We start from the raw sequence: 72,089 nt of genomic DNA on the forward strand, positions 1-72,089 counted from the left end.
ATAATCGCACGGGCTGAGGTCTGGGGACCTGGGAGGCCAAGCATGACGAAAGTGGCGGCTGAGCACACGATCATCACTAAACGACGTGCGCAAGAGATCTTTCACGCGTGTAGCAATATGGGGTGGAGCGCCATCCTGCATAAACATTGTACGTTCCAGCAGGTGTTTATCAGCCAGGCTGGGGACGATGCGATTCTGTAACATATCGGCGTACCTCTCACGCGTCACGGTAGCAGTTACAAAACGAGAATGACGCATTTCTTCGAAGAAAACAGGCCCGATAACGGTAGTTGTGGTAAATCCAACCCATACCGTGACTTTCTCGTCGTGCAATGGAGTTTCCACGACAGTCCTAGGATTTTCGGTAGCCCAAATTCTGCAGTTGTGGGCGTTGACAGACCCTCGGAGCGTGAAATGAGCTTCGTCGGTCCACAACACGTTACTCAACCAATCGTCATCTTCCTCCATCTTTTGAAAGCCCCACACCGCAAATGCTCTCCGCTTCACTAAATCGCCAGGTAACTGTTCATGATGCCGATGGATTTTGTACGGATAGCATCGGCGGGTACGACTAAGTGTCAACCAAACAGTAGTGTATGGAATGCCGGTGCGACGTGCGACTGCACGAGCGGTGACTTCCCCGAGCATAGACGAACCCTCTACAGTCTCCATTTCTTCCTTAACTGTCTCAGCAGCATTACGCCTTGTGCTCGGTCGGCCACTACGGTGTCTATCGTCTAAACAACACGTGGCTTCGAACTTCGAAATCATTCTCGCCACAGCTGCATTTGTCAACGAACCTTTACCCGTTCGAATCCCCTTCCTATGGCTATAGGATCGTAACGCTGAACCAGCACATTCCCCATTCTGATAATACAGCTTCACTAAAAGCGCCTTTTCAGGTAACGTCAACATGCTGCGACTGCTGGCGCATCTGATTCTCTCTCTCATTACAGCTCCTTTTATACACGATTGTCATGCGCAGTCACTGACGTTTTGCTGTCCAGCGCAATCTGTCAGACATTTTGTGAACTTCGTGTTTCTTTGGTTCTAGTAAAACCCCATGTCATTCCAAGCATGTGTGTCAATTTTTACCTCTCTATCTACATTATTCCGTGGTTTATTAAGTTTTCAAAGTTATGCTAACTTTTTGATCATCCGGTATTGCAATCAGTAAGACGCATAATCCAGATAGAACATAAATGACCGAAGTTTAAAATCTTTTGTGAAAAATAAAATCTGAGATCTCAGAACTTGAACGCACTCGATTCTTACTCGGCCTTGTAATATTTCTGGCTTTGCAGCCGTTATATTCAGGTACAAGAAGCTCTTCTTAGAGCAGATGAGAAGGCAGAAGTGGCAAGATGACGTAATGTGGTGTGTGGTACCGATGACAGGTGGTTTGTTCGGTACGGGTATCATGAGAACCTAAATTGTGGTCCTTTTCCGCGGTTGACTGCTGCATTCGGAAGTTGCGCGCCAAAATTCTTATGTTATTAATATTAGACAAACTAAACCGCGTGCCGCGCGGGATTAGCCGAGTGATCTTAGGCGCTGCAGTCATGGACTGTGCGGCTGGTCCCGGTGGAGGTTCGAGTCATCCCTCCGACATGGGTCTGTGTGTTTGTCCTTAGGATAATTTAGGTTAAGTAGTGTGTAACCTTAAGGACTGATGACCTTAGCAGTTAAGTCCCATAAGATTTCACACACATTTGAACACTTTCTAAACCGCGTATTTACTTGCATTTCAAATTAAAGCATCTCTCGATAGCGTCCTATCATTCCATTATTTCACTAGGACAAACAACCAGCAAAATAACAAACAACTGCTTAACGAAAAGGCACACGAAGCACTTCGGAGATCTTCGGATCGCGCCTAAACTGAATGGCGGGCGAAGTGGTTCGGCTGTAAGATCAGAGCTGGCTCGGCTTTCTCGGATGACAGACACGTTGTAGGCCGCGGTCGGCATCATGTTAAGACTTTATTAGCTATATATGGTTATATGGACGTGTAATTGAGAACAGTGTGATAATAATTACAGAAATATGCAGTTTATTATTTTGTTGAAGGATGGAAATTACTTACGAGTCTAAAGTGGAATGCAATGGTGCAGTTTCTCGTGTTCTGTCAATAAAAAGCGAGTGGCATCCCATGTAAACAAACAAACAGGAAATTTAATAATTTATTAAAAAACTAAAAACCCCCCTCGATTGCGGAAAAAACACCTAGTGTTAAGTGTTAACCCAGGTTTCGGCGTAGATAACTACACCTTCCTCAGAACAACAATGAAACCCCCAATATAAAATTGCATGCGGGGATTGTCCAAAATTTTACATCGGGCAAACGGGGTGAGCTCTGGGTCTCAGGTGTAAAGAGCATATTCCTACTAGAGGCGGTGACGGTACTAAGCGCTCTACTTATGCGGAACACCTTGTGCAAACGGCTCATGTGCCGAGCCCTCCAATTAATATCGAGTTACTTCATGCCGAGGTTAAGGGCTTAAAACTGGATGTTTTGGAAGAAATGCAGATCTTTAAGCATCTGCAACATGTTAAAGACAATATCCTCAATGACCAACTCCTGCCAAGAAATAGAAATTTTTTTGAAGGTTTCGCGCCTTTACTTTGTTCTTCATACTTGTAAATCTGATGATCTGGGGATTTTCACACGCGCGCGCTGATTGGCTAGTGCGGTTGGTCAAGCAGTTCATCTTCTTTCTTTTTATCCTCATTTTCCTTTTACGATGAAGGTGATTTTAGCCCGTTGAACACCTCACGTTTTATCCCTGTATCTTTATTACCACCATGTCTTTAGATTACTTCCCCTCAGCCCCCCCACCAAGCTAACTACTGGCTTTAGGTATAGATTTTTGTTGTCATAGGTAGCTTCATATATAAGTTTTTTTACTAGCATAAACAACCGTGTGTGGTTATTTTTAGGTATCATCTGCTATTGAGCTCGTCTCTTGTTCTATCCATTTCATTTTTTGATATACGTTGATCCACGGTTCGGAATATATGGGCTATTTAGCCCCGACCCATGTATAAACTTTCTCGTATTCGTATGCGCATTCAAGTAACTTCCCTTGTCTTGCGCATGTGCATAGATAGCGGGTCAGGCTTGTAAGTGAGCGACCGTTTGTAGCTGCAGTTTATGGCGGGTCATGGCCCATCGAACATAGGCCGGTGTGAGGTGGAGCGTACACCATTAAGTAGTGGTTTTGACTTTGTCCATATTTACTGTTTGTGTTTTCCTTTTCTTTTTCGTTCATAAATGTATAGCTATGGTGTTCTTTTAATCATTGACAAAGGTCTTCTTAGGCACTTGTGGGTTTTATTGTTGTTCTGAGGAAGGTGTAGTTATCTATGCGAAACCTGGGTTAACAGTTAACACTAGGTGCATTTTTCGCAATCGAGGCGGGTTTTTAGTTTTTTAGTATATTAACCAACGATTGCTGATGCGCTGCCATGTTGAAGGTTCTTAAAATTAAATAATTTTCATAATATCAATCCCTCGCTAAGAGTTTATTACAGCATCGAGATACCGGATTCACGACCTACCTGCTGTTTTCTGCGCAAGGGGACAACACCTGTGGAAGACTGCAGGTCAGTGAACATTAATTAGGACTTATGCTTTCCACTCAGTGCGGTGGAAGCAAGTAGGCACCTGGCGTGTATTGCAGTCTCAGTACAAATGAGATCAATGACACGTCGTCTGTGGTAACACAGAGGAGGTACGAAGGAGAGGAATTGTCGAGAGAAGGGATTTATCATAGCTCTCTCAGCCTCTCTCTTTTTGAGCTTACTGTAACCTCTATGACTTCTTCGCAGGCACGGCGTCGGTTTGTTCGCACCAGGCCGGGCAGTTGCTGGTGCGTCCGCGAGTGGACAGGAGACGCAATAATTGCCGGTGACTCACCGCGGCGCGGCGCCAGCTGCCAACTCTACAACATCTGCCTCAGCCTCTCCAGCTCCCCTCTCAACTCCTCTCCTTGCTCTGCGAATCGCTGTTACTCCCACACTCCGCGTCTCCAGGCGCTGCCTCAATTCTCAGCTTTCGCCACTTACCGTCGTGCGTCATCCACAGGTCTGCTGCCGAGGCTCGCACTTCAGATTTGCCAACCAGTACTAACGCTAAAGTTATTTTCATAGTAAACCCATTCAAATGGCATTTTCAGCTACCACTCCATTACATGTAATACATTTAATTTTATTTTTCTGGTTTCAGACATCAGTGTCTCATGTGGTTCCACGCTGTACTTCATCTCTTCCTGTTTTCAGCTACACTTTTCATTGTGGTAATTTAGTATTTCAAATCTCGTCGAGACTGTGGTCAAAGTATGCTAACTGGAATATCATATCCACGACGAAACTGTCAATTTTAGTGCATCTGCGCACTTCCTTTTGGAGGGGGAGTCAAATGAAAATTGAATACCCACCACATCGGGATCACGCAATGTTTCCGTTCAAAATTAATCACCGCATGCGTTAAGACATTTAAAGACAGTTACCTCACTAGGAGACGCGACTATCAATTCCTGTTTGGGAGCACGCGGTCGATCGCTGACAGATCCGCAACCGCTCCTACTATTTCATTTCTTCGACCTACTGAAACAAACGCCCACGAGTGTCCTCGTTCAGGTCGCCAAAGACGCAAAAGTCACACGTTGCGAGATCCTGGCTGTACGGAGAACTTTGCAGTGATCCCAAACAAATCACTTAAAATTAGCGTTCTGTCGACTGGGAGTGTGGGGGCGCGCATTATCGTGCACCGGGATGATTCTGTCCGACAGTACTCCTGGACGTTCTGACTTCATGGCGCGTCGCTGTTTCTGCAAAGTGCTTTCACAGCGCTAAGCATTGATTGTGGTTCCACGCTCTAGGAAGTTGACGAGCGGAGGGCGCTCTGCAGTTGAAGAAGGTCATCATGACCTTACCGAAACTTGTGCAAACAGCTTTGGTTGCGGAGATGAGGGTGTTTCCACTACTGGCTTTGTCGTTTGCCCTCGAGCTGTCGGAATGCAGTCGGGCGGAATCGTCCCGTTGCGCGGTAACCCAACCCCACACTGCCAATCGGACGAAGGATTAGGACATTTGGTTGGGAAACACTGCAGAATCAATCGAATTGCGCAGATCTTTCACCGTTCGATTTTTACATGTTTGGCGATCTGAAGAAAGACGTTGCGTCTAGATCGGTTTCAGTCGGACGAGGAAGTGCAAGAGTGACTGCAGTTGTTGATTCATCAGCGGCCGACCGCGTTCTACAAAACAGGAATTGATTACCTCGTCTCCCAGTGGGATACATGTCTTAACAGGTTTGGTGTAAAGGGAACCATTTAATGGTCCATTTGTGGCGGGTGTACAGTTAGCATTTGACTGCCCCTTATATATAGCCTTTTAACAAATTTTTGATTTATTCTGCACTTTCCTATTCTTCAATATGCAGCGATTATCTGGAAGCGTTCCTTGCACTACAGACAAACGGCACGCTGTAATATCCGTATGTATGTACAGTGACGCGCTTCGTTGAGATCCTAACGGACTTTGTTCGCAAGTACTTTACACTTTCCCTAGACCTTCGGCTATAATTGTCGTCCTCATATTTTACAAATTAAGACCTCTTCATAATAGATTTCTACACCTATATCTACACTCCTCAAGCTGAAGGAATGTGTAATGCCTGTCTTCCTCTTGTTTAATATAGACCAAGTAAGGACTATAGCGTTCAACTATAGTTCGCCCTGTAGTTGAATATCCCCTAGCCGTGCCTTCTTGACCTTTGTCCAGAAGGTTCATGGTAGTTTGTCCCGCACACTCATTTCCTGGGATACCTCCGGACGTTTTCCCACTTTCTATGCCTCCCAGTTCCTGCAGATCTTACATCGCTTTATAACGGGACATCCTCCTCTAGCATTACTTTACCTCAACAGTAGTTCTCGATATCAGTACTATTTTTCGAATATAGGTTGGATCATTAGTATCTCAGCTGTTTTTCTGAAAACTTTCGTATAATTTTATATACAGTATGTTATATTTCAAGCTAAAATTTATGAAAAGGGATTACCTTATTTTCGATGTTACAATCGATAAGTACTAGCTCTGAATGTACAGTTAAAATTATTTTTTTAGAAACCTTTGAAATTACGAATTATTTGGTACACTTCAAATTTCTCTTATAAAAAGCAATCTAGTACTGTTTACTATGTTTATTTCTGGATTTACTTATTGAATAATAATCGAAATTAATAGAAATTCATTTGTCAAGAAAAATTGTAAAACGTTTGGAATATAGTTATTGGCGCAGAGTGAGGGAATAGTAATCATGCCTCAGATGTGATCGGATGTATTTTTGTATTTTGGGCGAACAATGTAATTTCGGCTTTGTTAAGCTGAAAATTTAAAAGACTGTATGGCATACTAAAATGTGACAAAATATATTAACGTAACAACAGAAATTCTGCAACAAGAATCTTTAGATTTAATTAGATCCATTCAACCATGAGAATCTAAAATGTGAGAATTTCAGTTTTAAGAATCAGACCCCTTGACAAGAAGAACTGGAGCCAACCCTACACAAAAAGCTAAGTAGACTAAAAAGTTTATTCTTAACTTCACTCCCCTCAGATTTTTTATAAAAGACTGTGGATAATACCTGGAATTAGCAAGGAGAGGGGAGATTACAACTTCCAGTCACTCTCGTGGTGTGCAGCTAGCATGAAGTTTTGGCTCATCACTCCATATAAACTATTTGACGCCAAAGATCGTACCGAACACCACTCTCCATGCAATCATTACTCTTTCATAAGGCAAAGAAAAATGATGGAGAAACAAAAAAAACAGAAATAGTGCTGAACTTTTAACATGAGAACCGTTCCAGATTTTCAGAGTAGATTATTGTTCTACCGTTGCAGAAGTAAACGTATCTGATTAACGATTTCACACCTGCTCGATAACACGCTTTCTACACACAAAGACATACAAAGAAGGAAAATATCATTGCAAAACGAAGAAAGAGTTGTGTTACAAAATCGAAATTTGGTAGCCGTGTTTCTGCATCTGAAAGACGATGTCTGTTCAGACTTCGCGCCCGTCGCATAGGAGTGGCGCGAGTAACGCCACTATGAGGATGCAAATCGGGTTTCCTTCAAATACACGCTGTAACGGTCCTTTGAGTTTGGACACGGTGAGTTGATGTTAGCCAAGAATGCTTTTAAGGTGACAAAGAAGCAATTATCAGCACCTGACTCAGTTTGAACGAAATCGTGTAATAGCGCTGCAAGAATCTGGATGTTCCTTCTGAGTTGCTGCAGAAAGACTTGGTAGCAATCTAGCCACTGCACATGACTGGTGACAGCGGCGGTCACGAGAATGTATGGTCCCAAGAAAACGGGACTCCGAACGGCCACGTGGCACTACAATGGGGAGACCATCGTGTTTGGGGTATGGCTCTGTCGCGTCGCATTGCATCTGCAGCAACAAATTGAGCAGCAGTTGACACCACAGTTATACAACGAACTGTTGCAGGTACTTACTTCGAGGACAGCTCCGAGACAGACAATCTGTCGCTTGGATTGCAGGGACATAAAACCACCGCCATTTGCGACTTCAGCGGCGTGAAGCGAGAGTTCATTGGAGGGCAGGGTGGGGGCCTGTTGTGTTTTCTGATGAAAGCTGGTTCTGCCTCACAAGGGAACCTCCCCATCGCACCCCCCTCAGGTTTAAGTTGGCACAGTGGATAGGCCTTGAAAAACTGAACACAGATCAATCGAGAAAACAGGAAGAAGTTGTGTGGAACTATAAAAAAAATAATCAAAATATACAAACTGAGTAGCAGATCAATCGAGAAAACAGGAAGAAGTTGTGTGGAACTATGAAAAAAATAATCAAAATATACAAACTGAGTAGTTAATGTGAATGATAGGCAACATCAAGGACAGTTACTGCTCAGGAGCGGCGTGGTTCCGTGGTTAGCGTGAGCAGCTGCAGAACGGGAGATCCTTGGTTCAAATCTACCCTCGAGTGAAAAGTTTAATTGTTTAATTTTCGGTTTATGTGACAAATTCTTACGTTTTCATCACTTTTTTGGGAGTGATTATCACATCCACAAGGAAACCTAGATCGGGCACGGTAGAAGAATCCTTTTACCCATTCGCCAAGTGTACAAGTTAGGTGGGTCGACAACATATTACTCTCATGTGACGCACATGCCGTCACCAGTGTCGTATAGAATATATCAGACGTGTTTTCCTGTGGAGGAATCGGTTGACCTATGACCTTGCGATCAAATGTTTTCGGTTCCCACTGAAGAGGCACATCCTTTCGTCTACTAATCGCACGGATTTGCGGTGCGGTCGCAAAACACAGACACTAAACCTATTACAGTGAACAGAGACGGCAATAAACGAACGGACAGATTATAACTTTGCGAAAATAAAGAAAGTAAACTTTTTACGCTCCGCAGCTGCTCACGCTAACCACGGCACAACGGCGCTCTTACTCTCACAGACTCCTTGATGTTGCCTATCTTGGGCATGGACTACTCAGTTTGAATATTTTGCTTATTTTTTTCATAGTTCCACACAACTTCTTCCTGTTTTCTCGATTGACCTGTGTTCAGTTTTTCAAGGCCTATCCACTGTGCCAACTTATAACTAAATCTGAGGGGCGTGCGATGGGGAGGTTCCCTAGTCAGTACCAGTGATGGCGACGTGTTGATTAGAATGAGGCCAGTTGGGGGCCTGCAACCAACCCGTCTGCTGAGGTTTCGTATGTCGGCAGGAGCGCCCTCGTGGTTATGGCACGAACTCTGACTGAAAATCTGTACATCTGTCATGTGATTCCATCTATTTAATTGCTACTCCTGAACAGCACGCCAGGGAGAGTTATCCAGCAGGATAACGCTCGCCCACATGCCACTGTTTCAACGTAACTGGCTTTATACAGGGTTATTACAAATGATTGAAGCGATTTCACAGCTCTACAATAACTTTATTATTTGAGATATTTTCACAATGCTTTGCACACACATACAAAAACTCAAAAAGTTTTTTTAGGCATTCACAAATGTTCGATATGTGCCCCTTTAGTGATTCGGCAGACATCAAGCCGACAATCAAGTTCCTCCCACACTCGGCGCAGCATGTCCCCATCAATGAGTTCGAAAGCATCGTTGATGCGAGCTCGCAGTTCTGGCACGTTTCTTGGTAGAGGAGGTTTAAACACTGAATCTTTCACATAACCCCACAGAAAGAAATCACATGGGGTTAAGTCAGGAGAGCGTGGAGGCCATGACATGAATTGCTGATCATGATCTCCACCACGACCGATCCATCGGTTTTCCAATCACCTGTTTAAGTAATGCCGAACATCATGATGGAAGTGCGGTGGAGCACCATCCTGTTGAAAGATGAAGTCGGCGCTGTCGGTCTCCAGTTGTGGCATGAGCCAATTTTCCAGCATGTCCAGATATATGTGTCCTGTAACGCTTTTTTTCGCAGAAGAAAAAGGGGCCGTAAACTTTAAACCGTGAGATTCCACAAAACACGTTAACTTTTGGTGAATTGCGAATTTGCTGCACGAATGCGTGAGGTTTCTCTACCGCCCAGATTCGCACATTGTGTCTGTTCACTTCACCATTAAGAAAAAATGTTGCTTCATCACTGAAAACAAGTTTCGCACTGAACGCATCCTCATCCATGAGCTGTTGCAACCGCGCCGAAAATTCAAAGCGTTTGACTTTGTCATCGGGTGTCAGGGCTTGTAGCAATTGTAAACGGTAAGGCTTCTGCTTTAGCCTTTTCCGTAAGATTTTCCAAACCGTCAGCTGTGGTACGTTTAGATCCCTGCTTGCTTTATTCGTCGACTTCCGCGGGCTACGCGTGAAACTTGCCCGCACGCGTTCAACCGTTTCTTCGCTCACTGCAGGCCGACCCGTTGATTTCCCCTTACAGAGGCATCCAGAAGCTTTAAACTGCGCATGCCATCGCCGAATGGAGTTAGCAGTTGGTGGATCATTGTTGAACTTCGTCCTGAAGTGTCGTTGCACTGTTATGACTGACTGATGTGAGTGCATTTCAAGCTCGACATACGCTTTCTCGGCTCCTGTCGCCATTTTGTCTCACTGCGCTCTCGAGCGCTCTGGCGGCAGAAACCTGAAGTACGGCTTCAGCCGAACAAAACTTATGAGTTTTTCTACGTATCTATAGTGTGTCGTGACCATATGTCAATGAATGGAGCTACAGTGAATTTATGAAATCGCTTCAATCATTTGTAATAGCCCTGTAGAGTCTCGACATGTTGGCTTGACCCGCTCGATTAACAGATCTGTCTCCAATATAGTACGTATGGGACTCATCGGACGACAACTGCAGTGTCTTACACAAACGGCGTTAACCGTCCTTGTACTGACCGACCAAATTCAACCGTCGTGGAAGTTCGTTCCACAAAATGACCTCCGGCACCTGTACAACACAATATTTGCACATTTACATTCCTTTGTTCACAATTCCGGCGGTTACACCGGTTGAAAAGTTCCCTTTGAAAAATTATACATGACTGTCCTTAAACTGACACACAATATTTTTAGCGCAACGCAATCTGACTTTCAATAATCCCTGCAAAAGAATGGCCCTAACTAACATTAACCTATACCTTTCACAAATCACTTACCTCACAAAAATCTTCGTTACTTGAACTCCTGCAATTCAGCGAGCGCCACTACTGCCAGCTAAATAAAAGGTTCAAACTACTGAAGGCACTAGCTACTGATAGGCATAGTTAGCAAATGAAAGATTTTGATAGAGAACAAACAATGTATTTAGCTTAATAGAGTTCAAAAGTCATAATATATATAGCAGTTCATGACATCCAGTCTTATAAATGTACTGTCGTACTGTCTCTGATGGGCACACGTCCAGATCATCCGCTCTCAAAACTCCGCCGTTTCTCTCCCCACATCCACCACTGCTGACGGCTCACCTCCAACTGCGCAACGCTATGCGCTGTTAACAGCCGACTGCCCAACACTACAATAGCGAATATTACAACAATGCCAACCAGCCACAGACTGCACACAGCACAGCCAGTGATTTTCATACAGAGCGCTACGTGGCGGTGGCGTTACCAATATAAGAACCTAAACAGTCCACTTACACGGTTATTATTGCACTAGCAGTTCACATTTGCAATGACTTATCTCGTATTTACATTAAGCTGTGGTCTTGCAACGCTACACATTTAAATATGTTGGTAGGGTTCCTGCACTTAACTCAGGATCCACATAGCACCTAATAAATGCACGAAACCCTCCGTTGCCAAATTTACCTTTATTGTAATTTAATTAACGTGTAAGCCATAAAAACGCTAAACATGGAGGCAAAATGTACTCATCTAAAGGCTACTTAAAAAAGAAATAAAACGACTTAATTTTGTTTCCACAAGAGGAGAATACAACGTCCCAATTCGGACCTCGCTAACACTTACATTTTGCTAACATTAAATATAACAAGATAAATAATCATACATGTGACGAGAACAAATGAATAACACTATCAGTCTTTACAGATGAGAATACGACTACATCCACCAAGGTTCGCGCCTTGGCAAGGGAGATACTTAACTTCAACATATAATGTGATTACAGTAAGCCCTAATTCCACTCGACAAACGTAGTAACCATATAAGCGAGACAAATGTCCTGAAGGAGGATAGCCGGATGTGCGGTAGTTAAAAGGGCCACTATCAACCCCGTCAGGACGCGACCCCCGTGAACAGGTCAGTTTCAACTACCTGCAACATACACAATGTCATTTGTAGCTTGTTAAAAACAATTAACATGAAAAGGCACAACGCGTAACACACTAATAGCCCGAAAATGCCGGCCGGAGTGGTCGTGCGGTTCTAGTCGCTACAGTCTGGAACCGCGTGACCACTACGGTCGCAGGTTCGAATCCTGCCTCAGGCATGGATGTGTGTGATGTCTTTAGGTTAGTTAGGTTTAAGTAGTTCTACGTTCTAGGGGACTGATGACTTCAGAAGTTAAGTCCCAAAGTGCTCAGAGCCATTTGAACCAAGACCGTAAAATATAAACGACTACTTCACAGAACTAGCTCCTCTTTAGACAAAGCAAATAGCAGAATATTCATAACACGTGAAATACTTCTAACCTATAACATACTAAGGTACCACGTAATAGAATATCGTCTCGAGCTCATAGAATACTCAGTTTGACTTGCCTGTTTATAGGTCTTACAACTCAACAGTATCAGCTTAAGCAAACCCGCGAATACAAAACTCAAAATATGACAGGAATAATGACCGAAGACACTGACAATGCTAGGCTGCCACACAGAGGAGACAATAGTAATTTACAGCGGCACACAACCGACCTTACATCTCCAATTTAGTATATCAGAATAAACAATTTTGTGTATAATACTTACTTACAGTACCATGACAACCTCCAAATAACACTTATTACCCAAGGTAGGTGCTGGTATCGAAAGGCACCTTTAGTAATACAGAGTTCGAGTGTATTCACTTATTGGAAAGGTTTCAACTTTACATCCCTTTCCACATAGCTCTCTGTTTACACACTTCTACAACTTCTGCAACTAAAGAAGGGCATATAAATCCACATATAACTGACACAGTTTTAAGCAGAATAAAACAGTACCTTAGTTTGGCGCAAATGGCTTCTTTTGCTTTACACGTGAGATATCTTCACCATTCAGTAGTTCCGAAATATATTCAACAACGCGTGAGAGCAAGACGTCGCCGTGGTATCAGCTATTTACTTCACATAATTTCCTGCACAGACACAAGGCAGACGAAGCGTTTTCACCTGCAACAGCGGCGAGCATCACACATTTCCTCCGTCACGCCACAGACAAATCTCAATTACAGTGGCCAGTAACAAGAACCTATACATGCCCTCGCAGCAGGAAAGCCCCAACACACAACAGTGCACCACCGCGATACCAAACCCGAGGTCCCATCAAGTTACTGCCGGGATCTCTCGCTGACTCTGCCCTTAGCGTACAGGCGTCGTACCACAGGCCTCACGATAAACGTCAACAAGCCACCTCCCAGCCTGCCAATCCCCTCCGCTGTCTCTTTTCTCTCTCTCTCTTAACCACCCGACCACCGGTCTGAATCGCGGAAGGCAAAGATGGTGACCCTATAATCGATGGCAGCGATTCCATTCGAAGTGCGAGAACACTGGCGCCAGCCGCGCCACTGCTCATATGTAACCTGGATGAATGTATTCCCGAAATTTCATTATTGTTGTTGTTGCGGTCTTCAGTCCTGAGACTGATTTGGTGCAGCTCTCCATGCTACTCTATCCTGTGCAAGCTTCTTCATCTCCCAGTACCTACTGCATCCTACATCCTTCTGAATCAGCTTAGTGTATTCATCTCTTGGTCTCCCTCTACGATTTTTACCCTCCACGCTGCCCTCCAGTACTAAATTGGAAATCCCTCGATGTCTGAGAACATGTCCTACAACCGATCCCTTCTTCTAGTCAAGTTGTGCCACAAGCTCCTCTTCTCCCCAATTCTATTCAATACCTCCTGATTAGTTATGTGATCTACCCATCTAATCTTCAGCATTCTTCTGTAGCACCACATTTCGAGAGCTTCTATTCTCTTCTGGTCCCAACTAGTTATCGTCCACTTTTCACTTCCATACATGGCTACACTCCATACAAATACTTTCAGAAACGACTTCCTGACATTTAAATCTATACGCGATGTTAACAAATTTTTCTTCTTCAGAAACGCTTTCCTTGCCATTGCCTTGCCATCACCCGATTTAATTCGACTGCATTCCATTATCCTCGTTTTGCTTTTGTTGATGTTCATCTTATATCCTCCTTTCAAGACACTGTCCATTCCGTTCAACTGCTCTTCCAAGTCCTTTGCTACCTCTGACAGAATTACAATGTCATCGGCGAACCTCAAAGTTTTTATTTCTTCTCCATGGATTTTAGTACTTACTCCGAACTTTTCTTTTGTTTCCTTTACTGCTTGCTTATTATACAGATATAATAACATTGGGGGTTAGGCTACAACTCTGTCTCACTCCCTTCTCAGCCACTGCTTCACTTTCATGCCCCGCGACTCTTATAACTGCCATCTGCTTCCTGTACAAATTGTAAATAGCCTTTCGCTCCCTGTATTTTACCCCTGTCACCTTCAGAATTTGAAAGAGAGTATTCCAATCAGCATTGTCAAAAGCTTTCTCTAAGTCTACAAATGCTAGAAACGTAGGTTTGCCTTTCCTTAATCTTTCTTCTAAGAGAAGTCGTAGGGTCAGTATTGCCTCACGTGTTCCAACATTTCTACGGAATCCAAACTGATCTTCCCCGAGGTCGGCGTCTATCAGCTTTTCCATTCGTCTGTAAAGAATTCGCGTTACTATTTTGCAGCTGTGACATATTAAACTGATAGTTCGGTAAAATGAATACTCTAGACTAATTATTTTTTGGTGCTGTGATTCCTTTTTCGTCAGTGTAGTCGCTGCCTGGTGCGGTGTTTTGCTGCGAAATTGTGATTGGATCGTACCACGTGTGACGCGGAGAACTCCCAAAGACGGAGAGGCCGGAGGCGATAGCGCAATTAATGGCGTGCATCCCAGACGGTGATGCATCGCCGGCGAGGCAATTGGCAGCGGGCCACCGGCCGATCCGTCAGCCACCACCTCAGACGTGACGCGACGGCTGCCGAGTCAGCGCGGCGCGTCCCGGGCCCCCCGATGACCCGATAAATCACGCTGACGTCTGTCGCGTCGTTAGCCGATCGACCTTGAGCCGATGGTCCGTAGGCGGGCCAATCAATGCGGATAGGAGCCAAGGGCTGAAGCGGCTCACACACATGTGATCCCGGGCAGCTGTCTCGACTCCTGTGGGTGTCTCTATTTTGCGTCAACGTGTGACTGCTAGTGCTGCTGCAGTTTACTTGCTGATGATGAGACAGCTCTTCTGTACCTACGTCTATATACACTACTGGCCATTAAAATTGCTACACCACGAAGATTTTGTGCTCGAACTGCTCTCCGGCGATATGAGTGGCCAAATCATTCGTTCAAATTTTCCAGAATGTTGACCAAGCCAATCTCTCGGTTACATGTTTGCTAACATGAAGTCCATGAATGGCTGCAAATGGTCCCCATGTAGCCGAACATAACCATTTCCACTCAATGACCGGTTCATTTCGATCAGAGGACACAGTCCATTCCATGTAAGTAAAGTCCACATCGTTATGGAGCCACCATCACCTTACACAAGGCCTTGTTGACAAGTTGCGCCACACTCGCACGCTGCCATTATTTCTTACCAACTGAAACCGGGAGTCATCCGATCAGGCCGCAGCTTTCCAGTCGTCTAGGATCCAACTGACATGGTCGCTAGCCCAGGAGAGGCGTTGCAGGCGAATTCGTGCTGTTAGAAAAGGCTCTCGCGTCTATCCTCTGCTGCACGGCCTATTAATGCCAAATTTCACCTCACTGTTCGTCTTAGGTTCCACATCAATTTAAGTGATAATTTCATGCAATGTTAGTTGTCCGTTAGCCGTAATAACTTTACGCAAATGCCGGTGTTCTCGGTCGTTAAGTTAAGGCCATCCTCCGCTGCGTTGTCGGGCTATCTACACCTACATCTACATTTATACTCCGCAAGCCACCCAACGGTGTGTGGCGGAGGGCACTTTACGTGCCACTGTCATTACCTCCCTTTCCTGTTCCAGTCGCTTATGGTTAGCGGGAAGAACGACTGCCGGAAAGCTTCCGTGCGCGCTCGAATCTCTCTAATTCTGCATTCGTGATCTCCTCGGGAGAGTTAGGTAGGGGGAAACAATATATTCGATACCTCATCCAAAAACGCACTCTCTCGAAACCTGGACAGCAAGCTACACCGCGATGCAGAGCGCCTCTCTTGCAGAGTCTGCCACTTGTGTTTGCTAAACATGCCGGTAACGCTATCACGCCTACCAGATAACCCTGTGACGTAACGCGCCGCTCTTCTTTGAATCTTCTCTATCTCCTCTGTCAACTCGACCTGGTACGGATCCCACACTGATGAGCAATACTCAAGTTTAGGTGGAACGAGTGTTTTGTAAGCCACCTCCTTTGTTGGAGGACTACATTTTCTAAGGACTCTCCTAATGAACCTCAACCTGGCACCCGCCTTACCAACAATTAATTTTATATGATCATTCCACTTCAAATCGTTCCGCACGCATATTCCCAGATATTTTACAGAAGTAACTGCTACCAGTGTTTGTGCCGTTATCATATAATCATACAATAGAGGATCCTTCTTTCTATGTATTCACAATACATTACATTTGTCTATGTTAAGGGTCAGTTGGCACTCCCTGGACCAAGTGCCTATCCGCTGCAGATCTTCCTGCATTTCGCTGCAATTTTCTAATGCTGCAACTTCTCTGTATACTGCAGCGTCATCCGCGAAAAGCCGCATGGAACTTCCGACACCATCTACTAGGTCATTTATATATATTGTGAAAAGCAATGGTCCCATAACACTCCCCTGCGGCACGCCAGAGGTTACTTTAACGTCTGTAGACGTCTCTCCATTGAGAATAACATGCTGTGTTCTGTTTGCTTAAAACTCTTCAATCCAGCCACACGGCTGGTCTGATATTCCGTAGGCTCTTACTTTGTTTATCAGGCGACAGTGCGGAATTGTATCGAACGCCTTCCGGAAGTCAAGGAAAATGGCATCTACCTGGGAGCCTGTATCTTATATTTTCTGGGTCTCATGAACAAATAAAGCGAGTTGGGTCTCACACGATCGCTGTTTCCGCAATCCATGTTGATTCCTACAGAATAGATTCTGGGTTTCCAGAAATGACATGATACGTGAGCAAGAAACATGTTCTAAAATTCTACAACAGATCGATGTCAGAGACATAGGCCTATGGATTTGCGCATCTGCGCGATGACCCTTCTTGAAAACTGGAATTACTTGTGCTCTTTTCCAATCATTGGAACCTTTCGAGGTGAGATACAACGCCTGGAATTCGGTATTCTCAGCACATTCTGGACACTGTGGGTCTCAGAATATTGAATTCGTCATCGATTTCCGAAATGGAATGTCCCATGTGTCTAGCTCCAACTGTCATTCCGCGTTGACAATCTGTTAGTTCCCGTGGTGCGGCTATAACTGCGTTGGAAACTTTTTCACATGTATAATCTGAGTACAAATGACAGCTCCGCCAATGCTCTGCCCTTTTATACCTTGTGTATGCAATTCTACCACAATGCGTATTGTGCATAGCTCAAGTTATAGGGATAGTGGCAACTGTAATGGAGGAAACTCCACAAGGGCGTTCTAGCTTACCAGCTGGCGACGTATGTGCTCAAAAAAATGGTTCAAATGGCTCTAAGCACTGTGGGAATTAACATCTGAGGTCATCAGTCCCCTAGACGTAGAACTACTTAAACCTAACCAACCTATGTAAATCAGTCATAACCACGTCCGAGGCAGGATTCGAACCTGCGACCATAGCAGTCGCGTGGTACCGGACTGAAGCACCTAGATCCGCTCGACCACAGCGGCCGGCGACGTAACCGCGTGGTACAGGTGTCACTGTTAAACATCTTTTACCTGTACCCTCAAAGGGATGTACCACACTTCGGGCGCATTTCTGGCCCCATGTCCATATGACCTTTTCCACTCCTTATCCTTTCAGGGATAGACTCCTGCGGTTTGTCCCCATTTAACAAAATCACCCCATATAGAAAACCCACAAAGCAAGAAAATTGTACGTAAATGCAGGAAAATATGCAAAATATAAACTGTGTAGGTGCATGGACTAGTTGTTGTCAACGTCAACAAATGTTACGTACTTCACACACACAGGCTGGAAAATCCCTTGTGGCATGGTTCCCCGAATGCCTAAGAGTGGCTGAAATTTCTGGGAGTATGCATATGAGCGTTCAAAGTGGAGTGATCACAGAAAACCAATGGTAGTAAAGGTCGATTCCGGAATGAGATTCACTTGAAGAAGTCTCAGGAAGTATGCAGTAACTTACAAATTTCTCTTCCGACCGAAACTTGAGAACTATTTCTCTGTCTGCGATACTCAGGAAACAACATGACAGTTTGTAAATCAATCCTGATGTTTCCTCCATATCGCCTTCTGGAACCGTTCCAGCGTGGTACATTCGACTAGCTGGTAGCATTCACGATCTCACCATGGATGAGCAAATGAAACAGCAATGTTTCCGGCATATCCAAAAAGACAGTGGCCATAAAATTCTCGTTGTTTTAAATTTATTGTCGAATCTGGGAAATACGAGGAATGCCTCCGCTAATTCGTGCTTTTTCTGTTTCAGGTGTCCCATGATGCGCCCACGTTTTGTTCACTGGGGTAACACGTTGTGAAAGTGGGACACCTTCCGCCTGATGCCGGATTAAATGCCGAAGAATCCCCTTCACCTTGCCTTCTTCCCGCCAGTTGGCCTGACGTTCATCGAGGAGTTCAGTGTTTTGTGCACGATTCCCAATACACTATCAATGGAGATGTTGAGTCCCGGCGCAACTTGCCTCGCATGAATCAGGCAGTCGGTTTGAACACTTAGACACGGATCAAGATGTCTGAAGTGGACATGCTTAGATACTTTAACCTTTGCTTGTCCCGTCCGTCTGTTCAACCTTCGTCAAAATTCTGGCACCAAAATATTATCTTTTGTCGTAAAATTACGCTCTACCTGTAGACTCCAACTACTTCACGATTAATTTTAGCTCGGGACATTTCATTAAACGCGAACACCCTGTTAAGATCCACACAATCTGCGATCAAGTATCCGTCAAATCGACCAACTTGAAATCGTATTTCGAATGAGAGGCACGGACGTACCCCCACCTACCTCCTTCTATATTTTACAGACGTGGCATTTGAACGCGGTACTTACATTGGAGAGCCAAAGAAACTGGTACACCTGCCTAATATCTTGTAGGGCCTCAGCGAGCACGCAGAAGGGCCGCAACACGACGTGGCATGGACTCGACTAATGTTTGAAGTATATCGGATATGTCCGAAAGAACGGATACCATCTTCATATAGTTACGGCTAACGGGCCATTGAGTTACTTCTTCTGTGCTGGATGCACACGCATGGCCCGAACTCTTACGGGACTCGGTAAGATTGTCTGCCGCGGGTAATGAGTGTAATGTGCAGGGGCACTACGAATGTAGCGTGTGGACATTAAGACGGGAATGTGGATCTCACGGTAAGCGTGCAAGGTATAAATCCCTGCAGTTGCACTATCCTCTTTGCCCTCGGTGGCTCAGATGGATAGAGCGTGTGCCATGTAATCAGGAGATCACGGGTTCGAGTCCCGGTCGGGGCACACATTTACAACTGTCCCCGTTCACGTATATCAACGCCTGTTGACAGCTTAGGGTTTTTATTTACTTATCATTTCAATGTTTGAAGTAGCCCGCCCGGTTAGCCGTGCGGTCTAACGCACTGTTTTCCGGGCGGGAAGGCGTGCCGGCCACCGGCACGAATCCGCACGCCGGATTAGTGTCGAGAACCGGTGTGCCGGCCCGTCTATGGATGGTTTTTAAGGTGGTTTTCCATCTGCCTCGGTGAATGCGGGCTGGTTCCCCTTATTCCGCCTCAGTTACACTATGTCGGCGATTGTTGCGCAAACACTTTCACCACGTACGCGTACACCATAATTACTCTACCACGCAAACATTGGGGTTACACTCGTCTACAGTGATACGTTCCCGGGAGGTCCACTGGGGGCCGAACCGCACAAGAACCATGGGTTCGGTGTGGGGCGGCGGATGGGTAAGTGAACTGCTGTAGCCTGTTGTGGGGTTGTGTGCACTGCGGCTACGGCTTGGACGAAGCCACTCCGTAGTTTCTAGGTTCTCAGTTCAATATAATACAATAACATATAATGTTTGAAGTAGTGCTGGAGGGAACTGACACTATGAATCCTGCAGGGCTGTCCATAAATCCGTAAGAATACGAGGGGGTGGAGATCACTTCTGAACAGCACGTTGCAAGGCAACCCAGGTATGCTCAATAATGTTCATGTATGACGAGTTTGGTGGCCAGCGGAAGTGTTTAAACTCAGAAGAATGTTCCCGGAGCCACTCTGTAGCAATTCTGGACGTGTGGGGCATTGAATTCTCCTGATGGTATTGCCCAAGTCCGTCTGAATGCACAGTTGTCTTGGATGCAAGTGATCAGACAGGAAGCTTAGGTACGTTTCACCTCTCAGATTCGTATCTAGACGTATTAGGGGTCCCATATCACTCCAACTGCACACGAATTACAGAGCCTCCACCAGCTTGAACAGTCCCCTGCTGACATGCAGGGTCCATGTATTCATGGGGTTGTCTCCATACCCATAAACGTCCATCCGCTCGATACGATTTGAAAAGAGACTCTTCCAACGAGGCAACATATTTCCAGTCATCAACAGTCCAATGTTGGTCTTGATGGGCCGACGCGAGGCGTAAAGTTTTGTGCCGTGGAGTCACCAAGGGTACACTAGTAGGCCTTCAGTTTCGAAAGTCCATATCGATGATTTTTCATTGAATGGTTCGCACGCTGCAATTTGTTGATGGCCCAGCATTGAAATCTGCAGCAGTTTGCTGAAGTCTTGCACTTCTGTCACACTGAACGATTCTCTTCAGTCATCGTTGGTCCGGTTCTTGCAGGATCATTTTCCAGCAGCAGTGATGCAGGAGATTTGATGTTTTACCAGATTCCCGAAATTCACGTTACACTCTTGAAATTGTCATAAGGGAAAAGCCCTACTTCATCGCTGACTCGGAGATGCTATGTCCCATTGCTACTGCGGCACGTTCAAACTCACTTAAATCTTGATAACCTGCAATTGTAGCAGCAGTTACGGATCTAACAACTGCGACAAACACTTGTTGTCTTATATAAGCGTTGCCGAGCAGCGGCGTGTTCTGCCTCTTTACATATCTCTGTATTTCAGTACACATGCCTATACCAGTTTCTTTGGCGCTTCAGTAAATAAGTACAGAGAACAAAAAATTAGCCTCCCCCAGAAGACATTACGTGATATGGCCTTAGCGTTAATAATGGCGTCAATTAGGCGGTCAAACGAGTCAACAAGGTTCCTCTGGTTTGCTGCAACCAGCAGTAGCCAGTCACTTACGATTATAACCCGGATTATTATTTTCATTTTTGTCCAGATCCATCTCCCAATGTTAACATCTTTGTTCCGGTCCCATGCGTTTGTTTGACGTAGTTGTGACGCTCTCCACTCCCGCCCCACTGTTCGCCCACCACATGACTGACTGACCCGACCACCACATGTTTCCATAATTATGTAAGTCCTCCACATTTTAGTTTTGGTATGTCAACCCCATGTAAGCTAGTAGTTGCTCTTCTTGCTCGCAGCTGGTGGCACCTGGAGATGAAGATTAAGGCTTAGATACCCACCAAGCAATGAATAAGAAATTACTGGAAAACTGAAGTGAATTTTTTATTATACTAACGTTTCCCAGTTGCTGATGTTCATCTGATCAAATATTTTGTACATCCTGCAAAGTTAACAAATTACAGGTATACTACTGGGAACCTGAGAAGTGTCTTTGATGCAAGTAAAACATTATTAGAGTTCAGTCAGATATTCACAATGTTACCAAGTCGTCGTTGTTCTGCACCAGCCTTGGATATCACTCGTCCTGCTGCGTGTTGTATTCCAGCTGGCATCTGTCCAGTCAGCTTAGTCATTACACACCCGCCGGCCGCTGTGGATGAGCGGTTCTAGGCGCTTCAATCCGGAACCGCGCTGCTGCTGCGGTCGCAGGTTCGAATCCTTCCTCGGGCATGGATGTGTGTGATGTCCTTAGGTTAGTTAGGTTTAAGTAGTTCTAAATCTAGGAGACTGCCGGCCGCGGTGGTCTCGCGGTTCTAGGCGCGCAGTCCGGAACCGTGCGACTCCTACGGTCGCAGGTTCGAATCCTGCCTCGGGCATGGATGTGTGTGATGTCCTTAGGTTAGTTAGGTTTAAGTAGTTCTAAGTTCTAGGGGACTGATGACCACAGCAGTTGAGTCCCATAGTGCTCAGAGCCATTTGAACCATCTAGGAGACTGATGACCTCAGATGTTAAGTCCCATAGTGCTTGGCACCATTTGAACCGTTTGAACCATTACATACCTAGGTGAGGTTTAGCGAACTCAGTGCTGTGACAACTTGAAAGCGAGCAGTTGCGGTCATTGCTCAGCAGGAAGTGATCTCATGCTGGCTGCTGTAGTGTACTTCGTCCCACTCCAAGTTCTATGATGATCCTTGATGACCCATCCGCAATGTACTTACTATTGCTAGTTGTGTGATCAGTTGACCTCCTCCCTACCACCCGATAAGTGGTGGATTTCAGCAGCCAGATATACCTGAGTGTTGATCATGAACATGGACCGCAAGATTCACTGTTGCTGACTTCCACATTGAAGTTCAGTGCGGCAGCACCTTGCAGTGTGATGTCATCAGAGGATAGTCATTTTCTCCACCAGTAGATGGTAGCATGAAGTTCATCAGGTAAAGATCCTGAAGTACATATTCAGCTGGCTCATAGAATGTGCTGGAGCATCTAGGACATTCACTACAGTATCGTAACCATGAAAAAGAGTCCTATTATTGTGAATGCCATTGGTCCCAACGATGAATTCATGTTGATAGCTGGAGAGTTGGATCATTTAAAGAGTGCTACCGTGAGGCTATGATGTGAGACTCAGTTTGTAATGAGTGTCGTCTTCATTCTGCTATATTCACTTGACAAGTTGTTAACTGCGGTGGCAGTTCCTTGCTATGTGCTCTTGTGAAAGGGATAGAGTTTCTTGCAGCATGTCTTACAAGCTAGTGGATACATTTATCTTGCCTGCTTTGGTTTTCTGTCACAGTCTCCTTTCTGGTGAATGTGTATCCTCACTCGACAGACAGTATTGTATAGCATGATACTGCAATGCCTTTGTTGTTCAGAAGTATGATGCAATGTTCCTTCAAACATTAATGCTTGCTGAAAGAACAAGCACTGTGGCGATTACAGCCATGATCAAATACAGGAAATTAACTTACTCATGAATATGGACAACCATCAGCTATATAAGCGAATGACAAAATTTGTGCCGCACCAGAACTGAAACCTGGATTTACCACATATCGCGAGTGGTCCATTTACTATTAGGTTATCTGATCATGCTTCATGACCAGACGCGAACTTCCACATGTCATCAACCAAGTGTCTAGACTCGTACATCCAATATGTTTATTCCTGTACAGGGCGATAAGTGGAAATCTGGGTTCGAGTCCTGAACCCCCACAAATTTTCATTGTCGTCATTGCATTATATACCTAATGGTTGTCTTGTCCACATCTGCAACTGCGAATACATTTCATGGTGTCGTAATGTGCAAACGACCTGACCAACTTGTGACGTACTGGCTCACTTCCTATTTTTACGTCTGTGTCTGGGATGATTTCATTTTGCCTGTAACAATGTTAATGAGTTTAAATAAAATTTCTAATTCCCTACCTCTTACTATCCTGTGCCATAACAGGTCTTCTGTAAAGTACCCGACCTAAATTCTCAATGACTGCTCAGAAAATGGTTGAGGAAGATCTATGCTCACTGATAGTAGTAATTCCTTTCAGGTTTGAAACCGATTTGTAACACTTATCTTATATAACGGGTACATCGTAAAACTGGACAGTACTGTGCATAGACGGAAAGTATGGCGTCAGAGTGACGTGGAGGTTACAGCTGGTGACATGGCATAGCGACGTGGCGTCATCCATGTCAGAAGCTTCCTATTGGCTGAATAGGACTTCATATATTGCAACTCATTAAGTGTATAGTGAAATGTGATGTGACTAAAACTACAGGGGCACTTCATGCAAACAAAAGGAGAGCGCCATTGGCAACGCATGGCACAGGTATCTAGTCCCTGTGGATTATGGTTCCTTTATAAAATCTGTTCTTACCGCCGCGAATTGATGACCATTGCATGTAGACTGTCTACACGCACACCTACATCTATATTCAGCAAGCCATCTTATGGTGTATGGTGGAGGGTACTTCGTATACCACTAACACTTCCTACGTTATACGCTGCAGTCACAAATGATCCGCGGAGAAACATTTTTTAATAATTCTCCCTGTGAGCTCGAAAGTCTCTGATATCATCTTAATGGTCTTTTCCCGAAATATACGTCTGATGAAGCAATACATTGGTTGACACTTCTAGGCCTCTCTTGAGGCACCTGGAACTGAATGGCTGAGTATCTCCATTGTGCTTTGTGCTTACTGATCGGACCTCCAGATGCGCTGTTTTTCTTTGGATCTTCTTCATTTCCTCTATCAGTTCTGTCAGATCTCTGAAGGTCTTACGGTTCGGTTCGGTTGATTGAGGGAGGAGACCAAACAGCGAAGTCATCAGTCTCAACGGATTAGGGAAGGAAGTCGGCCGTGCCCTTTCAAAGGAACCATCCCGGCATTTGCCTGGAGCGATTTAGGGAAATCACGGAAAACCTAAATCAGGATGGCCGGACGCGGGATTGAACCGTCGTCCTCCCGAATGCGAGTCCAGTGCACTAGTCACTGCGCCACCTCGCTCGGTAGATCTTACGGTATTTCACTACAATTTTCTAGTATTGCGACATCTCTGTATTCATCAATATCACCATCAAAAAGCTTCATTGACGTTTCACTAGCCTCATCCAGGCCATTTATATATATCGCGAAAAATAATAATCCTGCGCTCGAAAGATGATTTCTTGCGTTCTGTTTGCTAGGAACTCTTCAATCTAAAAACACAGCTAGCCATATTGTTACAGCAACAAATCGGTCAGATTCATTCACAGGTTGGTCATGAGTACGTTGAAACACTACAGCTCGTTGCTGCCAGTCATATACATCTACATGACTACTGTGTAGTTCACACGCAACTGACTGCCAAAGGCTTCGTCGAACCACTTTCACATTATTTCTCTCGCATTCCACTGCCTAACGGCGCCCAGGAAAACGAACACTTAAATCTTTTCGTACCAGCTCTGACTCCACTTATTTTATTACAGTTATCACTTCTCCCTATGTGGGTGGGTGCCAACAAAATATTTTCGCATTAATAGGACAACGCTGGAGATAGAAATATCCCGAAGAGATCTCACCGAAACGAAAAATGCCTTGGTTTTAACGGTTGCCACTCCAATTCGCGTATATATCCGTGACACTACCTCTCCTATTTCGCGATAATACAAAATAAGCTGCCCTACTTTGAATTCGATGTCGTCCGTCAATCCCATCTCGTAGTGATCCCATACTGAACAGAAATACTCTAGCAGAGGACAGATAAGCGTTGTGTAGTCAGGCACTTCAGTAGTCCTGTTGCATCTTCTAAGCACTTTTCCAATAAAATGCAGTCTTTGGTTTCCCTTCCCCACAACGTTATCTATGTTTTCGTTCCAGTGTAAGTTGTTCGTAATGGTTGATTCATAGATATTTCGTTGAATTTACAGGCTTTGGATTTGTGTGATTTATCGTATAACCGAGATTTAGCGAACTCCTTTTAGTGTGCACGTAGATGACCTCGCATTTTCCATAATTTATGGTTAGTTGCCACTATTTGTACCACATAGATGTTGTTGTTGTTGTGGTCTTGATTCCTGAGACAGGTTTGATGCAGCTCTCCATGCTACTCTATCCTGTGCAAGCTTCTTCATCTCCCAGTACCTACTGCAACCTACAGTCTTCTGAATCTGCTTAGTGTATTCATCTCTTGGTCCCCCTCTACGATTTTTATCCTCCACGCTGCCCTCCAATACTAAATTGGTGATCCCTTGATGCCTCAGAACATGTCCTACCAACCGATCCCTTCTTCTAGTCAACCATAGACCTTGCCGTTGGTGGGGAGGCTTGCGTGCCTCAGCGATACAGATAGCTGTACCGTAGGTGTAGCCACAACGGAGGGGTATCTGTTGAGAGGCCAGACAAACGTATGGTTCCTGAAGAGGGGCAGCAGCCGTTTCAGTAGTTGCAGGGACAGCAGTCTGGATGATTGACTGATCTGGCCTTGTAACACTAACCAAGTGTGTGTGTGTTTGAGATTTACGGGCGCTAAACAGCGGGGTCATCAGCGCCCATGTAACACTAACCAAAACGGCCTTGCTGTGCTGGTACTGCGAACGGCTGAAAGCAAGGGGAAACTACGGCCATAATTTTTCCCGAGGGCATGCAGCTTTACCACATAGATATCATGTCTAAATCATTTTGCAATTCTGAAGACCTAACTAGACGGTAAAGGAGGAGCATCATTTACAAACATTCTACGAAGGCTGCTCAGATTGACTCCTAAATTACTTCCATACATGGTGCAGTAACACGGTGAACACCGCCCATGTTCGACGTCAGCGTGTAGTAACCACTCACAGACGGCAGATGGCAGCATAAGCAGTGGAGGATATACTAATTACGCGCTAGCAATAAACAATAGCTACACTAATTACACAAACTACAAGAATAAAGCAGAAGATTCCAGTGAGGTATCCTCGGCTAAGGGTCGACATATGAAACGTCCCCTTAGAAAAATTAATGAATTACTGTGCTGATAAACCCCTTACGTTATTTGATTTTCAAACTGCTGAGCAAAACGGAACGTACATTTCTCTCTTTACTTATTCTGATCATGACTAAACTGACACACAATATTTTTAGCGCAACGCAATCTGACTTTCACAAATCCCTACAAAAGAATGGCCCTGACTAATAATAACCTATACCTTTCATTAATCACTTACCTCACAAAAATCTTCGTTACTCAAACTACTGCAATACAGCGAGAGCCACTACTGCCAGCTAAATAAAAGATTCGAAGTACGGAAGGGACTAACTACTGATAGGCATAGTTAGCAAATGAAAGATTTTGATAAAGAACAAACAATGTATTTACCTTAATAGTGTTCAAAAATGGTTCAAATGGCTCTAAGCACTATGGGACTTAACATCTGTGGTCATCAGTCCCCTAGAACTTAGAACTACTTAAACCTAACTAACCTAAGGACATCACACACATCCATGCCCGAGGCAGGATTCGAACCTGCGACCGTAGCAGTCGCGCGGTTCCGGACTGAGCGCCTTAACAGCGAGACCACCGCGGCCGGCAATAGTGTTCAAAAGTCATAATATATATATCAGTTCATGACATCCAGACTTACAAATTTACTGTCTCTGATGGACACACGTCCAGATCATCCGCTCTCAAAACTCCGCCATCTCTCTCCCCACATCCACCACTGCTGGCGACTCACCTCCAACTGCGCAACGCTACGCGCTGTTAACAGCGAACATCCCAACACTACAATAGCGACTATTGCAACAATGCCGACCAGCCTCAGACTGCACACAGGACAGCCGGTGATTTTCATACAGAGCGCTACGTGGCGTTACCAACATAAAGAATCTAAACAGCCTACTTACAATACAAAGTGTACCAGAGAGATGTGGAAAACAGTACAGCCGTAGTGATGCGGAAACGGAGCGATTTATGTTAAGTCCAAAAGCCGGTGATCATTGGCTTGCTGGCCAAGGTTGGAAGCATTTCCGGAACGGCTAAGCTTGTAAACTGTTTGCGTGCCTCCGTGGTTAGAGTATAATGTATTTTATAAAATGGCCTATCCAGAACCGGTCGAGAGAACTGTAGTGGACCAAAGGCCGTAGAGATAATGATGAACGACGGCTGCAGAAATGTGTACAGATAACGTGCAGCTGTTGAGCAACTAACCGCCCAGATGAACCAAGGGTCTACCAACAGTGCCTCCTCAACGACCGTTCAGTGAACGTCGCTGCGTGTGGGCCTCCACAGCAAATGTCTGTTCGCGCTCCCATGCTGATTGCTCTTCATCGGCGAGTAAGGCTGGAATTTGCAAGCCAGTGTCGCAACTTTTGGTCCACGAAGTGGCAGCAGATGGGCTTTACAGGTGATTCACGTCTTATACTCCAACGGACAGATGGCCGTTGGCGTGTATGGCGTGAAACGACGGAGAGCAATCACGATGCAACAATAGTTGAGGGTATCAGGGAAGTGTGGTAGGTCCGCTGTTGTTTTCTGTCTTCTTAAATGATCTTTTGGATAGGGTGGATAGCAATGTGCGCTGTTTGCTGATGATGCTGTGATGTACGGGAAGGTGTCGTTGAGTGACTGTAGGAGGATACAAGATGACTTGGACAGGATTTGTGATTGGTGTAAAGAAGGGCAGCTAACTCTAAATATAGATAAATGTAAATTAATGCAGATGAATAGGAGAAAGAATCATGTAATGTTTGAATACTACATTAGTAGCGTAGCGCTGGACACGGTCACGTCGATTAAATATTTGGGCGTAACATTGCAGAGCGATATGAAGTGGGACAAGCATGTAATGGCAGTTGTGGGGAAGGCGGATAGTCGTCTTCGGTTCAGTGGTAGAATTTTGGGAAGATGTGGCTCACCTGTAAAGGAGACCGCTTATAAAACACTAATACGACCTGTTCTTGAGTACTGCTCGAGCGTTTGGTATCCCTATCAGGTGGGATTGAGGGAGGACATAGAAGCAATTCAGAGGCGGGCTGCTAGATTTGTTACTGGTAGGTTTGATCATCACGCGAGTGTTACGGAAATGCTTCAGGAACTCGGGTGGGAGCCTCTAGAGGAAAGGAGGCTTTCTTTCCGTGAATCGCTACTGAGGAAATTTAGAGAACCAGCATTTGAGGCTGACTGCAGTACAATTTTACTGCCGCCAACTTACATTTCGCGGAAAGACCACAAAGATAAGACAAGAGAGATTAGGGCTCGTACAGAGGCATATAGGCATCATTTTTCCCTCGTTCTGTTTGGGAGTGGAACAGGGAGAGAAGATGCTAGTTGTGGCACGAGGTACCCTCCGCCACGCACCGTATGGTGGATTGCGGAGTGTGTATGTAGATGTAGATGTAGTCGGGAGAGTCCAGGCTGGAGGCCTCCTTTGGGTGATCTCGTCACTCTGGAAGGTACAATAAATTGGTCAACACAGGTATGCATCTATCCTTGAGGACCATGTCCACCCCCATATGCGGTTTGTTTTGCCTCGGCGCGATAGTATCTACCAGCAGGTCGATACAGTTTATCATGCTTTTTGTTTTTCCTCAGCACAGAGGCATCTACCAGCAGGAGAATGCTGCGTATCACACAGCTCACCATTTACATATATTGTTCGACGAGCACCAGATTGATTATACTGTACTTCCCTCACTACCAAATTCCCCAAATTTAGACTCAATCGAGAATTTGTGGGACCATTTCGATCGGGCTTTTCGCGCCATGGATCCTCAACCGAGAAATATAGTCCAGCTGGGAACGGCACTGGATTCGGCATGGGTCCACATCCCTGTCGGTGCCTTCCAGAACCAAAGTCTCTTCCTGTTCGTCTCGCAGTGGTCCGCTCTCTCAGTGGTGGTTATTCGGGCTTTTGACAGGTGGCCGCATGAATGTGGCTGGACAGTGTAGATTAGAAACAGCGAAGACTTGTAACACTTCCAGACATTCTTCCAAGGCTACACGTCGTCCCGCCTTAGAGCGCTGATTGCTTACCGCCGACTGGCACATACACGCCGCTTCAATGACGTAACATACGCCAGCAGCAGAAGATCACGTGACAGACTAGTACCATTTGTGCACCTTCTACAGCGCTCCAAATCGACCATTGAGGTCTTTCTTGGGAATGATTAATACTTTGTTCGGAGAGCTTACACTTGTGAATGGCCTTGGTACATTACTTATCGACCTAAGTGTTGAGCATTTATCATGGATAGCACGGCGTCTTTTGTGTGGCGCAGCATAGTGGTCTCTCTTCAGCGCGAGAAGCCGTGTGAAACTACAGGACGCCTAGAGAGGAAATTCGGTCACGGGCTGACGTAAGACGAATGTCCGCTGATTTCAGCCCGGCCTGCCGACAATGCAGAAGACATTACGAGTGGTTAATTACGGCTCGTCCAGTCACTTCCTGGTCAGGCCAGGTGCCGCGGCTGCCGCATTAATAATTCAAACGGCGAATAGGAATTACGGGCAGCTCCACAGCAGCAGCGGTGGCAGCGGCGTCCTTCGGAGCGATACGGCTCGCTAGCCCCGCACAACGGCGGACGAACAATGGACGCGGCCAAAAATACTGCGCCTCATAACAAGCGCCTATTGTCACATCCTTCAAAGATCCAGATTGGAAACAATCTGAGATGGAACGGACGGCAGGAAAAGGGCCCGGAAAATAAAAAAAAGAAATGGAAGGGAACGATCTCTCACGGAGTTTAGAGCTCGGCGGAAACCGGAGAGCGCGGTGTGGGAAATGAGGCAGGCGGGCGAGCGAGCAGTCGGACGGGCGCGCGAGGCGGCCCCAAGGCCTGCGCTGGCGCTAGCGTACTGGCTGCTGGCGGCCGCGGCCGCGGCGGCGGCGGTGGCGCGCCAGTGACTCAACATCCTGCCGGCGGGGGCGCTAGGGCGCGACCTCCCGCTCCGGCGCCGTCGCCCGGGGCAACGAGTCCTGATCGCGACGTACGAGCAAATAATGAACCGCATTGACTCACTTCCCGCACCGCACCCAGAGGACGTTTTAAAGTCATTGATAGCCGGAGTCCGCCGCAGGGCGCTCTCGCCACTGTGCGTTGCGAGAACAGGACGCGCCACTCACTCGTTCAAAGATCAGCAGGTGCCCGAAAGCGGTTACAAGGTTTACATATAAATTACATATCTACAGGGTCCATATTTACATCTGTTTGCACGTTGCTTGTTATGTTACTAACCCCTCTTCTGGATGACTGTTAGGGGTCGTAATGATTACCTAACAATATCTCCTCTTACGTTTGTTATTTTCTGGATTACTTTATTTTATTGTTATGTGTTAATTTTCTTCTCTTTCAAACTGAACTGTAGCACTAGTTACAAGAACTCAAACAATTAAAATTCCACTTCTAGATATCATCGTACGAGGGCAGTTCAATAAGTAATGCAACACATTTTTTTTCTCGGCAGTGGTCGGGGAGACCATGGATGTGTGTGATGTCCTTAGGTTAGTTAGGTTTAATTAGTTCTAAGTTCTAGGCGACTGATGACCTCAGAAGTTAAGTCGCATAGTGCTCGGAACCATTTGAACTAAAGAGGTTCAATGTCAGTCTAGTACAAAAGTGTGAAGCAAGGAGACAAAGATGGCACGGAGATGCAATCGTGCCTCCTACAGCCAACTGAGCGAGTTTGAGAGGGGTCCAATTGTGGCCTTTCGAGTGGCAGTATAGACACTTCGCAAAATTGCCACACAATTTGGACGTTCTGCTTCAGTTCTGCAACGCTCATGGTATCGGTGGTCACGTGAGCATTCTTACACCTGTAGAAGAAGTTGTGGGCTTCCAAAGAGCACAGACATCCTCCATCATCGTCGTATTGTAATGTCAGCTGTGGCAGATCGCACGGATACCGCTGCACAGGTAAGAGGGCTTGACAAATCCTGGCTCAACTGGTGCCGTCAGAGGATCACTTGGAAGATGTAACGTGGTGCCGTGGTTTTCAGCGATGCAAGCACGTGATAGACATTTTCGTGTAAGACGTAGACCTGGTGAGCGCTGCCTCGTAGAGTGCATTCGTCCGAGACATGCTGGCCCCATCCCAAGCCTTATGCCTTATGGTCTGTTGTTGTTGTTGTTGTTGTTGTTGTGGTCTTCAGTCCTGAGACTGGTCTGGTGCAGTTCTCCATGCTACTCTATCCTGTGCAAGCTTCTTCATCTCCCAGTACCTACTGCAGCCTAGATCCTACTGAATCTGCTTAGTGTATTCATCTCTTGGTCTCCCTCTACGATTTTTACCCTCCACGCTGACCTCCAGTACTAAATTGGTGATCCCTTGATGCCTCAGAACATGTACTACCAACAAATCCCCTCTTCTGGTCAACTTGTGCCACAGACTCCTCTTCTCCCCAATTCTATTTAATACCTCCTCATTAGTTATGTGATCTACCCATCTAATCTTCAGCATTCTTCTGTAGCACCACATTTCGAACGCTTCTATTCTCTACTTGTCTAAACTATTTATCGTCCAGGTTTCACTTCCATACATGGCCTACACTCCATACAAATACTTTCAGAAACGACTTTCTGACACTTAAATCTATACTCGATGTTAACAAAAATTCTCTTCTCCAGAAACGCTTTCATTGTCATTGCCAGTCTACATTTTATATCCTCTCTACTTCGACCATCATCAGTTACTTTGCTCCGTAAATAGCAAAACTCCTTTACTACTCTAAGTGTCTCATTTCCTAATCTAATTCTCTCAGCATCACCCGACTTAATTCGACTACATTCCATTATCCTCCTTTTGCTTTTGTTGATGTTCATCTTATACCCTCCTTTCAAGACACTGTCCATTCCGTTCAACTGCTCTTCCAAGTCCTTTGCTGCCTCTGACAGAATTACAATGTCATCGGTGAACCTCAAAGTTTTTATTTCTTCTCCATGGATTTTAATACCTACTCCGTTCTTTTGTTTCCTTTACTGCTTGCTCATTATACAGATTGAATAGCATCGGGGAGAGGCTACAAACCTGTCTCACTCTCCTCCCAGCCACTGCTTTCCTTTCATGTCCCTCGACTCTTATAACTGCCATCCGCTTTCTATACAAATTGTAAATAACCTTTCGCTCCCTGTATTTTACCCCTGCCACCTTCAGAATTTGAAAGAGAGTATTCCAGTCAACATTATCAAAAGCTTTCTCTAAGTCTACAAATGCTAGAAATGTAGGTTTGTCTTTCCTTAATCTTTCTTCTAAGATAAGTCGTAGGGTCAGTATTGCCTGACGTGCTCCTTATGGTCTGTCGTGCGATAAGTGACAGTTCTCGTTCACTTTTGATGACTCTGGAGCGGATGCAAACCGGCGCTCAGTACGTGTAGAATGTTGTTAGACCCGTTATTTTTGCCGTTCTCGTAACAGGAAAGTTACGTGTTGTTCCAAAAGGATAATGCTTGCCCACCGTCTGTTCGTGAAGCTGAAAGTGCTGGTCAGTCTCCAGTCGAGCACTTGTGGGGTTTGATGGGACGAGCAGTGACTCGTGCGGCTCGTTGGCCAACAACTCTCACAGAACTACGCGAAGTAGTCGAGCTGTCGTGACATCACGTATCCCGGGCAGTATTTGCCTTCTGTACGGCTGACTCGATGCCGGAATCAGCGCCTCCTTTGCCGCCCGTTGAGGTCACACCACGTACCACAATGGGTGTTTCAGCATGTATCGATACCTAGTATCTCAGAACCGTTTGTGTTACTGATCTATAAATGTAATCATTTCATGTAATCCGTATGCACTGTTATAACAATATATCTGTAGTGCCAAAAAAGCCAAAATTATGAAAACATAAAATATAAAATAATAAGAACCAAAATCAACCAATAAAACTTCAAAAAGCGTATGCTAATTTTTTCCGGTATTGTATTGAGAAACTACTTTAACGCTAATTTAAGGACATGACACGCGTTTTCTGGAGATATTTCAATGACCATAGAGCCTTACGTTTCCCTTTAGAGACACAGAAGCTCCCCTGAAGGACCATGTATTAGACGACTCTCGAAAGGAAGACAAAGCATTCTCTCTTTGTCACTCCGTACCCGATAATGGCTTCCGTTCTACCTCCAGATACCATCTGGTTTCTCTTTGGATGCAAGCGAAATTTCACAGACTTACATCACTGAAACCCCCTTGGGACGGATTGTAAGGGTCTGCAAGCAGCACTTTAACAGATGGCCGCAAATCACGGCCTTAGAGCGTTTGGAGATCGGCCCGTCGGCAGCCACGAGGCGAGACGTGCTTGTTAAGCTTCCGGATGCGGGAGTCAGCTGCCAGACGTCATAGGCTTTTCTTCAGCTCCGTTCAGAACTCACGAATGCTCTGCAACTGAGTAACAACTGGTTCGATGGCTTTCCGAAGCGGAAGAATTTAAGTGGTTTCCGTGACATAACGAGTCATGGTCGTCGATGAAGAAAGAGTAGACTGCAGAACGAACTTATAGTGATGAGTCAGACATTACGACCGCTGCCCACAGCGAGACTGAATATAGCGTGGTGACGTTGCGCAGATACGTGATACGTTAGTATATACATGGAGAGAAACGAAGACGAAATTGTTCTAGGAACGGTAAGGGCAGCGCATGGAGAAACCAAATGACACAACCTACTTCGTTAAAGGGCAGATCGTTATAGTCCCATGCCCGGTAGTTCAAATGGTTCAAATGGCCCTGAGCACTATGGGACTTAACTACTCAGGTCATCAGTCCCCTAGAACTTAGAACTACTTAAACCTAACTAACCTAAGGACATCACACACATCCATGCCCGAGGCAGGATTCGAACCTGCGACCGTAGCGGTCACGCGGTTCCAAACTGACGCGCTTAGAACCGCACGGCCACACCGGCCGGCCGTGCCCGGTAGTGAGCATCTAGGAAACGGCGAAGCTGGTCGACTGTTCGCGTGCTATGAAAAGTGGTAGAGAGACAGTGAAGTGACGAGCAGGTGACAACGTGCTGGAAGTCCACACCTGACAATAGAACGTGAGCGTCGGAGATTTGGCTACTCTGCAAAGCAAGAAGAATGGCGATCTGTGGCATATCTGACGACTGAGGAGAGTTCTTGTGTAGGTACAGGTGTTCCAGGACACTGTTAAGCACACAGTGTTCAACAACACTCAGTTCTGTAGTCGAAGACTCCTACATGTTCCCATGTTGACACAACGACGTCTCGATTACAATTTCAGTGGGCACGGGATCACCTAAACTGGACAGCGGATCAATGGGAACGTGACGTCTTGCCGAGTGAATCACTTTTCTTGTAAAACCTGGTCGTGCCGAGATACGCCACCTTCCAGGCGAATGGCTGCTCCAGAAATGAACCCCTCCACAGGCACAGCTCGGAGAAGACAGTGTTATGCTCTGTGGAACGTTCACCTGCGCTACCATTGGACATGTGGTAATGACCCAAGGGACAACTACCGAACCAACGGCATCCGTGCATACTTTACGGCAATCTCGGCTGCTATGGCATCTTCCATCAGGATAACTCTTCGTTCTACAAAGTCAGAATCCTGGTACAGCGCTTTGAGAAACATGATAACTCATGTCAGTCTTGGGTAGCAAATTTGCCCGATCTGAACCCGATGGAAGACATCAGTGACCGCTATAAGGAACCAGCGCCGCGACTACAAACCACCTGGCTGTAATTTACGCGAATTGCATGACCTGTGAGTAGACACCCAGTGTCACAATCTTCATCAAAAATGTAGTAATCGAATCCACGGCGAGTAGGCTCTCCGCTTTATTGTTTTCCAAAGAGAGACCGAAACTGTTAAGTAGGTGGTCACACTGCTCCTCTCTCTTTGTATCTTTTCTTTCTGCTTCAAGATCCCAGATTCAGCAACTATTTTTTGTAATAATTTCCCTTTGCTTTCGGTACATCTTTATTTAGTTTAAACTGCCTGGGGAAGTTGTCTAAGTCCTCTCCGTGGGAATGCCGTAGTATTTTCAGTATTTTTGGGCTCGGTTTGTGAGACGACGGTGGTGAATCTTCATCTCTCTTTCCCGTTCGAGTGTGGTAAGCCGATTCCAAGATAGCTGATGTAGCGCAAATCTCCGATAGTTAGTGAATTGTCTGTATCTGGCATTCTCGGTGTCAAATGCGTTCAGAATGAGATTTTCACTCTGGAGCAGAGTGTGCGCTGATGTGAAACTTCTTGGCAGATTAAAACTGTGTGCCCGACCGAGACTCGAACTCGGGATCTTTGCCTTTAGCGGGCAAGTGCTCTACCATTTGAGCTACCCAAGCACGACTCACGCCCCGTCCTCACAGCTTTACTTCTTCCAGTACCTCGCCTCCTACCTTCCAAACTTTACAGAAGCTCTCCTGCGAACCTTGCAGAACCAGCACTCCTGGAAGAAAGGATATTGCGGAGACATGGCTTAGCCACAGCCTGGGGGATGCTTCCAGAATGAGATTTTCACTCTGCAGCGGAGTATGTGCTGTGAGGACGGGGCGTGAGTCGTGCTTGGGTAGCTCAGATGATATAGCACTTGCCCACGAAAGGCAAAGGTCCCGAGTTCGAGTCTCGGTCCGGCACACAGTTTTAATCTGCCGGGGGTTTCATACCAGCGTTGCAGAGTGAAAATATCATTCTGGAAACAATAATTCTTTCCCTCTACGAGAGTCAAATAAACGTACGAGGGCTGTTGGGAGGAGACTCTGTGACATTCGGAGATTTGGGTCAGTTCTTGAAGCGTGCTCGGACAGCCGAAGTGGTTAAAGCGACCACTCGCGACAAGTGGGAAATCTGTATTCGAGTTCCGGTCCAGCGCAGATTTTCATGTGTTTCCAGTAAAGTTGTATAGTTGTGCGGTATCGTATTCGCAGTTTACGAATACATTTCATGACTTAATACGGCTGTCGATCGTCATACACGTCCGAAGGAAGGCTGTATTGAACTAGACAGCATTAAATACAGACACTGCACTAATGTATTTCAAGCCAAAGCCAAGACAACCCGTCGAGAAAAATGAAAATAAGTCCCCTACCGTGCGGGAATCGTTGCACTTTTTGTTCAACTGGCACATTTCACAGCCGGCCGGGGTGGCCGAGCGATTCTAGGAGCTACAGTCTGGAACCGCGCGTCCGCTACGGTCGCATGTTCGAATCCTGCCTCGGGCATGGGTGTGTGTGATGTCCTTAGGTTAGTTAGGTTTAAGTAGTTCTAAGTTCCAGGGGACTGATGACATTATAAGTTAAGTCCCATAGTGCTCAGAGCCATTTGAACCACATTTCACATTATAAATAATGTTCATCCTGTTTGTGATCTGCAGATCATGGTATTTTATCAGAACAGTAAGCTCTGACGTGTTTCTCGCATGTGACAAAGACTGAGGTAGAGTTCCACTTGTTACGAAACACATGTCGGAGGAGACCTACACTGAATGTGAGAGTAATGCTGTCGAGTAGAGGGCTCTCACACTGCTGCCTGCCACGTCTCGGCACTGCTCGCTCTGGCCAGATTCGTGGCGTCGGTGGAGCGTGGCGGACTTCTTGTAGACGGGGGAAGCCGCTCGGCGGCTGGGATGGCACCGGTGAGCGCCACCAATTAGGGAGCGGCAGACCGGGCTAGGGCGGCGCCGCCGCCGGCCGTACATAGTTTTATGGCATTCGTCCGACATTCGCGTGATCATCGAGTTGATTGGGTCCATAAAAGCCTTGTTTAGGAGGATGCGCTTTATGGCGCCCGCCGAGCCCGCAACAATTACACCCCAGACCGTCTTCCCGATACGCGCCGCCGCCACCCGCTCCGCCCTGCCGATAAGCTGGTGCAGTACTAACCCACTGAGGGGTACTTACCCGCGGCGCTTACAACAGTGTCCCTGAAATTTGCCGCGTTTCACGAGAATTTCCGCGAGCTGCGATAAAGACGACGCTAGTGGCAGCCCAGCAGCGGTACGTCTACAAACAACGTAGGTGTTTGTGTGTGTGTGTGTGTGTGTGTGTGTGTGTGTGTTTGTGTGCGTACATGCGCTCCTGAGTGAGGGCGTGTGCTTGTCTGTATGTATGTTGCAATCTTATGCTGATTTAATTGCAATTCTGTCAGAGGGCAGTTGAAAGGAAAAGGAAGGAACGGCCATTAGAGTTTAATGTCCAGTCGACAGCGAGGTCATTACAAACGGAGCACAAGCTCGGATTACGAAAGGATAGAGAAGGAAACCGGCCACGCCCTTTTCAAAGGAACCATCCGGGCATTCGTCAGGAGCGATTTAGGGGAACCACGGAGAACCTAAGTCAGGATGCCCCGACGGGAATGTAAACCTCCCGTGAGACGTCATCTTACGATGGGTCGTTCTCTTACAATTTTATTCCTATTTAAAGAATGATTTGCATATATCTTGTCTATCATCCTGCTTCTACAGATTCGAATCCTGCCTGGGGCATGGATGTGTGTGATATCCTTAGGTTAGTTAGGTTTAAGTAGTTCTAAGTTATAGGGGACTGATGACCTCAGAAGTCCCATAGTGCTCAGAGCCATGTGAACCATTTGTATCATCATCCTTCTCCGTTTCGCTTCAAACGAAATTCGCTCTTCTTGATAAAATTCGTTTTCACACTTATCTACATGAGTGGTTACTCTGTTTCGATACTGGGGAAACCTTTTATTACCTGAGTTAACGAGACCCTCTCTATCTTCTTCCCTTAGGCTCATGGGAACCTCAATGTTCGGTCAAGAATCAGCCTTTCCGACGGGCCAGACTCGCTAACGGCAACTCAGAAACAGAGTTCATCTCAGTGGCAATAGTAAAAATTAGTCGGCCCTGGCAGCCCGGGAAGGACAAAAGCGATTCGCCCTACAATTTCTCAGATCGTCCAATTCAGACGATGTGGGGCATTCCTGTTGACGTTAAGGTCTTCCTGAAATATTATTCGAAATAACTTACCACTTTGTCCTATATATTTCTTAGGGAAATCTTTGCAAGTAATGCAGTATACACCCGCTTCATTATATTCATTTGTCACATCTTTTTCCTTGTGCCTGGGTTTTCTGCCTACATCTGAAAATGTAAAATACGCTCATACATTTGCCAATTTTTTCGGATATTGCACCCACGTAAGGTATTGTGCAAAAAACAGAGCGTTCCCTTGTCTGCTCAATTGGTCTAAGCGCTGTAAAATCTACCTCTAAGATTTCAGAAACACCTTAAATAATCCCCGCTCTGCATTAACAGCCCACTCATTCTAAGAGGGGCCAATATCACAAGCACTTCAGAACTTTAAAAAACACTTCAAAAAAAGGAAAAGAAAAGCCATATTTTGAATACATTACAGGAAGTGGAAATCTTTAGAAACAAAAAGAAAGCGCACAGCTCACGTTAAATAACAGATGGAATTAATGCACTATAGCATTCTGGCTCATTTTGATTGTTTGTGTAATTAGGTGCTAGTATGTAATAAAATTCTGTACTGTTCTCGCTTGTAAAGGTAGCAACCCAGTGCTGCTAGTCATAAGTACATGACGTCACACTGTCCATATGGTTAGCTTCCTTTCCGCCAGCCAGCTGTTCTCTCTTTTATCTTTCGTGCGGGCCGCTCTTACCTTGCGCTGCACTGAGCTGCCCTGCTGATATTTCCGTAAGACACTGCCACCTGATTCTCTCCACACTGTAATTTGCGTGTGACGCGACTAATCATGTAGGAGTGGCACGTCTTTATCGCCAATCCGACCTCTCTTTTTAAAAAAAAATATCGTCCGCTCTACAAAATATATTTTCTTTTTTTCTTTTTAGATGCATGCGAATTTTAAAGAACGGGGCACTTCTTATTTACCTTTCACTCGCTATAGTATTGACGATGTTCTCTAAATAGTAAATTTTGATTAGGAGCGATGGGTATGTCTATGATATTTTAACATTGTGAGTATGTTTTAGACATTCCTTTACTATCAAACTTTTTTTTCTGTTGCAGTCTTTGATCACAATATAAAGTCTTTCGACGACGACCGGTTTCAGTCAGTAATGACCATATTCAGATCTGTTCTACACCACATGACCAAAGTCCGGAATAAGGAAACATTTGACAGTACCTGGATCACAGTTTGTATTCTCGACTATGTCGCAGCTGGTTCAAATGTGTGTGAAATCTTATGGGACTTAACTGCTAAGGTCATCAGTCCGTAAGCTTACACAGTACTTAACCTAAATTATCCTAAGGACAAACACACACACACCCATGCCCGAGGGAGGACTCGAACCTCCGCCGGGATCAGCCGCACAGTCCACGACTGCAGCGCCCTAGACCGTCGCAGCTGGTGATTCCTTTACTAATTTTATCATCCGCAAAAATTGGCGACTGTGTACTTTGCTTTTTACCATGTATGTCTACCTGATGATGCGGCTTAAAACCGCGAAACCAATTGTGTTTTAATGAACAACAGTTTTACCAGCTGTGAACGGAGTTCTTCCCTAACGTCATGCTTTTCAACAGCTGCGGTTGCCCGGAATATAAAATAGTTTGACAGAATTTATCGTCCACATGCAGTAGCGACTCGATAATGCCATATCTCCCCTACAAAAATTTCACAGCGACTGCCACACAGCTTTCCCTCGTGGAGGCAACAAGATGGCTATTTTTCATCCACCATATATGCCACCTGTTCTATGAGCAGAAATACCGGTTCATAAAATAATTTATTTTGCGATGGCTGGACGCTCAACATTTTTACCCGAAGTGAGTTTTTCTGGAAGATTCTCCAGCCATTCTTGCTTGACGCTTCAGTGAACATTGCTGCATGGCTAACAAATTCTACCTGTGAAAATGTGGACAGGCTACTGCGTATACGATCGGGCAGCCATCCGTAGAAATCGTCCATCCGTCAAGAGACGTACGCGCTGCCCACTACTATGATTTTCTACACTGCCTGTTACATGGCTCACCCACTCCTCTGCAGAATTGTTCAACTCATTATACATGCAGCTAAACAGACAAAAAAAAAAAAAAGAGAAATGAGGTGGGTGTTAGTGACGGTCTTCAAAATCACTGACAATATCCATGCCAACATACATGACACATGATACAACATGATTCAGTATGATCATCATAAGTGTTTCTGGTAATCGGTGCAACAGTAATGAAATATGAAACGTATCAGCCCTATACTAGGCTGATGTTTTCAAGTTCCTATAGTGATGTGCATGTACGTGGTGCATTCAAGTTCTAAGGCTTCCAATTTTTTTTCTAATTAACTACTCACCCGAAATCGATGAAACTGGCGTTACTTCTCGACGTTATCGCCCCGCAGACGTACACATTTTTCACAACGCTGACGCCATGATTCCATGGCAGCGGCGAAGACTTCTTTAGGAGTCTGTTTTGACCACTGGAAAATCGCTGAGGTAATAGCAGCATGGCTGGTGAATGTGCGGCCACGGAGAGTGTCTTTCATTGTTGGAAAAAGCCAAAAGTCACTAGGAGCCAGGTCAGGTGAGTAGGGAGCATGAGGAATCACTTCAAAGTTGTTATCACGAAGGAACTGTTGCGTAACGTTAGCTCGATGTGCGGGTGCGTTGTCTTGGTGAAACAGCACACGCGCAGCCCTTCCCGGACGTTTTTGTTGCAGTGCAGGAAGGAATTTGTTCTTCAAAACATTTTTGTAGGATGCACCTGTTACTGTAGTGCCCTTTGGAACGCAATGTGTAAGGATTACGCCCTCGCTGTCCCAGAACATAGACACCATCATTTTTTCAGCATTGGCGGTTACCCGAAATTTTTTTGGTGGCGGTGAATCTGTGTGCTTCCATTGAGCTGACTGGCGCTTTGTTTCTGGATTGAAAATTGGCATCCACGTCTCACCCATTGTCACAACCGACGAAAAGAAAGTCCCATTCATGCAAATTCAGAAAACGAATAATTGCACGCTGTTCAAGTAAGGAAAACGTCGCCATTTTAAGTATTTAAAACAGTTCTCATTCTCGCCGCTGGCGGTAAAATTCCATCTGCCGTACGGTGCTGCCATCTCTGGGACGTATTGACAATGAACGCGGCCTCATTTTAAAGCAATGCGCATGTTCCTATCTCTTTCCAGTCCGGAGAAAAAAAATCGGAGGCCTTAGAACTTGAATGCACCTCGTAAGAAGGCAGGCGGTGGGGTGATTCCCAATGGCGAGGGGCTGTGTACTATGTGACACCCCAGCCAATAGCGACATTCTGCTGCACTTGTGTTCTTTGAAGACCGTTTAGAAAATTTAGCACTGATTTTCACGTTAGTGCAGTTATGGTTCAGGAAGTGAAATATTCAGAGAGCGTGGGTATGGGAACTGGAGAGCTGGGTGTTTGCAATTGAGGATGGTCAGGGCTGGGAAATTTTATTTTACCATTTTATTTATTTTTTGTTTCTTTTCTATACTCTGAAAGAACATCGGCAATTTGCTGAACAGGGTTCCCACTTAGCTGCTCGATCTTCCCTTTAGCGATCCGGGCGCCGGAGCCATACCGGCAATACCAGCGGGGCACGGCTAGCAACGACGGCGCTCGCACCGTTGGCTGCTGGAAGAGCAAGACGCAGGGTGAGTGGAACATTCTTACTCTGTTACAGAGAACTAACTAAGTTCCTAAGTCACACTGCAAGAAACAATACCGCTGTCCAATGACACCGAAAAAAAAACAAGGAAAACGTTACTTACACATTATCAGAGAATTTGATCAGAAACCTTAACAAGTTCTGACTTCCTGATATTTATAGTAATGCGCACACAGAATGGACACAGACACAAACGAGTATTCACCACCAACACAGCTAACGATCCTCAGCTCGCCGCTGTGGTCGAGAGGTTCTAGGAGCTTCGGACCGGAACCACGCTGCTGCTACGGTCGCAGGTTCGAATCCTGCCACGGGCATGTATGTATGTGATGTCCTTAGGTTAGTTAGTAGTACTTGTTACAAACCGGACACAATAGAAAGGACCAGGCCCCTTTGCTTTTTTCTTTTATCACTCGTTTATTACAGCAGAGAATTACACATTTTAAGACAAAATTTAACTACATGAAATATTGCTCCCAGCAAAGGTTAACATAAGCAATGACAAAACTTAGTTCTCTTAAGGGTTTCTGCTGGCAACAAATTTTAAGGAGGCAATGTAAGGTTTATATCAATTTAGCTCAAACGCGTAGCTAGTGATTAAATTACGACACAGATACTTTAACAAATAAATAGCGCGAATTTGTACTCACAGTAACCAATTAATCAACAGCCTTGCGACTGAATAAGTAGTAGGCCATTTGGAACGAATTAGCAACACCCCGCAACTAGGGGAGTTAATACCAACAGTCTTTAAATGTGTTGCTCCCCATTAAACAAATAAACTTATAGTAATTAAATGAATAACAAATCGAACACACTACGGTCCACTCAAACTCTTCAGTGGAAGCCAAGCTAAAACGAAAGAGTCCATTAACTGACTAACACTGAAGTCACACTAAAGCTCATCTCTGTGTTCCCAGACACACATGAGGCAAACTTATATAAGACAAGATTTTGAAGGGAGCACATCAGTAAAACCGGTAGTGGAGCTAACTCGTGCCACTGAAAATTAAGGTACTAGACCGGGGCACAAGGTGGTATACAATGAGGTTGCCTTAGTGCTATACTGCGCTCCAAAATATTAATTCAAATGCCCAATTCAAAATTAAGTACACATAAACCAGCATTAATTAACACCAGGTCGCTTGAAGGGATGACAGACAACACTTAATTGAAAAGACGAATGCCGGAGGTGGCAGTAACATCAAATCTTGTCCGAGTCTTAGCCAGGAGTCACTTCCCGCTATACAAGTAAACATTTAACCAAGCACAAGGAAGGAACCCCAAAGAGGAAATTCAAATAAAACCCCCAAAAGATTATAAAGGACAGGGAACTCCAACTATTTAAATTTAAAAGAATTAGCTCTCTCTAAAGCCAGTGTAAACGCTAAGGCCACACTTAAGAGGCAACCAAAAAGTCTTATACATTTGCTCCTTTTCTTTAAAAGAAACACAAGGCTGCTTAACTGCTGTTGGACGTCCGGTATGGCTCGTGTAGGATACACCAGGCAGAAACCCAAGCTAGCCGGTCGCAAGGCACGGCGAACAAATCAGGAAAGCAAACAGGCAGGCAGCCAACACATATCCTCCATCCTGAACCGGAAGACCGCGTACAACCAACTCCACATATACGTGGTTGCTTCCTACCTCGTACCTCGCGGAGTCTCAGCAGGTAGCTAGAGCAAACGTCAACTGCCACTCGCCCCGCGATTGCGGAAAACAAGGCAAGCAAAGATAAGAAACATCGAAGGGTCGATAATAAACATCCAAGAGACTGGCGCGCCAGTAACAAACGCCACGGCTCAGTTAGGTTTAAGTAGTTTTAAGTTTAGGGGACTGATGACCTCAGATGTTCAGTCCCATAATGGTTAGAGCCATTTGAGCCATTCTTTCTCTACGTGCCCACTTAGTAATCCATATTAGATGCATAACAAGCAAATTGGTACCTCACAATTAGGTTTGAGATAGCTTTAAGCAAAACACATGGAATGTGGACCCATATATTTCGTCATTTGTTGTTTCAAGGAGCACACTTTATTACTTAACAACAATATTAACATTACAATTAAAAAACTTGTTAAAAGAATCACAGCTCTCACAATCTTAAAAATCTTGAAGGGCCCAATTAATTAAAAATGAATTTTTACGGTTTATAGCATTAAGGCTACGCTTGAAACCAAGTATATAGCTCCCAAAAACAAGAAAAAAATCACACCAACTACGTATGGCTGCAAGCGAGTTCAACAACAATTTTATCAGCAAATGGATTGCAGTGACAGCCACTAAATGTACTAACAATTTCAAAGCTTAGGTAACCGTTACACAAGTGGATAACAGCCATCCAAAACACAAAAAGATTGCCGGCCGAAGTGGCCGTGCGGTTAAAGGCGCCGCAGTCTCGAACCGCAAGACCGCTACGGTCGCAGGTTCGAATCCTGTCTCGGGCATGGATGTTTGTGATGTCCTTAGGTTAGTTAGGTTTAACTAGTTCTAAGTTCTAGGGGACTAATGACCTCAGCAGTTGAGTCCCATAGAGCTCAGAACCATTTGAACCATTTGAACCACGAAAAGATTCACAAGTCACGCCACTGATTGTGGAAGTTGGAAGGCCGGTTAACAATTTATAAGTCTTAATAAAGAAATCCCTTAAGTAATAAAACACACAATCCCTCAAACACATACGACCTATTGTTGAGTACTGCGCGAGCGTTTGGGATCCCTATCAGGTCGGATTGAGGGAGGACATAGAAGCAATTCAGAGGTGGGCTGCTAGATTTGTTACTGGTAGGTTTGATCATCACGCGAGTGTTACGAAAATGCTTCAGGAACTCGGGTGGGAGTCTCTAGAGGAAAGGAAGCGCTCTTTTCGTGAATCTCTACTGAGGAAATTTAGAGAACCAGCATTTGAGGCTGACTGCAGTACAATTTTACTGCCGCCAACTTACATTTCACGGAAAGACCACAAAGATAAGATAAGAGAGATTAGGGCTCGTACAGAGGCATATAGGCAGTCATTTTTCCCTCGTTCTGTTTGGGAGTGGAACGGGGAGAGAAGATGCTAGTTGTGGTACGAGGTACCCTCCGCCACGCACCGTATGGTGGATTGCGGAGTATGTATGTAGATGTAGATTTAGAAACAGACAAAACTGAGAAAGTATACAATTTAAATATAAATCCCAACTGGTACACTCCAACAAAACATTCATAATGATCCTTAAATAAAAATACAATTGCTCATAATACAAGAAAGTTGGAAGGACATGCGTTCCTGATAAATCGGCGACACCCTGCCGTGGCACGCATCAAACAATCAACTTGAGGCAGCACAACGAGGTTGGTAGAGGCACCAGATTCCCGGCCAACCTAGACGCCATGCCACGACGGAAGTGCGGCCGCGGCAGAAAGCGAACACGCCTCAGGCCCCGGGCACAGCGTTCAGGAACACGACGTATGCTGCCGACGCTACCCTGCCAACACACATCAAAAGGGAACAATAATCTGCGCAAATAAGGCTACAGTCATGAATTCCCAAGATGTAGAAAATAGCACAAGTGACTAACGATACACGTTACAAGTTTAACACTCCTTAAAATTACTATCATTCAGAAACGGAAATACCAGTCCCTGCTGATGCAGTGACTCAAGCATATTCTCCTACAAAGAGTGCTTTGCCTTCGAGATAGATTATGTTACAATTTAATTCTGTCCATTGAATTTATGGCAGGGAATACTTGTACACTTGCACGGAATATGACCTGGTACACAAACTGCCATCAGTAACACTGACCGATGATTATGCACCCAGTCACTAGTAGGTGCGTTAATATAACAGGTCCTATTCCACGTAACACAGACGTGGCCTCGCAGTATCAAGCACCAAAAAATAAGAAAACGACACTTAACTCCACTCAGGTGGGAAGGAGCCGTGACATGCAGGATTCCAGCTGGGGTGTTATTGCCTCCAATCCGTACAGGCGGTCATAGAGGTGCCGTAAAATTTAACCTTGGAGAGTAGGCCGGGAACTTGCCGATCAGGTTGCAGACGACGCCCGCTGGACTTCAATTCGCCGCTACCAATCCTTAAGGGAGCCGCCAAGGCTTCCCCCCGACCGATTTAACGATTCGCGGTTTCTCGAGTGCCGTACCGGTCAGCCAGAGTCCCCAAAAAGGAACAACTTGCGTGCTACGTGTTCTCCAGCCAACTGACTCTGCCAGGCCCCACCAAACCAAGAACACACACACCTCGACCAAGGACCTTAGCTCGCGACACACGATCAGATCGATATCGGCAATCCAAGTAGTTAGTGGTGCCAATGGAGCGCCACGGCCTTCAAACAGCGCCCGCTGTAAGCCACGCACAACGTCACTCTAACTAGTGAGCTCACATTTAGTACCTTCATTAGCTTAGCGTCTCTTAGGACTATGTCAGTAGGTCTATATAACAAACTATGACTGCTCCTGCAGGCATTAGCCGTAACGTCAACTAGGATTCAGTTCAAGGTGGGGACCTAATCCTTTCACAGCTAAACAGGCACTAGCCACAAATTAAATCAAACACATTATAATAGTAAGGCGTGCCTGAGGCTACTCGGTCACCACCAAGTCATTATTATGACTAGGTCTATTTTTTTTAGACGTAATTGTTAAGCATTTACTTAGATATGGTTACAACGCATGAACATCCTATTGACAATAGGATGTTCATTCTTTGTAACCATAGCTAAGCAAATGCTTAACATATAAGTCTAAAAAAAAAGGCCTCGTCATAATAATGCGATGTTGGCTTTATATTATCCTTCCCACTCCTAAGTTCTTTTTAGGTGATGAAACTTCGTGCTTAAGCACAAAATTTTCCTAGACAGGCCATACATTGTAAGCACATTGTAAGTAGGCTCTTTATGTTTTCTTATTGGCAACGTTACGTAGCGCTCTGTATGAAAATCACTGGCTGTGCTGTGTGCAGTCAGTGGCTGGTTGGCATTGTTGTAATACTCGCCATTGTAGTGTTGGACGGCTGGATGTGAACAGCGCGTAGCGTTGCGCAGTTGGAGGTGAGCCGCCAGCAGTGGTGGATGTGGGGAAAGAAATGGCGGAGTTTTGAAATTTGTAAGACTGGATGTCATGAACTGCTATATATATTATGACTATTAAGGTAAATACATTGTTTGTTCTCTATCAAAATCTTTCATTTCCTAACTATGCCTATCAGTAGTTAGTGCCTTCAGTAGTTAGAATCTTTTATTTAGCTGGCAGTAGTGGCTCTCGCTGTATTGCAGTAGTGCGAGTAACGAAGATTTTTGTGAGGTAAGTGGTTTGTGAAAGGTATAGGTTAATGTTAGTCAGGGCCATTTTTTTGTAGTGATTTTTGAAAGTCAGATTGCGTTGCGCTAAAAATATTGTGTGTCAGTTTAAGCACAGTCATGTATAATTTTTCTAAGGGGACGTTTCAACATGATGTTTTCCTCGTATCATGACCAACGAATACTTCATAAATGTTAAATGTTAATCTGAGTACGTTCTGCACAGGAAAACATTGACGCCCTTTTCTCAGCTGTACCTTTCTTTTACTTCACTCTGCTAGTAGATTCAAGGTCAGGAGTTAGGTTCGAATCTTGTCGCAACAAGTACCCATGACTCAGTTTATGCGCAGGCGCAAGGTATTGTGTCCGCTTAGGCGGGCCTCATGACGCTACGGTCAGTTCCAGTACAGCACCCGTGGCTGCCGCATCGCGGTCGCGAACTGGGGCCGAGGCAGTTTCAGATACGTTTTTACAGTCTGGCGATAATTTATGGATTTGTAGTGTGGTGTCGCCACTATCAGTGATTTCAGACCGAGCGCCGCCACACGGCAGGTCTAGAGAGACTTCCTAGCACTCGGCCCAGTTGTACAGCCGACTTTGCTAGCGATGGTTCACTACCTACTTACGTTCTCATTTGCCGAGACGATAGTTTAGCATAGCCTTCAGCTACGTCATTCGCTACGACCTAGCAAGGCGCCATTATCAGTTACTATTGATATTGTGAATCATGTACCGTCAAGACCGACGTTCATCATTAATGGATTAACGTTAAGTATTCCACCAGCTACGCCCGTTTTTTCTAAATTCTAATTTCCTTGTCCTGTTCCAGACCTCACGCCAGCCTGCGTGAGCTAAAACGCGTGCATTTCGGCCTCCTCTAGTAACACGGTGTTGGCTCTCCTGCCAACCATAACATGTAGTTTTAGCTTTACGGTGTCCACTATGAACAAACTGTAGTTACTTTTATTCTGAAGAAGGTTGGGTTATCCCGACTGAAACCTAGGTAAATCTAGGTAAACTTTGCAACTGAGACTGTTGGTTTTTAAAAATTAAAATTAAGTTATTTAGCTGCCTTTTGATGCGTCGATCTCCACTGTTCTGTTGGTAGATCATCTGACCCAGTCGTGTCGCTAAGTTTCATCCTTTCTATATCTTCTACAATTTCAAGTTTTGTGATCAAAAATGTTTAAATGTGTGTGAAATCTTATGGGACTAAACTGCTAAGGTCATCAGTCCCTAAGCTTACACACTACTTAACCTAAATTATCCTGAGGACAAACACACACACCCATGCCCGAGGGAGGATTCGAATCTCCGCTGGGACCAGCCGAACAGCCCATGACTGCAACGCCTCAGACCGCTCGGCTAATCCTGTGCGGCTTTGTGATCAACACTGTGAGTCATTGAAAGGGTGCCAGTTGCTGGGAACGTGGCAACTCTTCATTTGGTATTGCTTCGTTGGGTTGATATTCCGTGCGCTCGTACTTTGTTCACTGGGCAGCTGTGCAGTATTGTCTGACTGCGCTCACAGCCGAGTGCAGTCGAACTGGCCGACGTCTTTTGGGTCTTGCGCGGCGGTGCCGAGGGCCCGCTGCCTTTATTTACCGCGGAGGGCCTGGCCGGTGACGGCGGTGGCGTCCGGTCGCGGCGATGTATCACGGCCGTAATCGTATTTGTCGCGAGGCCGCCGTGGAGGGAGCGGGAGAGAGGTGGGCAGGGAGACACGCGGAGGTAGGAGGACGCGCAGAGCCGCTGCCCGCGGGAATCTAATAAGGGCGGCGCGGCGGCTGCCGGCGCGCTGACGGATGGCGCTCCGGGCCGCCGTACGTCTGGCCGGCCGGCGAGGGACGGCGATGATTTGTAAGGCAGGGTCCTAAGTGGCCGCCCGCTGCGTCGCCGCGGCCTCCGGCGTCCTCCGAGGAACGCCGCGGGCGACCGGCCGGCCACCGCCGCAGCGCCGGGCCCCCCACTCACTCCTCTACAGGAGCCTACTGGATCACTCAAGTCACCTCGATCTGTTATAGTCTGTCTGTAAAGTCAAGAGCAAGCAGCGCTTTTGGTGGGGGAAGTGGTCTTTCCCGGTAGAACCCTGCCACTGGCCTACAGGGCAACCCAATATCAGTTGCCCGTTACCCATCTAGCGGTGTAGTTCGGCGTGCAGTGGGATCTTAGTTGCCAATCTCAGTCAGTTGACTTTATGTACTCACTGATACACTTCAGTATCCGAAAGTGATGGTTAATCGCCCTGCATTGCAAGAAAATGTGCAGAATACGAAGGAGACATTTGCGCAGAACGAACGTTTGTTCGATCGTCTCTAACGCTATTACATCTTGTATTAAGGAGGCTACACAAAAAGAACTATTGGCTAATATTACCAGTCCCAATCAAAGGGCTGCAGTTTATGCAAACGTCAGCCTCGGCAAAATAGGACGCATAAGGAAGGAACGCGAAAACAAGGCGCATGGTTTACTGGAATCGCCTCGAAGGAAAACCAATAATTTAGGGAGGAAACCCATCGTTATAGACAGTTTCACAAAATCGGTCATTCGATAAACGATGGAGGACTTTTACATAAAACAAAAAATAATGCCCACATTACGGAAATTACTCACTGGCGTGAAACAAAAAATACATTTTCGTTGCAGAAAGATGTTTTACACAAGAGATTACGTGAAGTGGGATTTACCTGGAAATACTTTTCAGACATGTTTACGAAGGCAATGACAAAAAAAGCAGTGCGAATCGAACTAATACAACACACGTAATTATAAATATCTGGTTACTTTTTAAACACTCTTCGTGTTGCAAGAATTGTTAAGTTTTAATGCAGCCCTTCAAAGAAAACTTCTACCTTTTATTAGAAACACAAAGTGAGAACAAGCCTTAAATTTTACAGACTGATTGCACTATATCTGGTTCGTCTTACGAATAGAGGAACATACATTCATACGAATAGGCATTCGGTTCTATGTTTGTAGTAGAATCCTGACCTCCGTTCTTATGTTAATATTATTTACCCTATAATGTTTTGTTTCGGAGAAGCTATCGTTTTTTGTTTTCCTTAAACTCTTAACGGGTTTGTCTAAAACTAATTGCAGCCAAGACGTATCTGTACACGGTGTCGTCACAGATTTGAAGCGCGCGCCGCGGCAGGGACTGTACTACGTTGTCAAACAGTCTGTAGAAGCGCCTTGTGACGTAGCTGGCCAACCCAGCCGTGTGCAGATACGTCTCGGCTGCGTTTATTTTTAGACAAATGCATTAAGACCATAAGTAATACAAAAAACGATAGCTTCTTCCGAAACACAACATTATAGGGTAAATAATATCAACATAAGAACGGAGGTCAGGATTCTACTACAAACCTAGGACCAAATGCCTGTTCATGTGAATGTATGTTCCTCTATTGCTATTCGTATAACGAACCCCGATTTAATGCAATCAGTCTGTAGAATTTAAGGCTTGTTCTTATTTTGTATTTCTACTAAAAGGTAAAAGTTTTCTTCGAAGGACTGCATTGAAACTTAACAATTCTTGCAACACAAAGAGTGTTTAAAAAGTAAGCAGAAATTTATAGTTTTGTGTACTGCATTAGTCCGATTTGCACTACTTTGTCACTGTTTCGTAAACATGCCACAAAAGTATGTGTTCAATATTATGTGTATTGGGTATTTACTCTGTTGTCAGCTGTCAGAAAGGTTACATGTGTTTTGGTAGCATGAACAATTATTTGTTTTGTATAAAAATGAATTAGAGAATCTGTATTAAATTTTGTTATAAGAATGGAATAAAGTGTATGAAATTTTTAGAAATGGTAAATATTGCTTTTGATGAGCCTGTTATGAGTAAACCAAGGGCAGATAAGTGGTATAAATATTTCAAGGCAGGCCTTAAAGGACAGCGGTTTTACAAGCATGGATGAGATTAAAAATGCACAGTTAAAGAGACCTATAAACTATCCCGAAGAAACAGTTCCTAAAGTGTTTCGGGGATTGGAAAAATCTCTGGCATAAGTGTATAGTACGTAATCGTGAATATTTTGAAGAGGGTAACATTGCTGTAGATTAACAAATAAAGTTCTTGCCACAAAATAAAAATTAATATGTGAACGCATCTCGTATATCAAGCTTTTTGCTTAGAAGTCCAGAATCGGTGTAAATGTTTCTAAGGAAATTTCAGCAGTGTTTAGAATAGCTATTGCACAAATGTTTTAAGCAATATGTCTTAGAATCAGGTGAACAGTGACCGAGATAGAGATTTAGTTTTCCATAAGCATCAAAGGTTTTACGTGATTTTGAAACTGTCTGTAATGATGGGTTTCCTCCCAAAATTATTAGCTTTCGTTCGTGGCGATTCCAGTAAACCATGCGGCTTGTTTTTCCATTCCTTACTTATGCATCCTATTAGGTGAGGCTGACGTTTACATAAATTGCAGCCCTTTGATTGGGATTGGTAATATTAGCTAACAGTTCTTTCTGGGTCGCATCTTTAATACACTCTGTAATAACATTACACACTATCAAACGCTCGTTACTCCCCAAATACCTCCTCTTCCTCGTATTCTGCACATTTTCTTGCAATGCTAGACGATTATCCATCGCTTCCGGATATCGAAGTACATCAGGAAGTATACAAACTTAACTCACTGACACTGGCAACTAAGATCCCACGAACAAAAACGACGTATACTGTAACCTCCCCCTCACTTATCGACCTTAATGACAGTGGAAAAATTAAACCGCGTGTACCTAATGGAAATTTGGGAAAAGCAATCGTCACCGAAGTTAATCTGTCGGTAAAGAGGGAGGAAAGGGTTACATCTAAATGAAAGGAAAAATGCAAGTGAAACTGGTGAAAATTAATTTTGAAATAGGGATAAAGTTAATAAAGAAAGTGAATGTGCGGCTGTTACGTTAACAATCAACTAGCGGTAATTAGATATTTGAGATTTGGGGGAAATTACGGTCGCCAGTCCTATGGACAATTACTATAATAACTGAAAAAGAAAGGTTATTACACATATAATTAACACGAGAAGCGTGGCAACTGAAGGTTGAAACGTGTAGTGTGAAAACTGAAAGTTTGTCAGAAGTAATAAATTTCGCTACACTCTGACTTAATTTAGCAAAAGAATTAATAAAACCGGAAAATCGAAAGTTAATTTAGTGACTGAAGTTAATAGTGAGCTTTCTTTCTGAAGCACATCGAAATCCAGTAAAATACGGTTAGTCTTGGACTACCTCAACAATCATTTCAAAAGCAACTTGACTCTACGCAATTTAGAAACAAGAGATTTTACTTTGAACTTGAATTAAATGATTCTGAACTATTAACAATAGTAAAATGTAGTACGTACCAAGCTGAGCTGCAGTCACAGGTAAGCTAAAACATGCTAACAAAACTCGCACTCTAAATTTGTGCTCGTGTAACCTAAATATTGTAGCCAGCTACTGAACTTTGAAATTAAAGCAGTGAAATCTAATTATATTATTTTAATGCTGGCGTTTGAATTTCAACGACACTCGGGTTCATTTCGGAAAAGAAAGGGACCCTGCTTGGCAATGCAATTGGGACAATGAGCAACAAAGGTTCATGCTAAGTTGCTGTAATTTTGCGAGGCAAATGGAACAAATTGAAAAGCTGAGGTCTGCCATACAGTTCTGAAACTTTACGTGCTTTTAGTCTTCCTTGTTGGTTGATTGAAGGTTTGAAGCCGTCGATCGAGGAGGTGGCGACAGTCACTCATTGTCGGCCGTCGCTGTTGCAGAAGCTGGATGTTGGCGCGCCTTCTTCTCGACACGGTCACCAGGCGAAACGGGCTCTTGATGTGCGCCAGCTAATGCTTCCCGTCCGCGACACCATGTCAGAAACTATCATCGCGAGTCGAGCGCAATTACATGCTGCCAAACCCCGAAAGCGCGGCAACTCGCGGGAGCGTCACACAACACACCTGCTCCACTCGCTACTCCAGCCAGACTCCCTCAGCTCTGCCCGCGCTCCACGCGGCAGAGTTCACACTACCAAAGATCCTACACACTTTGAGTCTTTACACGACCTATCGATGTAATCGTTCGATAGCAGTATTCCCTAGGCAAGACCCAGCGTAAAAATACAAATAATATTTACGAAACAAACCAATTATACATCGACATAAGTGCATAAATATATATATCCAAACAGTAAAGCAATTACAATATATAAAGAGACAGAAATGTCATATCTTGAGGTAACAAAACAAGGAAAAAATAATAGTACAATAGATGGAAATAGGAGGATAGGCATTTCCGGCGTTACACTGCACGCCGATCTACACCGCTAGACAGGTAACGGGCAACAGATTTTGGGTGCCCCTATAGTCCGGTGGCAGTGTTCTTCCGGGAAAGGCCACTTCCCCCAACAAAAGCTCGCTCTTGAGTTTACAGACAGACTATATACACCGCACATGTCCAGCAACACACAGATTTTACTCTATATACTCACACACAAATACACCTTGACATTCGCAGGTGGAATTGTCAATGCTGAAGGTTACGACAGGAAAGATCATTCGAAGGAAAAAAGTCTACTAAACGTGGGATCTAAATTGCACAGCTTAAGAGCTATGAACATTAATTCTCGGCCGGCCGGGGTGGCGGTGCGGTTCTGAGCTCTACAGTCTGGAACCGCGCGACCGCTACGGTCACCGGTTCGAATCTTGCCTCGGGCATGGGTGTGTGTGATGTCCTTATTTTAGTTAGGTTTAAGTAGTTCTAAGATCTAGGGGACTGATGACCTCAGAAGTTAAGTCCCATAGTGCTCAGAGTCATTTGAACCATTAATTCATCTTCAGATTTGCGAAACAGAACTCATCTACTGAACATGTGCTCATAACTCTTAAGGTATACATTTCATAATCCATGTTTCCTAGATATTTTTGCTTTGAATGATCGTTCATGTCACAGTGTTCCATTAAAAGCGCCGTGTTCAGTCGTTGCAAATAGAAGTCAACGTGTCACTCTTAGCGGAACGAAATCGACAGACGTACCCCACGGATGTGGGATAGGACCATTACTGTTTACAATGTTTATAAATGATCTATTAGAAAGATTCGGAAGCTTTTAAAAAATGTTCGTAGATAAAGCGGATATCTATAAGAAAGCAGAAACGCCAGAAGACATCATAGATTTGCAGAATGACCTGTAGAGGAGTAATGAATTGTGCAGTTCCTGACAGTTCACCCTGAAGGTAGATAAACGTAACATATTCCACATACACAGAAAAACAAACCGACTGCGTCAGAACTATACTATTCTTGACAGATTGCTAGAAAATGTATCTACTATAAATATCTGATAGTAACTATCCAGAACGACCTTAAATGGAATAGCCACATAAAGCAAATCGTAGGAAGTGCAGATGCCAGTCTGAAATACATGGGAAGAAACTTAAAGAAATGTAACTCATCCAAAAAGAAGTGCCATAAAAGGCGCTTGTTCCATCGATTCTTGAGTATTGTTCGTCTGTATGTGTTTCTTATCAGGAAGTACTGAGAGGATCCGTCGAAAACGGCATGTTTCGTCACGAGATCGTTTAGTCGGCGCGAGAGCGTTACAGGGATCCAAAACAAACCAAAGTGGCACACGTTACAAGAGAGGTGATGCGCATCATGGACACTTTGCTATTGAAATTTCGAGAGAGCACTTTCCGGGAGGAGTCAGACAACACGTTACTTCCTCCCACACAAATATCTCACGAAAATTCGAGAAAAACACAAGATCTTGCTGAGAATCATTCCTTCCACGGGCCATTTACGAGTGAATCAAGGAAGGGCGGATCAGTCACTGGTACCACAAGTACCCTCTGCCACACACTGATAGGTAGCTCGTGGAGTAGGATGTAGGTGTCTGTATAATGACCATCCCTACTGGGACACAATCTATACACTAGACTGCAAATTGTCTCTGTGGGACATGTCGTCCCAGAATTAAAAATAGTTCCTATACCTATCATCCGATTCTGACCAAGGTTCTCGAGACGTTCAACTGGGTTGTAAGGTAAAGTCCCTTCTCAAAATTTTGCAACTTGGATTCTATGGACCCAACTGCCATCTCATCTGGTACTTGGTTCGAAAGTCCCTGACTAGTGAGTCATAAATAAAAAAGCTCTACTTTCAGGAGTAAGAAATAATATGTTTTAAAATGTAAAAAAAATATCTTTTGGTTATGTAACGTCAGTGGTTGGGGCACACATTAAGGAAGGGAGCAATGTGAACAGCTCAAGTAAATCTGAAAGGAGAGATTGGAGGTACTTGGCTGGTAGAAAGGCCAAGAACATATGGATGCTGGGGTCATGTTGCGAGTGTGGGTGAGTGTGGGTGAGTCGTCCAGTTTATGCCCAAAGACGGCTTTGGCAATAACGGATGGTCCGCGGCTGGGCATAAGAATACTTGCCACGAAGATGCTTCCTCAGCGAGACACATCGTCCCACCTTAGGTCAGAGAGCCACAGCAGCGTCCTGCGCTGGTGGCAGCATACGGAGAACGAGGTGTCACCCGCTGGACATTCCGTAACGCAGCGTGGCTTTCATCTCAACGCTTTCGAAGGCAGCCGCGCCGTGCGCTCAGGTAGAGCCTGGCACCTGTGAACATTGAAGTGGTAGGAGCAAAAAAAAAAAAAAAAAAAAAAAAAAAAAAAAAAAAAAAAAAAAAAAAAAAAAAAAAAAAAACAAAATGGTTCAAATGGCTCTGGGTAGGAGCAACAATGGACGATGTCGTATGGGTAAGGTATGGAGGAGAGTTGTACACAGCACCAATGAAGTAGAAGCTGTTAAATGGTTATAATGATGAAATTACTGGTTTCGGAAAATATGTTCTGAATGTATGACTGTACCGTGTTCTGGTGCACACAGATAAAATGGCTGTGAACATCTAATCTATCACAAAACTTTGATTGCAGACGAAAATTTTTAAATCTCATTGCCCCTGCCTTCCAACCCTACCTCGCTGATCTGTGTCGAGACACGGTATAAGGATTTCAGTATAACTAGGAACAGAATAGAGCAGGGCTTCACTGCAAACGTGCTCCGGAAGGAATAGCTGAACGCTACTCTACAAGCAGCGAGTACTGTACATCTTCCATTGTCACAGGGAATGGCGTGGGGAGCTGCGTGGAGGCTAGTGTAAACGAGGGAACCGACTCTGAGGGAAACGTTTGCATACGTCTAGACTGTTTTTATAGTTGCCGTTGCAATGCAGATCAGTTACCTCAAGCTTTATAGCACCACGAACTGAGTACTGGAAGCTTTTTCATCTGCCCATTCAGTTGCGTTACGACTCCTCGTTCGTCCCCGAACATGACTGGCACTCCATCTACAGACACAAAAACTAATAAATTTCACAACAAATCTACATTTTCTTCGACGCTGATAAGAATGTGGTACCCCTGATACTACACCTTCATAAAGTGCTAAAGAACATGCAACAATATCTTTACAGAAATTTAGCGAGGTGTCTGTGAACGTCATTTCCCATAACCTGTGTGGGACGCATGGTTGCCGTGCTTGCTAACGCCACTACACGAAAGTATTCTGCCTGACGTGGACACAAAAGTTTAGCAATAACTACCAAATATGGTTTTATTAAATCACTAACCGTGAAAGAGCGCTACGTCTTCACTAAAAGAAATACAAATGTTGATGGTGTTGGGACAGCAACCAACCACAAATTTATTTTCAGTTCCTTTATTCAAAGGGTACCGTTACCGGTTTCGAATCATTGTGATTCATCCTCAGACGGTTTACACGCTTTCTTTATGACATGTTGTGTCCCAACACCATCAACATTTGTCTTCAAACACCAGCCACGGTCTCCATCATGTCATCATATGACAAAATTGCAAAAAGTAGTACAATTTTGTAGCTCGTCTGAACGGCACCCCTCACTTGAATTTTCTTCCTCCTCATCAGAAAGCTTTCTTTCAAGTTTTAAGACCTCTTGTATGCGCTCAGATTTATTATTTATATGATTGAAAACAATCAGCGGAGATACTAACAGAAGAACAATGTTCAACAGTGCGCGTCGTAATTGATTCACAGCGGTGGAAAGCCAGATGGCACAGTTGGATCTGCCGGAACCCTGCTAAGGAAATGTAATCCACCGACGAAACAATTACTAACCGAAAAGTTCATTTGACTAATTCATGGATATGGTTGGAAGCCTTACTAGCTAGAATTTATAGAGAAGGTCGACATGACCTAAATACGGATGGTTTATTCATCTCGAGCGAGACACAGAGGTGTTCATCTAACTCCAGTGGCAGACACTGCAAGATGTCGTGGGTCGCGGAGAAGGCTATCATTGAAACTTCTAAGGAAGGGTGGAAGAATACTGTTAAGGTCCCATCGAGGACGAGTTCATGGGATACGAAGTACATCTACGTAGTGAGAATGGACAGGGAAAGATATTAGCCCTGTCCTTTCAAGGGGACCTTTTCGCCAACCGCCTTAAGCGGTTTGAGGAAATCTCCACACTAGAACACCATACGAAAACTCTTGTAAGCTAGGCCACGTTTTGTAAATGCTGAGCAACTGTGCTGCTATAAAACATAGAATAGTGTGTGTTAAAGAAATTTCCAGAGAATTATACAGCAATTACGTAGCGTAGGAGCAAAAACCGCGATAACTTTAAAATGCATACACAAATACAGGACGAACAGCGACGTCTAGAAATGTCCACCACTGCACTAAACCCGTGACGAGTACAAAACGAGACCCCAACACTAAAATAAGGAAACTTATAAGAGCCATCTGACGATGGATATGTAACAAATCCGAAACCGGTAATAATTTGTTTTAACTTTTTCAACCATACTTGTGGTTGGATTCTGCTTAAGTCATACACCGTATATCACTATTGCCTTCCAACCTAACCTAGACTTAAAGCTAAGCTACAAATCAATCAGTCACCACAACCACCAGCAAAAAACCACTTATCACAGCAAGAGTCCTGGTCCCCGCGGAAGTGTAGTGTCAGTATAAGCGTTCCGAACCCGTACGTGGATGGGGCATGCTATACTGTTTTAGTGGCTAGTGACTTTCCCATGGAGACAGGTCTTTATCAACATATGGTAGAAAAAAACAAGAGAAAATTTCTAGAAGGATGCGGTACGCTGCTCAGAAGTTCTAGTAGAAGAAGTAGGAAATGGCTTGTGAAAGTTCCTTCGTTCTGCTTCTGAGGTTGACTGATTAGGAAGGCCCGAATGTTCTAAAAGTTTGTGGCATGTGAAATAAAGGGAATCGGACAACAGTCCATGCATGTAATAGGTGTGTAGCACCTGGAATGCAAATGCTTATTTCAAAACTGTTTAACATTTCTTAAGCCGGGAACTAGTGGTCCTTGCGAGGAACAAAATCACTTTGCCTATTCGGTAGAACTACATGAATTCAAAATGCGTTCCCTTGCAGGTTTTCTGGCCGTCCTGCAGTCTAGTTAGCATGCACATTATAAGTTATGCGTGTTCTTTGAAGGCAGATCTAGAAGCTCTTTCCACGAACCTGTCGCCTTCTAAAGTTGTGTCCTCAGGGCAGAAGGCAGCTCGTCGGTCGTGGGGTCTTCTTCGGCGGTGTGTGTGTGCTATCTTTCCGGAATTGCTTCGCAAAAGAGTTTCTAAATTCTCAATGGTTACTTGCTGTAGTTTTGCCCTGAAAATTAGTGGGTGTGCACCTGTCGATGTGTTGGCGGTTGTCGACGACCTCATCCTGCTGCGTTCCTGTAAGTTGTTTCAACATTGTATACACCAGAACAAACTCAAGTCTCAACCTAAAACATCTTCAAGCTACTTACTATTCGACTGTTCTGTACATTAACACAGGGACACTTTTCCCAGGCATATAGGGTATACATAAAGTGCGGGAACACTTTCAATTATTTATACACTAATGGCCATTAAAATTGCTACACCACGAAGGTGAAGTGCTACAGACGCGAAATTTAACCGACAGGAAGAAGATGCTGTGATATGCGAATGATTAGCTTTTCAGAGCATTCACACACGGTTGGCGCCGGTGGCGACACCTACAACTTGCTGACATGAGGAAACTTTCCAACCGATTTCTCATACACAAACACCAGTTGACCGGCATTGCCTGGTAAAACGTTGTTGTGATGCCTCGTGTAAGGAGGAGAAATGGGTCCTATCACGTTTCCGACTTTCATAAAGGTCGGATTGTAGCCTATCGCGATTGCGGTTTATCATATAGCGACATTGCTGTTCGCGTTGGTTGAGATCCAATAACTGTTAGCAGAATATGGAATCGGTGGGTTCAGGTGGGTAATACGGAACGCAGTGCTGGATCCCAATGGCCTCGTATCACTAGCAGTCGAGACGACAGGCATCTTATCCTCATGGCTGTAACGGATCGTGCAGCCACATCTCGATCCCTGAGTCAACAGATGGGGACGTTTGCAAGACAACAACCATCTGCACGAACAGTTCGACGACGTTTGCAGCAGCATGGATTATCAGATCGGAGACCATGGCTGCGGTTACCATTGACGCTGCACCACAGACAGGAGCGCCTGCTATGGTGTACTCAACGACGAACCTAGATGCACGAATGGCAAAACGTCATTTTTTCGGATGAATCCGGGTTCTGTTTGCAGCATCATGATGGTCGCATCCGTGTTTGCCGACATCGCGGTGAACGCTCATTGGAAGCATATATTCGTCATCGCCATACTGGCGTATCACCCGGCGTGATGGTATGGAATGCCATTGGTTACACGTCTCGGTCACCTCTTGTTCGCATTGACGGCACTTTGAACAGTGGATGTTACATTTCACATGTGTTACGACCCGTGGCTCTACCCTACATTCGATCCCTGCGAAACCCGACATTTCAGTAGGATAAGGCACAACCGCATGTTGCAGGCCCTGTACGGGCCTTTCTGGATACAGAAAGTGTTATACTGCTGCCCTGGCCAGCACATTCTCCAGATCTCTCACCAATTGAAAACGTCTGGTCAATGGTGGCCGAGCAACTGGCTCGTCACAATACGCCAGTCAGTACTCTTGATGATCGTGTTGAAGCTGCATGGGCAGCTGTACCTGCACACGCCATCCAAGCTCTGATTGACTCAATGCCCAGGCGTATCAAGGCCGTTATTACGGCCAGAGGTGGTTGTTCTGGGTGTTGATTTCTCGGGATCTATGCACCCAAATTGCGTGAAAATGTAATCACATGTCAGTTCTAGTATAATATATTTGTCCAATGAATATCCGTTTATCATCTGCATTTCGTCTTGGTGTAGCAATTTTACTGGCCAGTAGTGTATATCAAAAAATGTTTTCCTTGACCCCTGTTCCCAAAACTCCCGAAGATAGACGTTGACTGTGGATGTTGTATCGCAGACACAATCCGCTTGACTGTTCAGAGATGTCACTAAACCCTCCAAAAGATGTAAACAACGATGCAGGAGCAGCGCCTGTTAGACAGAGGGGGTCCGACAGCCGATCAGTTCTAGTCATTCCACCAGGAAGGACGTACAAGGCTAGTGTTGTCTGTAGTTCAACCACGCCTAGACGGGCAATACCGCGGTTTGATCGCGTCCGCATTGTAATTTTGTGCCAGGAAACGCTCTCAACAAGGGAAGTGTCCAGGCGTCTCAGAGTGAACCAAAGCAAGACAGGAACTGTCGATGACATGCCTCGCCCAGGCCGCCCAAGGGCAACTACTGCAGTGGATGGCCGCTGCCTACGGAATGTGGCTTGGAGGAACCTGACAGCAACTCCACCATGTTGGATAATGCTTTTCGCGGAACCACAGGACGTCTTGTTACGACTCCGACTGTGTGCAATAGGCTGCACGATGCGCAGCTTTACTCCAGACGTCCATGGCGAGGTCCATCTTTGCAACCACGACACCATGCAGCGCAGTAAAGACGGGCCCAACAAAATGTCGAATGGACCGCTGATGATTGGAATCACGTTCTTTTCACCGATGAGTGTCTCATATACCTTCACCCAGACAATCGTCGAAGACGTGTTTGGATCAACCAGGTCAGGCTAAACGCCTTAGACACACTGTCCAGCGAGTGCAGCTGGGTGGAGGTTTCCTGCTGTTTAGGGATGGCATTATGTGGGGCCAACGTAAGCCGTTGGTGATCGTGGAAGACGCCGTAAAGGCTGTACGATACGTGAATGCCATCCTCCGTCCGATAGTACACTCATATCGGCAGCATATTGGCGAGGCATTCGTCTTCGTGGACAACAATTCGCGCCACCATCTTTGCACATCATGTGAATGACTTCCTTCAGGATGACGACATCGCTCGACTGTAGTGACAAGCATGTTCTCCAGAATGAACCCTGTCGAACATGCCTGGGACAGAGCTACGAAAAGGGCTGTTTATAGACGACATGACACACCAACCACTCTGAGGGATCTGCGCCGAATCACCGTTGAAGAGTGGGACAATCTGTACCAACAGTGCCTTGATGAATTTGTGAATAGTATGCCACGACGAATACAGGCCTGCATCAATGCAAGAGGACGTGTCACTGGGTATTAGAGGTACCGGTGTGTACAGCAATCTGGACCACCACCTCTGAAGGTCTCGCTGTATGTGTGGTTTTCATGAGCTATAAAAAGGACGAAAATGATGTTTATGTTGATCTCTATTCCGATTTTCTCTACAGGGTCCGGGACTCTCGGAACCGAGGTGATGCAAAACTTTTTGTGTATATGCACTCTCTCTGTAAACACTAACGTCACGAAATAACCGAAGAAGACCGGCGTCAGAAGTGAAAATTAACAACCGACAGGTGAGGTAACATTACTCTTTTCGTCTGTTGTTTGTCAAGGATTCCATGCAGAACGTAAGTAAAGCATCTATCTCTATTTATATGTTCACTTCCTAATTTAATTTCGACTGTTCCCTTAATAACATTATCCCAGTAACTGGAAGTGCAAGCCACAATCCGCGTGTTGCTATATTTCATAGGGTGACCGTTGCCAAGACATACATTGGTCATACACTGGTCAGACTACAAAGATTGTGCAGGACCGGTGTACTGAGCATAAGCGGCGTCACAGACGTCTACAACAGCCGAGCGAATCTGCTCTTCCAGAACACTGCCTTTGAACCGGTCATCCTATACAACAACACGGAGATTCTGACATACACTTCCTGCTATTGGGATAGTGTTACTAAGGAAGCAGTCGAGCAATTAGCAAGGAACCTTGTAAATAGAGATGGAAGTTTCTGTTTAAATTCTGCTTCGAATCCTGTTCTCTCCCTTGTGAATAAACAGAGGGACAGAGTTAGTGTTATTAATTTAATGGTTATTAATTTTCGCTATCGATTACTTCTAACGCTGGTTATCTTCGGTTGTGTGGTGGCGCTAGTGTCTACAGTGTCTGTATGCGAGTTGTGTGTGTGTGTGTGTGTGTGTTTGTTTGTTTTATCTTTCCGGACATGCTCTAGAATCTGAGGTTTTATATTCTCTTACACAACACATATTTTCTTCAATTTCGCCAAGAAAATGTCGAAACATCTGCGGTTGTAGACGACATCACCCAGCTGTATTCCCTTCAGTTATCTGAACTGTTTAAAGTTCTTAACCACCTAAAAAAATTGGTTCCGTAGTATCTAGGTGTTCAGAAATTGGTAACCGTAGTAAAAAGTACCCTTGTCTTCAGTTCAGTAATTCACAGGGAATAAAATTTCAATATAACCAATCCTGAAGCCAGCGCCACATGTGAACTTCTTTATGGAATGTATTTAACTGGAGTTGCAGCACTCGAGATCATGTTTCAATTAAATAACACTTAATCAACTTATAACTTATATGTCATTCGTTTGCCTGACAAACTACAGAATTGCCCGTTACATAAATGGCTTCAAATGGGTCAAATGGCTCTGAGCACTATGGGACTTAACAGCTATGGTCATCAGTCCCCTAGAACTTAGAACTACTTAAACCTAACTAACCTAAGGACAGCACACAACACCCAGCCATCACGAGGCAGAGAAAATCCCTGACCCCGCCTGGAATCGAACCCGGGAACCCGGGCGTGGGACGCGAGAACGCTACCGCACGATCACGAGATGCGGGCTAAATGGCTTCAAGAGGACTGTATTTAATGTAATGCAGATAGTATTCTGAGTCACCTTGCCGTTTCAGATTAGAATACTCTCTTGCAGCACGAAGTCACGTGTGTGGACTAATCACTGGCGTCTCATTGGCTAGGAAATTCCATCATAACAGCAGTTTTCACTCTCAGTTGGTCCTGAGGAAGACGGTAGAAATAATAGTCAAAAGTTCAAAATTTGATACTATTTCGAGAAGTTAAGAAGACCAAGGACGTTGTAAACAAATGTAGACTGCCAAAACAAGTGCTTCATCAAATACGTGACATTCTGAAGTGGATGTAATCATATAGTATCTGTGTCATCAGGAACTCTCAAAAGAAAAATGAAAATGATATCCTGATAACATGTTCAGAGTCTGGGTAACAGAGAACTACCTTACACGAATAAGAAATGACCTTAAGTTTAGTTTCTTTGATCGCAGAAAGTTTGCTACACTGTAAAGGAAAAAAAAAAGACTTTTGGTTTTTTTAACTCCACCTTCTGTAAAACGCAATATTATGGCCTTTCTCTGATGACATCATATTGGCCATTGACTGTAGAAATTGTTTGTTTCATAATTGCAGTTTTGGCGTTTGGGCCATTTTCAAGTGGTACAGCAAAAGATTTTGCTTCAGCACACGTCATACTTTCAAATCCTCCGACGTGTGTACATGTCACCTGTATTTCTAGAGTGAAAAGCCTTTTGCAGTGCCACTTGAAAACGGTCCAAAGACTGAAGCTGCAGTTGTGAAATGCAGTCAACAGGGATTATGATGTCCTTAAAATATATAGCGATTCCCGTGTGTCGTCTCCGGTAAGTCTCGTTTTATTTATGGTACTGCATTAATTCTAAAGATGGGAATGTACAAGACAGCCTGCTTTCATGCGTTTTATGACTAGAGAGCACGTTACGCTTTCTGTCATATTGTACATACTTACTGTCTTTCCTTTATAGGTTGTAGCTATACACCTATTTTTCACGCTTTCTTTCACTTCACTCTCAGCTAGCTTCGCACGTTTTCATCACAAGACGAAATTTAGCAAAGCATACGCCACCATGCCCCTCGAGAGGTGTTGTGTTATATGACTTCATAGAGATATTGGTGTGAGGCCAATAAACGATACATATCAAAATGAACGGTTAAATAATACGTTCAGTGAATTACGAAGCATATGTTGCATTACAAATTTTCCTTTGGCATATGTTTGGGTATTTTGTAGTGCCAGAAGGAACAGTGATTCAAATCGAGATTTTTGAGCAGAAGACAGCTGAGCCAAACAGAAGTAGTTAGACACTACCGTGTGAAGAATGGTTCGAGGTGCGTTCAAAAACTAACGGAAATTTTTGTTTTTTCGAAATAATTTTGGTTATTCGTGTGCACCAATGTTATCCCCATCAAAATAGTCCCCATTCGACTTTATACCTTTACGCCATTGTTTTTTTCTGGAACTCGGTCTCTGGGGGTAGCTTATAACTCACTCAGCGATGCGTTTTAAATCTCATCTATGCTTTGAAAATGGTGGCTTTTTGGGACATAATTTATTTTAGGGACATAAAAAAGTCACATGGGATGTTTGGCGAATAGGGAGACTGCGTTTCATCAGAGTATCGTTTTCGTCGAAAATTGTACGAAGAAGCAACGAAGTGTGAGCAGGTGCGTTATTGTAGTACAAATGTGTGAATTTTTTCACCACAAATCCAGGCTTATTTTTCGGATTGCTTCTACCAAACGGCCCTGAACTTCTAGGTACTACGTCTTATTGATCGATCTCGTGGCGAGTACTCATGCTGCACTATGCCATTACACCAAAGAACACTGTGAGAAAAATCTTTATATTTCACCGCAATTGTCGAACTTTTATCGATTGTGGTGATCCAGACTGCTCCCACTGGCATGACTGAGCCTTAATTTCGAAGAAATATTCTTAAATGCATGTTGATCGTCTGTTACGACACGGTTCAGTACCGCTGCATTGTTGTTGACTCACGTTAGCAACTTGTAAGCTACTTGTTTCACTGCTATTTTATTGCAAATTCAACACTTTGAGAAAAAGTTTTGGTGTCACATGTTTCCTACTAAAACAACCGGGAAAACGTTCATGGCTTGAGTCATCTGATTGATACAGTACTATCATAATCGATTTATCTGATCGTGATTCGTGGATTATTTACCATCATTTCCTTCACTTTCTCCACGATATCTTCGCTTGACGAAATGCTGGGGCGTCAAGGGCCTCCGCGACCGTCTTCGAAACACATACACAGTTCCTACTCCGTTGTTTTACTCTCACGTGACTCACAGGACCCATGCTTAACACTTGTAAACGTTTGCTGCAAAACGGTTCTTATAGTAGAATTTGACAGAAACGCTCTGAAACCTTTTTGTTGTCTTGGCAGAAGAGCCAAGACCGTGTTACTAGAGGAGGACTAAATGCACGCGTTTTAGCTCACGCAGGCTGACGTGAGGAGGAAAGAACTATGCTGACGTGAGGTCTGGAACATGATAAGGAATTAGAATTCAGAAAGCGGACGTAGTGAGTTTGATACTTTAATCCATTAATGATGAACGTCGCTCTTGACGGTACATGATTCACAATATTATCAGTTGAAAATACATTCGTGAAGAATATGGCGCCTTGCTAGGTCGTAGCAAATGACGTAGCTGAAGGCTACGCTAAACTGTCGTCTCTGCAGATGAGAGCGTATGTAGACAGTGAACCATCGCTAGCAAAGTCGGCTGTACAACTGGGGCGACTGCTAGGGAGTCTCTCTAGACTAGACCTGCCGTGTGGCGGCGCTCGGTCTGCAATTACTGATAGTGGCGACACTCGGGTCCGACGTATACTAACCGACCGCGGCCGATTTTACCAACTAGCAAGTGTGGTGTCTGGCGGTGACACCACACTTTTTATACTAAATAAGCTGTCGCCGATACAACCAAAACTTGTGTAACCCTTTTGGCGCCTGACAAGACTTAAGTATTTAATGTGATAAACACTATAAATTTTCGAACTTCCTTATTAGTAGAACAAAAAAAAAAAAAAAACCAGACCAGTTGGACGAATACAACATGTGAAATTACAAAATTTCTGTTGCTATTGAACATACCTCGTAAAGATGGGAAAGGGCATCTGTCGACCTTATTGGATTCAAGGAAAAGGGGAAAACCAGCCGATCGGGGTTATGACCACCGCCTGTGTTGAAAATGAGTTCGGTGCCCCAACGATTCTCAAGCTCTGGCGGTGTGTCCTGAGAACAGCGAGTATATTGCTACTGCGGAAGACGGGAAGGACACTGCTGTGTCGATAGTCGGCTGTCAGTAAGGAATCCCCGCCGCCTAGCCGCCCTAACGTGTCCATCCGTCAGCAGAGGGCCGCGATCGGGCGATAACCATCTGGAGGGGCCGGCGAACGGTTCTGGTTGTGGTTGTGGTGGGGGGCAGTAGGTATGTCGCCGCCCGGACATCGCTCGCGCGGCGCCCACTGACGTAATTATATAGTGCGTGCGCGCGATCGTAAATCGCCGGTTTTACAGCCGATTGCTGCCCGCCTCTGCGTATATTTATATTTTTCTGAGCTTTCCCAGAGAATGCGAGGAACTCAGCACCGACTGTCGAGAGGTCCGTTTTAGGGATCTGTAAATTCGTGGCGCAGTCGTTCCAAACGACGCGAGATATTGTACTCGTTTTCCTTTTCTCTCTGGCTCTCTCTCTTTCCACTGACACTGTCAACCCCTGTGCCAAACATTTCATCTGTGCACATGTCATCTGAAACTGGTGGCGGGACCGATAGTAGAGATAAGTGTCACGGAAATGGCGGAATATTTTCCCATCAAAAAGCAAGTATTCGCAGTATTCTGAATTTCTACAGAAAAGGAGCTCTGTCATTTGGTTACTAGTTAAACCACTACTTCCAAACATTCTGTATTATAACTACCTTCCCCTCCCCCGCCAAGAGTGGTGTCGTAATTCAGATTTTAATGCAACACAAGACTGAATCGCTAGGAGCATTGTCTGGTGGATGGTATGAAACAAGGCATGCTGCTTTTGGGGAGCCAACAACGCATATGAAACTCCTCTTATGTTTAGTTAACATCCAGAATGCGTAAGATCTGATTATTTTCTGTGTGAAATTGTAGCCTAACTCTCGCCAAACTCTGGTGATTTTTCATTCAAAAAGTTATCTTTGGTGCGATCAGGCATGGGTAAGCCATGGTTATGAGAAAGAATACGTTTTGTACGAATACTAAACGTGCTGTCTAAAAAAAAAAGTACTGTTTCAAATGGTTCAAATGGCTCTGAGCACTATGGGACTCAACTGCTGAGGTCATTAGTCCCCTAGAACTTAGAACTAGTTAAACCTAACTAACCTAAGGACATCACACACATCCATGCCCGAGGCAGGATTCGAACCTGCGACCGTAGCGGTCTTGCGGTTCCAGACTGCAGCGCCTTTAACCGCACGGCCACTTCGGCCGGCGGACTGTTTCATTTCCCAGTATTAAAGTTCTTAATTTTACCTGAAAGACTTTGATCTGGAAGGTTAACAGTTCATACCACTTACTGCTTTTACTGAATTCTTAAGTATTTTTCTCTCATCTGTGGCTAGCCGCAGCCATGTTCACATTACCAATTAGTTTCACTTTCAAAAACAGAGATTAAATATATCCGTCTTGCTTTTTCAGATTAAACAATCACGCTCCAACAGTTAAGGTAGCCTTAATAAATGTTCAAACAATGCTACAGCCCGCCAACAATTACTGTTGACGAACACTGTAAGGTTGTGGGGGTTTTGTTTTTGCTTGCTTATTCTTGAATTGAGAACAACTGTGTGAGGTGAAATGACAAGTTTAATGACGCAATATTTCTCGCCAAATTACGGCTTTTCACACAGTTTTCAACTCGCCAACATAAAAGCAGCGCAATGGATAACGCATCTTGCCAACATCAAAAGTGAAATAAGTTTATACACAACAATGTTCAATATTAACTCTCTGAAAGAACATTAATCTCAAACACAATATTATGAAAGTTTAATTGGAAGTTTCTTTACATTAATCATAAGCAAAATAATATGAAAGTTTAATTGGATGTTTCTTTACAACACTGCTCCTACACATACGTTATGATGTTGGCCAGTACTTCGAAAGTCGTCCGATTCTGGCTCAAAGTTCGGTACTGTTTAGGATGACAATCAAGTCTACGGTGGATGGTTAGTCAAGTGACAAATTTGAGCGCTAGATTACCCAAGGCCGCTCTTGTATACAGTGGACGCGAGCTAGTGAACCAACGAAGTTTACGCCTCTGCACGCGGTATTTACCTTAAGCTACGACATGCTGCTGTCTGCAAGGTCGCTCTCTCCCACTGAAATTCCTACAAAACAAATCTGGCCTTTGCTGCACTTTCCAGCAGAAACTTTTCCTATGTTTCCCTATGTTTCTCGTTATGCGAGAAAATACGTACTCATCTCTAGTCTTATTACGAGGGCGGTTCAGAAAGTAACCTCCGATTGGTCACAGTGCGGGTTGTGGGGGGAGTAGCGACGCCATCTGTGCGTTCACGCACTCAACAGGTCAGTCGGCATCAAGCCGTGGTCGAGTGAACGTCGTACCTGCGCTAGTTTAGTTTTTGTGGCAGTTTGAAATGTGTGCTGCAATAGAAAACCCCGCCAAATGTGAAGTGCGTGCTGTCATAAGGTTTTTTACAGCCAAAGGATATTCTGCAGCAGCTATTCATCGTGAGCTTTGTGCCGTGTACGGACCAAGAGTTATGAGTGAAGGAGTTGTCCGTGAATGGGTACTTTTATTTAAAAGTGGACGAGAAAACGTTCATGATGAAGAGAGGAGTGGTAGACCATCATTGGCGACTGACGAACTCGTTCAGACAGTTGATGCAAAAGTTCGTGAAAATCGACGTTTCTCAATGTCGGAGTTGTCTACTGGTTTTCCACAGATTTCTAAGACTCTCTTGTACGAGATAGTGACAGCAAGATTGGGTTACCGTAAGTTCTGTGCACGATGGGTGCCCAAAATTCTTACCGACCACCACAAAACTCAAAGAATGGCCTCTGCATTAGACTTCCTGTCATGTTATGAGGACGAAGGAGAACCATTGTTAAACAGAATCGTGACCGGTGACAAAACCTGGATTAAGTACGTGAACCCTGAGACAAAAGAACAATCAAAGATGTGGGCACATTCAAATTCGCCTACCAAACCAAGAAAAGCCTCGCAAGATTTTTCTGCCAGAAAACTGATGGCAACGGTGTTTTGGGATGCCAAAGGGGTGTTTTTGGTTGAATTCATGGTACGTGGTACGACCATTAATCAAGACGTGTACTGTGAAACAATAAAAAAGTTACGACGGGCTATACAGAACAAACGCCGTGGTATGCTGACTTCCGGTATCGTTTTTTTGCACGATAACGCCCGTCCTCACTCTGCTCGCAGAACAACGGCCCTTCTTGAGTCCTTCAAGTGGGACGTTATCAACCATCCACCTTACAGCCCAGACCTGGCGCCAAGTGATTATCACCTCTTCATGCATTTGAAGAAATGGCTCGGGTCACAGCGGTTTGATGACGACGAAGAGCTCAAAGATGCAGTCACAGGCTGGCTCCAGGTACAAGCGGGTGATTTTTATGCAGAAGGAATTTCAAAGCTTGTGAAGAGATACGATAAGTGCCTCAATCGCTATGCAGACTATGTAGAAAAATAGTGCAAAGATGTAGTTGTAAGATGTATATATTAAAATATTTTTATTTAACTTGGTGTATTTTTTTAAATCAACCGGAGGTTACTTTCTGAACGGCCCTCGTATGTAGTGATATACACGCGCGTGGTTGGAGCAGCATGCATATTATAGCGCCCTCTCAGTTCTCGCAAGAACAATTATCTAATTTGGCTGGTTCGTTTCTCCACAGTTGGAACTAAACATTGCTACAGCTAATTTTAGCTGGAATGCAGCCGCTGTGAACGCAGTGTCCACACCAATTTCTTCTCTGCGTCGTACAGAGCATTAAGCGCTCCGTCCTGCGATTGATGCCAGTTCAGAGAAGAGTCCACACACCAAATTTCTCTCTTGTCCTACTCATGGCAGAGCTGCTTCCCTTAACTTGGGTTCCTTTTTCACGTCACGGCTTTTTTCGACCAATAGGAGCATTCCTCTCATTTTGAAGAAACACCCTCTACCAATCGCAACGTCACTTCTATCAAACTGCGTCGAAACTTCAGTAGTTTTCTTCTTCCTAGCGAGTTTCCGCCAATTGGACGTTTTGTGGCCGTTCCAGACACCTAAAATACATTGACCTTTCCATGTATCGCACTCGCTGGACGAAAATGCGTCAATTGCTCTTGTTCGTATCCCGTTTTCTAAAACTTCTTCTCTGCTCTTGTACCAATGCCCTAGCTACAAGCGGCCCTCCAGCTTCAATCACCTGGCTCGGGGTCACTATCCTCCTATCTGCCACCCCTTTAAGTGGTTGCTGGCGTAACTCCCACATCGCAGCTTCACTACACCATTGTGGAGCTGGCTTTTCAAAACCAAAAGTGTCTCGACTCGCGTTCCCTGTTCTACCTACCACTCAAAGACATACATTGTATAGGAATGGTGTGTTAATTACTGTCGACTTACTGTCATCCCTTTTTGCATTACGTATTGTGTAAGATGGCAAGAACTATGCCCCTTACATGAAGTCATTAAAGATCACCTAACTCACGTTGAGCGAACAGTAGTGCTGAAGAAAAGTGACTGACATGAAAACTTTGTGGAAATGCGTCTATTTACTGGAGGCTAGTTTATCCCAGGGAAGTATACAGAGTTGACCGTGGCCGGCTGGGGAGTGGGGAAGGGGAGCGACAATAGGCAGCTTAGGGCGGCTCAATATCTGAGAAAGCGGTAACGGGGCGTGGCCACCAGCTGCTGTAAGATGAGTGACAGTGAGTGGGTGGTTGACCCATGCTGGTGTACTGGAAAGCAGATGAAGAACTTGTACGCCTGTTGATAAATGTCTGTCATCCCGTTTTCAGTGAAACATGTGAGCAAGCCATGCAAAGCTATGGTGGAGTGGTCAACAGAGGCCAAAATATGTGTGTTCGTGACTATAGCAACTTCACGCTGAGTTCACAGTCCGCAGAGTCTGAAGTAAATCAGGTGAAGAGCGACAGAATGAAATACGCCGGCCTCCGATGGCAACATAGGACCAACGAATTTGAAGTACTCTCCTGGGAGTCAGTATTCCGGAAAAATGGGTGTTTTGTGCAGACGCTAACCTTGATGGGTGGTTTGGGAGGAGCTAAATAGCAGAAGTTGAGAGGAAGGGAAATTTTGTGGGAATTTGTTCACTTCCCGGAGCAGGCATTGGTCGGCGCTGGGAAGCGACACTTAATTAACGTGACTTGCGCTGCAATTGGCGTAAGTGATTTTGCTGGAGGGGAAACTGAAGCAAAGAGCGGATTGGGAGAAGTTCCCGTAGTGGTCTTCCGTTCCCAGCTTGCCTAGAGTGCGGACGTGGTGTTCCTTACTAAGCTTGCC

The sequence above is a fragment of the Schistocerca americana genome, chromosome 8, assembly GCF_021461395.2.
Source record: "Schistocerca americana isolate TAMUIC-IGC-003095 chromosome 8, iqSchAmer2.1, whole genome shotgun sequence".
NCBI lineage: Eukaryota > Metazoa > Arthropoda > Insecta > Orthoptera > Acrididae > Schistocerca > Schistocerca americana.